The sequence below is a fragment of the Bidens hawaiensis genome, unplaced genomic scaffold (assembly GCF_021521415.1).
Source record: "Bidens hawaiensis isolate Kalapana, Puna unplaced genomic scaffold, B.hawaiensis_p1.1 tig00002735_1, whole genome shotgun sequence".
Classification (NCBI taxonomy): Eukaryota; Viridiplantae; Streptophyta; class Magnoliopsida; order Asterales; family Asteraceae; genus Bidens; species Bidens hawaiensis.
In genome coordinates, this window is record NW_027491147.1 from 2806786 (window position 1) to 2878874 (window position 72089).

Below are 72089 nucleotides of genomic sequence, written 5' to 3' on the forward strand. Positions count from 1 at the left end.
TATACTACCCACTTGATGAAAGATATTCTCGGGTAAATCCATGGTAAGAGTAGTATAGGCTTTTATCTCAATCTCTAAAGCTTTCTTTTCTTCTTGCGAGTACTGTGAGATTGCATTAGGAGTAAACCCAATTATATCATCACCAATCATTGGTGCAACATAAACTTCATCAAGACAATATGAGCAGTCAGGATGAACAGAGCCCAAATGAGCACGAAACCGAGGTTCCCACTTGGAAAAGTCACTAAACTTCATCAAACGTGGACATTTAGAATGAGAACGAATCTCAGTGTCCAATTGTAGCATTTGTTGCATCAACATGTTCTGAGAAGCCAATGCATACATACCGGCCATCTTTGAAAAGTTTCAAAAGTTTAAAGGGTTTAACGTATAAAGTTTAACGAACTGTAATTGTAGCGAACTGCAAACAATTGTAGCGAACTGAGAACAGTTGTAGCGAACTGTGAACAGTGACTAACGAATCAACTCTTAACGAAGTTAAGATTGATCAATGGTGAAGTAACTTAACGAATGAGAAACTTGTTTAGCGAATCACAAGTCAACTTAACGAATTGACCAAACGAATCACACAGGATTAGCTTAGAGAATTAGAAAATAATCGGTGGCAAATCACTAAGAAATGCTTAGCGAATTAAGATAACGAATCAGCTACAGTTGATTTGCGAATCAACAATAGCGAATCAAGTTGTTACAACCGTTTGTGACAAACTCTGACACCTTATGCCACGTGGCAAAGGTTGTTAAGACACAAATCCCAAGTTGGACGCGTGTCACACGAATTAAACCACAAATTAGATCAGGCGAATCAACTACTATAACGAACTGACTAGCGAACTACTCTAAATGGGTAACGAATTGACAAATTCAGATAACGAATCACAATGAAACATCTAACGAATCACCGGGAAGATGATAACGAATCATGTTCATCTTCAAATCTTCAAAAATTCAAAGTGTTTTTCCATAAACTATGAAGATCAACTCAGAAACCCAGAATTGTCAAATTCGTAATACTACCTCGTTACTCAACCAAATCGCACAAATTACCTATCAAACTCCTCGTAATCTAATTCCGAATCCAGTACACACAACCTCGTAACCAAACGATTTCAATTACTCAACCAATTTAACCAATAACAATACTCTGTTTCGGACTTAAACCGAAAACATAACTAAAACACACAAATCCAAATCAAACCTCAATTCCACTTAACCAAACCTCTCCAATACCTTAACCATCTCAAAACCAGTCCAATCCAACCATAATTGAATCAATTCAATCCAAAATCGATTCAAAACTTCTTAAACAGAAAAACTTAATAAAAACGATTACAAAATCAACACCAAATCAAGTGTATGAGCACCAACTACTCTGATACCACTTGTTTGAACCCGTATGATTCGTATCAATAACAATAACAACGAACAGATCTCAGATCTGTGAATATACTATTAATACTTTTAAGGATCTAGCTCATAATTAATTTGATTCAGTGTTATGTATGTGTATATATTATCAATATGTTGTTTGTATAATATTAGGTTGAAGCTTAAGAGAATTTGGACAACAATTCGTTAATTAACTCACAAAACTTATATTAAACAGTGAACATGGTTCACTATATATAGAAGGTGATCTGGTTCGCTAACATCCCCTAGCGAACCAGCCTCTCCTTCGTTACATACATTAACATAGCGAAACACCCCCTGATTCGTTAACATCCCCTAACGAATCAGGAGGGAATACATTAACAGTCTAGTTCGCTAACATCCCCTAGCGAACTAGCCTATAACTTAACAAACTAGTTAATAAACAAACTATTTATTACTTTAAGCATAAATAAAACGTTCAAATAAATACAAAGACTCAAGACGCAAAACCGTGCACTAAAAACTTCGGATTTCATGAGCGAGATCCGCGAGGCACAGTTAAAAGTTATAAAGGATGAGATCAAGATGTAAAAAAAGTAAGATTTTCTGGTTACACCCAGATTTGGAAGATAATACTTATGATGTGAAAATCAGATATGGTCTCCTGAGGATTCAACGTCATGAAGATCTTCGAGGCCGAATCCTAGATAAAGCTCATAAGTCATAAGTCTAGATACTTGATTTACATCGAGGCTTCGAAAGGAAAGATGTCGGTTACAATGAAGGCAGATACCAATGAAAGAGAAACCCTTAAGTAGTAGTCAAGCGAAGATGAGTTCATTGTATGTGACAGTTTTGGAAGGACAAGATACTTTGCCTACACAGACAAGAACAACCGCACGTGTTAAGAAGGTGAAACCGATAGTAAAGCAGCAAGAGGATGCAAGAAACCGAGGACAAAAGCTGGAAAGATATGCAAGGAAGGCGTAGAGATGGCTTTATGTTATTGGAATTAATCTTAACACGAATGATTAGTGTGTAATCGATAATCATGTGATCATGGACGGGAAGTCCTCTAGAACGATAAAAAGAATGTCCATATGAAGGTCAAGACATACCCTGAAAGGAAGTCGGTTAAGATAAATAGTTATGATATATTAGGCAGCCTGATATGCCGCAACAGATAACAATGGATTCATAGGACAAGGTGAGACTTTATTACTCAAGAAAAGGAAGATGTATCCTTATGGACTTCATGATCAAGATGCCTTAGACAACTATAACTCATGAACCATACTTGTTGATGCAGAGATGAGAATGAAAGAAGGTTAAATGGTGACTTAAGGAGTTCTCCGACAAGTTATGCAATGAATGTGCTCAAGATTTGCAAGAAATGTCCTCTCTTAAGAAATAGACAAATGGATTTCAAGAAGTAATCCTTAAGGAGAAACTGAAAATGTTTCCTTTTTGGAATTAATATGTTTCAAACGTATTGCAAGTCAGTATATTTGCTAAAAGTTGTAATTGGACAGAAGGGTCATTTAGTGCTGAGTGTTGTGAGGGTAGTGTAATATTTCTGTTTGAAGGACAAAAAAGAAAATCACACTTAAGGAAATGATGGGGACTTGCTAAGTCTATAGGGAAGCGTATCATCGAGGACTTCATGCACAAGCTACCTAAGATAGCTAAAACCAATTAACATCACTCGATGATTGTAAGACAAAGGATAAACCGGTGAGTTAGGAAGCTAAAGAAAGGATCTGAGCACAGGAGGTATTCCTTTTACAAGGACTAAGCAGGTTTTGAGAACGAAATCTCTTATGAGGTGGGTAGACTTGTAACATCCCAAATTCTGCTTAATATTTAAATGAATCGGGGTTTAAATTAAATATAGAAGATAAATGTAATTATCTAAAGTATGAGGGGAATAAGTGTCATTAGATGAAAAGTTAAACATGAAACCCTACCCTCTAGATCTTATAAATGTAGCCACCATCTTTTCACACCCATCCTAGCCTCCAAACTCATTCCTTATCAAATTCCCGTTTTTGAGAAAACAACACACTAAGACACGACGATTCCCGACGATCTAACCGTCGGATCGGTTTAAAATTTTATCTGAATTTTTCATGGCATATAAACGAAAATTCCCAATGATCAGATCTTTGATCAGAGGTCGGGAAGTTCGGTGTTTAACAGAAAATCCGTAACTGCTAAAAAGGGAATTTTCCGGAAACTGTTCAGCTTTTTCGACGACTGTAGCAACGTTTTCCGGAGACGGCGAGCTGATGGGTTTGTAGATCAGGGCTAGACGGTTCTGTGGCTGCTTGAATCACTAAATTCTGATTTCGTTTGATATGGTTTTGGTCTATTCGAGTGATTTCGAACAAAAACCTCAAATGTACGTTTTTGTTAAAAAGGTTTACCTTTCGTGTACGGATCTGCATGAAAATTGGTAGGATGGTAGAACGGGCCACGATTATTGATAAAGTAATGAACTTGTGAGTAAACGGGTTAGTTGGTTCATTTCGGGTAAAACAATTAGTGTTCGTTCGTGAAAAGAACTGGTAAACAAAGTCTGTTTTGCATGAAACTTTGTAGAAAGCATTTTTCTCGTCTAACCCAACATTATAGAACCTGACACCGTAGCCCCGTGATGAGCCGTTTGAATCTAGATCTAGCTTTAATCGGGTGTTTAATCAATCAAAAACGAGCTTATGGGCTACCTTAGCTTGGATCCAGGTGAGTTTCTAGCCCCATTTCCTTGTTATTTTTCCGGGGCTATGTTCATATTTGATTTTATTAGTTAATACACTTACCTTGAGTGTTAAGCATATGATATATGAATACTTGTGAATAATGTGTGTATGTTGTGAATAATGTACATGTATGATATAATAATGATATAGAAAAGAGTTAAGGATATGTTTGAAGTATATAAATATAATAAAAGGAAGGTACGCATGAATTGATGATAAGAGGGTGGCAGACCCTAATAATATCTGTGAAAGAAGGGTGTCAGGGCCTAATAATATATGTGATAGAAGGGTGACAGACCCTAATAATATATGTGAAAGAATGGTGGCATACCCTAATAATATATGTGGAAGAATGGTGGCAGACCCTAATAATATCTGTGAAAGGAGGGTGGCAGACCCTAACAGTATCTATTATATCTATAAGGTTATAGGGCGAAAGGCTCTTTAAAACATAGAAATAATTATGTATGTATAACTAAGCTAAAACAAGAAAGTATGAAAGAACGGAAGTATGAAAGTAAGAATGAAGTTATGCACTTATGTATGTACGAAAGAAAGTAAATTTGGTTAAGTACGTAGTATATGAATGTATTGTATGTTGCTTAATTAACTAGAACTCACCCAACGTAGTTGACTTTTAGTATGCACGCATGCAAATAGGATGAAGGAGCTGGTTTGAGGGGGACACGTGGCATGGACTGAGCTGACTGGCATCTAGCGAAGAAAAGTTATGATATTTTATGTTAAGATAATTTGAAAGTTTAAAGAAAAGGATTTTATATTTCTTAATGTATATTTGATGTTTTATATTCCACGAAATGTTTTACTTCACTCTGATATTTATAACTGTGTTTATGAGTAAATCCAACACCAATGTAGGGCACCGGGATTGGGCCTTACATTAATATTTTTAATTTGAGAGACATGATTAACTGTTTAGATTGTAGGTTTGTTACACTTTTTAAAAGAATATGCAATTTATATTAATTTTAATTAATCTCTTAACAATTTACGATCATTTGAGCCAACAATGAGTTCACTTTTTAGAATGCGCTCTCTCTCTTCATAAATTTGGTCAAATTCAAGGTACTTAGGTTAACAAAAGCATGAGATTAACTGTCGAATGTCAATAATCTGATATGTAACAGACCGAAAGATTTGTAGAATTCCTTTAGAACTCGGAGAAGGAAAACGTGAGGATCAAAATGATGGAGAAGGCGGTATAGAGATTCCAGATAATATTTTAGGGGCTGTTTGGCCTAGCTTTCGGTTTTTGGCTTATGCTTATACCCTTACACAAATAAGTTTATTCAAATAAGTTAAAAACCATCTTCAAATAAGCTTCTTCAAATTAGTCTATATAAGCTAATAAGCGTAAGCTTACAAAGTTAAACTAAACACCAAGTTAAGCTTATTTTGTAAAAAAAAAGCTAAAAAATTGTAAGCTTTGTTAAAAAAGCTAGGCCAAACACCCCCTTATTGGTGATTTATCAGGTCCAATTTTTGTTTTAATTCATTTTGTATATCCTTGAGTCTTAAGAAAATTATAATGATATTATTTTCAAGAGATGGCCATACCTGCACCTTTAAATGAGGCTGTGCAAGACATTAATGGTCAATTTTTGACGTAATTTCCTGGTAACGAAGTTGAGTACCTGAGTTTTGATAATATCGATCAGTCTGATAATGTTGGTCAGGATTTCGATCCAGCTTATGCTCACCGAATTTTCTTAATGGTTAAAAAATGTCTTAAATATCTAATCATAGATTGGCTATTAAAGTCGGCGTGCTAATAATGCTACTAAAGAATATTGACCTGAAGAACGTCACGTGCAACGAAATAGACTTCAAGTAATTAATTTGGGGAGGCATGTTATCAAAGTTAAAAGTAATTTCAGGTACTAATATCAGTTATTGTACTTATCTTACTCGTAGTGATCTGACGCCTTTAGATAAGAAACTTCCGTTTAAGTTCAAGAGAAGGCGGTTTCCAATTTCAATTTGTTTTACAATTACAATTAACAAAAGTCAAGACCAATCTTTAGCAACTGTTGGAATATATATGAGACACTTGGTTTTTACATATGATAAACTATATATGGCTTCATCAAAAGTGAAGAGTAGAGACGATGTAAAAATGCTTATTTTCAATAACTAAGATAAAGTTACAAACTAGACAACAAATATGGTCTATAAGGAAATATATAATTGTCTATGAATGCTTTATTTTAAAGTTCTAAGTTATGTTTCTAAACATTCTATTATTTATTGTTGGACTATATTTAATGGTTAACGCTTATGTAATTGGGCTTAGTTTTGGGCTATTATATATAAATCGAAATCATGGATTTCGGTGGGTTTAATATGTGTTTGGGCTTAGGGTTTAGCTTATACTATATAAACGATGTATGTAGGTTGTTTTGGGGTTGATCGATTACAATAGTAAGAGACGGAGATGAGAGAGATCTATTGGTTTTATTGTAATCATTGTTGAAGGGCTTAAGCACCCAACGTTATATAGAACGTGTGTTTTGAAGCATTCTAGTGTGTTCATTGTGCTTCTTCGTCTTATATTGAATCAATTCGTTGTTAGATTCCGCCTAACAACGAGTTTACGTGATATCACATTGAAAGATCCTTCCACGGAACTTACAATTGGTAAGCCTATAGACCTATTCTAGGCTCGGTGTTAGTGATATCATTAATTCAAAGGGTGAGTTTTGGTTGATAATTACTTGAAGATTTTTGGAAATTAAATAACAGTCGTTCTTCGTGTTCATCAGAGATAACTGAGATATTCTTGGGAAAGATTTGGTTTGATATCTGATTTAAATTCAAATCTTGTCATTCTCGGGATTTGATTCAATCAACAAGTTTACCTAGTCAAGTTTTTTTAGTGTTCTCACGACCTTTGATTGTTCTCGGCCATCTGTGTGATCGTTCTCGTCCATTTGGGTGGGTTCTCGGGCATTTCTGGTCGTTATCGGCCATTTGTGTGCGTTCTCGGGCATTGCTGATTGTTCTCGGCCATTTGTGAGGGTTCTCAGTCATCCTTGATTGTTATCGGTGACTTTAGTGTGTTTCAGGGTAGTCTTGGTCGTTCTCGGTCAACATTCTGTGTTCTCGGGAAACTTTGGGTGTTTTCGGTTACTGTTCACGTGTTCTCGATTGTCTTTCAGGGTTTTCGGGCTTTTGGTAGCATTTGGGCCTAGTCTAGTTGGGCCTTGGGTTCTCGGTTTGGTTTTGTTATTGGGCTTCTGCTTCATTGGGCCAGATTATTTTTGAACTGTTTACTTGGACTATAGATTAAGATGGACCAATTAACTAATACATCATCAAATTTTTCTTTACGTTAAGAATTGATTCTATCATGGGAACTGCTACTCGTGTACCCCGCTTACTGTCTCATGAGGGGTTCAGCGAGTCGAACTTCAGATTTAAGAAATATGTGAAGATGAAAGATGCAAATATTTGGAGAAGCATCGTTCGGGGTCCTCAAATTATTACTTATCAAAGAGAAAATTCTGATGAGGTGGTCGTAAAGCCCGTCGAAATATAAGTCGACACAGATTTTGAAAAGATAGAAAAGGATGAAAAGGCTCTTTCTACCTTAACAATGACACATTCACCTGAAATTGTCTTGAGATTCAAAGAGCCGCAATCTGCTAAGGCATTATGGGAAGCCCTTATTGAGGTGTATGAGGGAAATGATGATATGAGAAGAAGTTGATAATATCTGTTACGACAAAAGTGTAACATGTTCAATCATGTCCTGGGAGAGTCTTTGGCGACACAGCTTCAAAGATTTATATCACTGGTCACTAAAATGCGATCTGCAAACATAAATGTTGAAACAAATAATAAGTTGGTCAACTCTTTGCCACATAGCTGGGACATGATTGTTGTAGTGATCAAGAAGACAAAGGATCTGGCCAAGCTAACTTTGTCAGAGGTTATGGTAATCATTAAATCCTGTGACATGGATGATAAGTAAGGTGCCATAAATCATGCTAACTCCTACAATGCGGACGGCTACAATGTTGCTTCTAATAATGCTCTCATCTCATAAGACAACTTCTCTATGTTCAAATCCTCTTAAGTTCAGTATGCTCAGCCATAATAATATCAGAACAATTTCTCAATGTTTAAGTCTGCTCAAGGTCAATTCACTCAACCACCACTAGAGCCTACTCTTGTGTTCTTTCAACAACTTGCTCCTACAACTGAGCCTCAATCAACTACTACATCCTCCAATCAGTCTCCCAGTCAGGTTCCTACTATTTCAAAGGAGACTCAAGAAAACATTGCATTGATGGTAGGTTTCATGAACTGCTACAATGCTTTTCTTGCTGGAGATCTGGTTCAACCAGTTGTAGCTGCTGCGCTGGACCAAATCCATCATGATGATGTGAAGGAAATGGATATCTCTTGGCAAATAGCCATGGCAGTGTTTAGAGCGAAGAAGTTTACCAAGAGAGCATGCAGAATCAACTGGAATGTGCCAACTAACCAGAATGTGGGATTTAACAAAGATACTCTGAGGTGCTATAACCGTCACGAGCCGGGTCACTTCGCACGTGAATGCACGAATCCAGCCAATAAGCGAAATAGAGAAAGGGCATTGGTTCCGGTGAGTAATGCAAATAGGAGAAAATGCAGCTGGTTCAAATGAGAGTGAGCGGGGATTTGGCTCAACAGTTTTCTTGGAATGACTAGATGGCAGCTCTCAACATTAGCAATCAGACTGCTAACTTTTCCCAGATTGAAGTCATGAAAGAAGAAAACAATGCAGAGGAACAAGCTAAGGATCTTGAGTTTGCCTTCATGGCCTTCTCTTCTTCAAGCTCATCCGAGGTAAGTTCCGAATTATGTTCTCAATCTTGTGTTAATAAGGTATATTTATATAAATCTCACAATAGTAATCTGATTAGAGAAATGGAGGGAATAAAACATGAAAACTTCACTCTTAAGAAATTCAAAAAGGCTTTAAAAGAAAAACTAGAGGCATAACAAAAGAATTTCTCAAAACTTCAATCCGATTTTGGCATAAAATGTTGTCACCACTTAGATGCTAAACAGAAAATTGCCGAGTTAACCGCTGAGTTAGAAGTCTCTATGTTGGAGATTGCTAAGTTAACTAATAAATTTGAAAATGCTAAATTTAACTTTAAGAAACTCGATGTCTCTAGTGCTGTTGTTGAGTCAATGATTTAAAAGAAATTAAAATGGAAAGAAACAAGGGTGAGGGTATTGGGTACAGTGTGGTTCCCCCTCCATATAAACTACACTGGTCTTCCTCTTACCAAAGAATAGGAAGAAGTGGAAAAGTTCATGCAGTATGGTAAGCCGACTGCTAATGGCAAAAGTGCTCTTGGTTCAGTTAACTCTACTGAATCAACCTCAAGGGTGAATGATACTAATGCGTTTGCTTCACGTGCAGATGAAGTAATTGTTGAGGATTGGACTGTTGACAATGATGATTTATCTGTTTTGAATAATAAAGGCGTTAATTCTAATGTTTCGTTTAATTTGCTTGTTTTGAACTCTGTTGCTACAAATGTCGATTTTCAAAAATGACGAAACATAATGCCATGCTCTGGCATCGTCGTCTTGGCCATGCTAATGTCAAAAGTTTAAACTGTCTCGTTAAAATTGACATAGTCCATGGTTTGCTTCTTAAAGACTTTGTCACAATTGAAAAATATGCAGCTTGTGCTCTAGGCAAACATCATCGCAAATCTCACAAGCCAAAACTTGTCAATACTATTTCCTCGGTTTTTCAATTGCTTCATATGGATTTGTTTGGTCTGGTTCACGTATTGAGTCTTTCACACAGTTTTATTATTTGGTTATTACTGATGATTACTCACGTTTTACTTGGTTGTTTTCTTGTCAAATAAAAACGAAACTGCAGAATTGATAAAGCGCTTTGTGGTGCTAATGGAGAATCAAATCAGTATAACGTTAAAAGGAATTAGATGTGACAATGGCACAAAGTTCAAGAACTCAACACTGAATTATTTTTGTGGCAAAAAGGGAGTACTTAGACAATACAGCTCAGCTCGCACACCGTAACAAAATGGTGTAGCTGAGAGAAGGAACATAACTCTAATCGAGGCTGCAAGGACTATGTTGTGTGATTCTAAGCTACCTCTGTTCTTCTGGGCAGAAGCGGTCAACACCGCTTGTTACGTTCAAAATTGGGTGTTGATAAACAAATCACAAATGAAGACTCCCTATGAAATTGTTTATAGTCACTAACCTACTGTAGCATATTTTTGAGATTTTTGATGTCTGTGTACTCTACTAAATCTCGAATCGACTCCAAAGTTTGAAGCTAAGGCTGATGATTGCTATTTTGTTGGATATGCTGGTTGCACTGCCTACAGAGTTTACAACAAGGCAATGAAGCATATAGTGGAATCTTATGACGTGTGCTGGCTAGAGGAGAATGAAACTGATGATCGTGTCGATCCTGACTGGTTATTCGATTATTATGAACTATTTAAGTCATATAATGTGTTTCAAGTTGTTGATGCAGAGATGCAGGGATCTCAAATGTTGTTGATGATGAAGACGACATCTTCACAAATTCTCCAGTGCTGAGTATAAACCCGTCGGAATCATTGGATATTGCTCAGCCGTTGTCTGCAAGCCAACAAGAAAGTGATACTAAGAATGTATCTTCACAAGAATATCCTGAAGTATGTGAACTACACACCACTGAGACTTCTGCGGCCGATGTTTCATCAGTTGAGGGGGAGAGTGCCATCAGTCAAATCTTTGGTAGCACTCTATTCACAGATTTCATACCAAAAGAGTACATTTCCAGTACCTCGTATTCACACAGTACTGTTGCATCTGGATGAAAGAACCCCCTCTCTGAAATCCTTGAAGATCAGACAAACCTTCCAACTAGCAGTTTCGTTCTCGATCACTCTATTTTGACAAGAATTCAACGGAATCATCCAATCGAAAATGTCATATGTCCTCTTGAAACAGGCGTCTCAACCAGAAGTCAGACATGACACATCAACAGTTGCCTATTTTCTTGTTTCATCTATCAGATTGAACCTAAGTCTGTTGAAATGGCTTTGCAAGAACCAACTTGGGTGGACGTTATGCATGAAGAACTGAATCAGTTTGAGAATTTAAGGTTTGGAGATTGGTTAAATTTCTCGTTGGGAAGAAGGCTTTAGATACAAGATGGGTTTTTCGTAACAAGCAAAATGATATTGGGGTTACTGTTCGAAACAAAGCGCGGCTTGTGGTTCATGCTTTTCGTCAAGTTGAAGGTTTAGATTCACTAAAGTGTATGCTCCAGTGGCCCGTCTAGAGGCCATTAGGATTTTCTTGGCATATGTCTCTTACATGGGGTTTAGGATTTGTTGGTTCACAGTTTATCAAATGGATGTTAAGACAACATTTCTTTATGGAAAAGTAAAGGAGGAGAATTATGTGGACCAGCCATCAGGATTTGTTGATTCAAAGCATCCTACTTACGTCTACAAGTTAGACAAAGCTCTCTATGGACTTCATCATGCTCCTCGGGCATGGTATGCAACTTTGACGGCTCATCTACTGGGGCATGGGTAGAAGCGAGGAACCATCGATCAGACTTTGTTCCTTATGACTGTTGGGAAAGATCTTATCTTGGTTCATATTTATGTAGACGATATCATTTTTGGCTCCACCGGTACTGCTCTATGTTCCGATTTGAAGAATTAATGAAGAAGAGGTTCGAGATGAGTTCATTGGGGGGGGGGGGGGAGATGATGACTTTTCTAGGATTACAGGTTTGTTAGAGTTCGACAGGTTTCCAAGACTCTAAGAGTGAGGCGACTCCTATGGTGTAAAGACCTCTTCTTTCATTTGATCTTGAAGGGAACTCCGTAGATCAAACGTACTATCAATCAATGATCAGATCCCCAATGTATCTCACCGCCAGTCGCCCATACATCATGTTTGCAGTTTGTCAATGCGCGCGTTTCCAGTCTAAACCTAAACTTTCTCATTTAACTGATGTTAAACGTATTTTTAGATATCTGAAAGGGCAACCGAAGTTAGGCCTTTGGTATCCCAAAAACTCATACTTTGATTTATATGCTTTTGCTGACAACAATTATGGAGGTGATGATATTGGTAGGAAATCTACATCTGCTGGATATCAATTCTTGGGTGATAGACTCATTTCACGGCAATGCAAGAAACAAAAAATTGTGTCCACATCCACTTCTGAGGCTAAGTACATTGCCGCTTCTGCCTACAATTCATAGGTTATCTGGATGCAACACCAATTGCTGGATCACGGTTTGGAATTTCTTGACACACCAATCTTTTGTGATAATGATGCTGCTATTGCAATTGTTAAAAATCTTGTTCAACATTCTAACACCAAGCATATTGACATAAAAATTCATTTTAATCGTGACTTTTACGACCGAAAATTGATTCATCTTGAACAAGTTCACACAGATAATAATGTGGTGGGCTTATTTACAAAACCGGTCGGAACAGCCAGATTTAATGTGCTTGTAGGGTTTCTTAAAATGCTTCGTTTCGATGATTGGGTTTTTTGAGGTTATATTTGAACATGAAAGTTTTTTCTTTTTGTTAAAATTTTTGCACAAATTTAAGGGAAGAAAATTCAAAAGAGTGTGCATGTGCTTTCGTTATATATATATATATATATATAGGTATGTATATTATCACTCTTTCGCTTAATATATGTTGGTTACTTGAGTTTGTGGGATATATACTTGTATATGTTTGTAGACACACGAGATTGTCATTCACCTGAAGACTGAAAGTGACAGGTGCGACGGTGTTTTGCTTTGTTTAATTCTTTCTCTTAAAATGTGTCGGTTACTTAAGTTCGAGAGACATGTATTTGTATATGTTTGGTCCTGTTATCTACTTGTAGACATGTGGGATAGCTATTTACCTAAATATGAAAGTGACTGGGGCGACTAAATTTAAAAAATGCTTTCTTAATAACTATCTGGGAAGTGATATGATTATTCAGTTAAAAGCTTTATAGAAGCTCAAAATATTTTCAAATTAAAATTTGATCCAACCTTTGGAAAATGATAGATAAATTGATTTTGTATGCCTAACATGTGAAGTTACTAGGCTAAAAAGGCTTTTGAACAGTCATTGACGTGCATGGTAGCTTTCCATGATGCGTAAAAGTTAAAGTGATATAAACTAAATCTGCTAAACTTATCGTGGAGAGTCATTTTGAAGATATGTGCATGTCTCTAGATACATCTCTCCGAATGATAGGGAGAAAAGAAGTTACCCAGTCATACACGAGCCCGTTAGTGTCTTGATCACCAAAAATATTATGTTTCTTAGTTATTGCTAATAATAATAACAATAATAATAATAATAACAATAATAATAATAATATATTGTGTCATAAAAATTCGTTTTTAAAGCCAAAGGGTTAAAGTAGAACTATAAAGATGGGGCATTCAAATAAGTCCAAAACATCCATCCTGAATGTAAGGCCTCTAACTCCGGACGACATGTAAGTCCAACATTCAACCTTAAAGATTAAAATGTTTATTTGTATAGAGAAAATCTTTTGATCAAGCACTAGTGATATGGGGAAAATCAAATACGCTTTGAGAAAAGATAAAAGGCATCATAGGTCCATAAGTGATGTTCATCTAAGCTTTATGCCAAATTGAATCTAATACGTATCACTGATGCAATGAAAATCATGTTAAGTATCTAAATACCTGCTATCAACCTGTTTCTCTAAGTCATAATAATGCTGAAGATGAATCACTGTGAAAGCATCTTAATCAATATGATTATCATGTTCGGATCTTTTCATAAAAGTTTGCTCGTTTATTGAAACTGAAATTTGATCCCGAAATGTGTTAGAACTACTAAAGGCTGGGTGGTTAAATTACTTTGTTTTGGTTTAGTTTTTGTCTTTATTTTTATTTATTTATTTTTTTTCTTCATTTTTATTCGCTTTAATTTTACTTCATGTTCACTCTTGTCGAAACAAATGCGTTAAGAAATCATTTTAAACATGGATCAGGCTTATGTTTTCAGCCCAGGAGATCTGATATCTGTTAATTGTGTTCTCGGCCCAGTTAGATTGGCCCAAAGTGTTTATAATAATGATGTTCTCGGCCCATCAAGGTTTTCGGCCCAGATCATCTATTTTTGAAGTTTAAAAGGCAAATTATGTTTTGTGTGTGTGTTATTGTTCATCATTATCAAATCTGCAAAACCTTTAATCCTCTTTTTTCCTAATCCAAAAACTCTAAACCTTTGATCACCAAAGTTACTTCGATCTCTTTAAATCTTAAAAGGTAAATAAACATGAATCGAAATCTGTTTTCGGACAACTGTTGGAAATCAATTGAGGGTTTTAGGCTAAATGGTTACTTGGATTATGATATGTGATTCAGAAACATGTGTGTGATCAATGATTATTGTGTGTTTGAGTTTGTAATGAGTTTTCCTGAGGTTTTAGGTTTATTCATCCATGGTGGTTGGCTTGATAGGGAATATGACACAGATTTTTAGAAAGAACCCGAGTGACAATGTCACATATACTAGTATAAAATTTATTTTCTCGATTTGAAGTAATCCAAATAAGATTATCATACAAAGAAAACGTGGAAGACAATTTAGTTCCAAAAATAAAATCCATGAAATCAAATGAGAAGAATAATGTAGTTGGTGTAACCCTAGATGAGGTTACATTTAAAACCACGTGTAAGGTTATTAATATAATGCTCCAGAAGAGGTAAATGTCCCGGAAAAGACTAATGCATATAACGTTCCAGAAGAAACACCGATATTGAATGAATATGATATCTCAATAAATTCAAGTACAAAAGTACACTTTGAAACCGACATGAAACGCGCGCTAATGAAATACTTGCATATGATATAGAAAAAATGTGATCGATGAGAAAGATTGCAACTCCAAAACTCTGTAAGAATTCATTCACATAAATGAATACCTAAAAGGCTGAATTGAATATGCTTGACAAACGAAAGGTTTTCGAACCCGTAATCCAAACACCCGTAGACGTCAAACAAGTAGGTTATAAATGGGTGTCCTTAAAATGAAAAGGAATAAAAAGAATGAAATTTGCGATGTATGACACGAGTTGAAACACAATAGTTCTTTTCCCAAATTCCAATAGTTTATTATGAGGAAACGTATTTCCTGTAATGGATGCGATAACCATTAGATTCTTTAATCGGCTTCACAATCCCAGAAGGACTTCAGATAAAATTATAAATGTTATAACCGTATTGTTGTACTGTGTGACAACTCGGGTTTTTTGAATTAACGTTTTTATTAAATACCCGACCCGTTTCAATGTTCGGGTTATTTTATTAAATAAAAATCACGTTTATCGAGAAGATTAACTATTATTAATATATTATTATTTAATGTAAGGCCCCGGTCGCGGTTCTCTACTTTGGACGTTGGATTTACTCATAAACACAATTCAAAATATCATAGTGAATTAAAACTTTTCACGGAATATAAAAACATCGATCATTCATTACAAAATATTAAAATCTTGTCTTTAAACTTTCAAATTTTCATAACAGAAAACATCATAACTTTTCTTCACTAGATGCCAGTCAGCTCAATCCATGTCATGTGTCCCCCTCAAGCCAGCTCATTCATCCTATTTTCCTGCGTGCATACTAAAAGGCAGCTACGCTGAGTGAGTTCTAGTTAATTAGGCAATATACATTACATTCATATATATGTATAATGTATGCATGTCGTAGATACATATTACATATTTAACTTGCTTCTTCCATTCATACATACACACATACATACATACTTCTATACTTTCATACTTGCATTCTTTCATACTTGCATACTTTCATTCTTTCATACTTTCGTACTTTCATACTTTCATACCTTCTTATTTTAGCTTACTTATACATACGTAATTATCTCTACATTTTAAAGAGTCTTTCGCCCTTTAACCTTCGCATATATTATTAGAGTCTGCAACCCTTTTACCTTCGCATATATTATTATGGTCTGCAACCATTAAAGCATACAACCTTACATATCATTCCATACAACCATACATTCTTTACCATACATGCATTATATATATATATATACATATATTCATAAACATCTACATATATACTCCTAACCTTTTAGACATTCGTTAAATATAATTCATATAAGACATCCATATAACATACACTTACCACTTAATTAGGTAAGTGTATTTACTAACACATAGGAGTATGTACACAGCATCGAAAAACATAACAGAGAAAAAGGCTAGGAACTCACATGGGTCCTGCTTCTTTCGGGGTTGATTGTAACACATTTCTTCAGTTGGGCATGGCTAACTGTGTAATAATTATAAGTATTAATTAACTACCTCTAAATATATCATCTAATCAAATCATCATTTTGATCGAGTCACAATTCTAATCGAATGACAATCCTAATCGAATGATCATTCTAATCGAATGACAGCGTTAACCGAATGGCATTATAATCGAATGACAATTCTAATCGAATGGCCATTCGATTCGATTACTTTTTTCATTCGATTCGAATACTCTTCTATTCGATTACTTTTATATTCGATTGCTTTTCTATTCGATTCGAATACTTTTCTATTTGATTCGAATACCTTTCTATTGAATCAAGTTTCTTAAGGGCTATATTCATATATGGTTTCAATACCTATCATTTTCCAACCTTTCCTTTCGACTCGTTTTGCCCGTTTAAAAGATAAAAACGGGTTATGAGCCATAACGAATTCTTTTTCTTCCTTTAACTTGGCCCAAACGTCATCCGTATTGGCCGTTTCATTCCAACATCTCTATTACAATCAATTTTATATTTTTTCTTGTATAATAAGGCCTGATTTACTATCCTACTAAGTTTCATGCAAAACCGACTTCGTTTACTCGTCCTTTTTCATGATTTGAACACTACTCGTTTTACCCGAAACGAACCAACTAACCCGTTTACTATCAAGTTCATTACTTTATCAATAATCATAACCCGATTTATCATCCTACCAATTTTCATGCAAATCCATACACGAAAAGTAAACCTTTTTTTAACAAAAACGTATCTTTGAGGTTTGTGTCTGAAATCACTCGAGTAGACCAAAACCATATCAAATAAACTCGGAATTGCGTGATTCAAGCGGCCACGGAACCGTCTCGCCGAGATCTACCAGGGCTGCCTACTGCTGCCACTGGAAGCTGCTGCTACAGTCGCCAAAAAACTGAAACAGTTGCCGGAACCTTCATTTTTTAGCTGTTATAGTTTTGCTGATAAAAACTAGACTTCCTGAACCCTGATCGGAGGTTTTATCGGTGAGAATTTTAATATATATTCAACTAACACTTAGCTAAAATTTGAGACCGATCTAACGGTTAGATCTCCGGGAATCATTGTGTCTTTGTGGGTGGTTTTCTTAAAAACAGGAATTAGATAAGTGTGTGGTTTCTTGAGGTATGGAGGCAAGGATGGATATGAAATGAGATGGTGACTATTCTTATAAAAATAATTTCCACCTTAATACCCTCGTACTTTAGATATTTACATTTATTATTTATTTAAAATATCAAACGAAATTTTGGGATGTTACATTTAATTAATTATATAATATATACTTATAACTTTATTATAATAAACATATTAACACGTTAAATAAAACTTTATCTTAAAAGCTTCGTTAACGATTCAAGTTATATTTTCATTTAAACATTATTATTTTAATTTATTTGTTTACTTATATTTATTATATCTTAAACCATGTTTATATATTTAAATAATCTATTTATTTACATTGTATAATTAGTTATTTTATCAAGTGTAAAATTGATGGTAATTTGAAATAATTCATTTAACCAAAAGATAACAATAAAAATATTATTTGAAATAATAATCACTATAGAAATCAGTCGTTCAAATACAGAATATTATAACTCCAAACATAATTCATTTGTCATCGAAATCTTAATTCATTAAGTCGTGTTATATCTTAAATAATTAACTCATATTATCATAATTATCTTGGAATTCATGTCGGTGTATCCCGAAGGATTTATCTTTCTCACATTATCATTTATATTCTGTTGTACCGATCAGGTGAGTATCTCACTCCCCCTTTTAACTCATTTTTAACCGTTTGGGGACATATGCCTTCTATTTATTTTATTATTATATATTACTCAACATGCAACTGTTAGTCATGTGTGTTTAACAGTGTATACCTAACGTGTTATATGCTTTGCTTGAATACCTGTCGGAGAGGTCCAACATATTCTCAGTCTAGTATGATCATACGTCCGTCGTGTTAGCCATCGTTCAGTTTATCTAACATCGAGCTTACCGACAACATACTTACTTGCTTATTGGTTAAATTGCTTATGTCACTTGACACAGTTTGCTCTTTTCAATATTTATTATATATTCATTTATCTGGTGTTTTACTCACTCAACCTTGTGTTGACAAAACTATTGTATTTTTAACGCATATGCAGGTCATCGTGTGATGTGATGTTCAAACTGGATTGGAAGAAAACTTAGGATTGCAAGATAGATAAAAATAAATAAGACTTTTAATCTTTGATATATTTGTTTGTTGACTTATTTGATTGTGAGATGTTGCATTGAATATTTTGGTTTTATTTGAATTTAAATTAAATAGATATTGAAATTTCCAATATTGCATGATAGTACCTTGAGAGTTGTGAGCAATCAGCTCACGCCCAGGCATTTCCGCCCGTAGATTTGGGTGTGACACAATTGAGCATTACATTTACATCAGTATCAGTAAATGGATAAAAATGCTTGAAGCAATAAAATACAATAAAGAATGGCATGCGTTTGATATTCTATCTATCAAAATTTACTCTTATTAGTTCATATAATTGCAGTTACTTTGATGATGTCCTACATCATCGAGAGACTTTGTCGAACTATTTAAGAGAAATTTTTTATACAAAATAAGTTGACGCAAATAAATTAATCCTCGACCATCAGTTCGAGTATTTGTGTAATTGCATATTTGATAGTTAATCAAATGACATGGTAAGGCCATGGTCCCGGTGCCCTACATTGGCGTTGGATTTACTCATAAACACAATTCTAAATATCAGAGTGAAATAAAACATTTTCCGGAATATAAAAACATAAAACATTCATTACAAAATATTAAAATATTGTCTTTAAACTTTCACATTGTCTTAACACAAAACATCATAACTTTTCTTCACTAGATGCTAGTCAGCTCAGTCCATGCCATGTGTCCCCCTCATCCAACTCCTTCATCATGTTTGTCTGGGTGCATACTAAAATTCAGCTACGCTGAGTGAGTTTAGTTAATCAGGCAACATACATTATATTCACATACATTACATTCACATACATACTTACACGTATCTGGAGACACATATTAATACTTTAACTTGCTTATACTTCATACATATATACATACGTTCATACTTTATACTTTTATACTTTCGCTTTCATACTTTCTTTCTTTCATACTTTCCCTTTCATACTTTCATACTTTTCATACTTTCTTGTTTTATTCTACTAATACATACATAATGCTCTTTACGTTTTAAAAAGCATTTCGACATACATACCTCAAATATTATCAGGGTCTGGTACCCTTCATCCTCGGATATTATTAGGGTCCAGTGCCCTTCATCCTCGGATGTTATTAGGGTCCGATACCCTTATTTTCGTACCATAATATCGCATACCTCGGATATTATTAAGCTCAGATTCCCTTCTTTCTATACAACCATACAGCCATGCATTCCTTGCCATACAACCAAACATTCTTTGCCATACATACATTAGATATATATATATATATATATATATATATATATATATTCATAAACATTTACATATATATTCCTAACCTTTTCTACATTCGTTCATCATTTCAATATCATTCATATATCTTTCAAAATTCATTCATATAGCATACACTTACCACTTAACGTAAGTGTATTAACAAACACATAAGAGTATGCACACAGCCTTGAAAAACATAATAGATAAAAGGGGCTAGAAACTCACCTGAGTCCTGTTCTTCTTCGAGTTAACAGTAATACCCTTCCTTAGTTGTGCACGACTAACTTTGATGTTTATGTTCGAAATCACTCGAATAGACCAAACCCATATCAAACGAACTCGGAATTGAGTGATTCAAGTGGCCACGGAACCGCCTCCCCACAATCTACATACCCATCAGCTCGCCATCATCGAAAACTGCCGCTACAGTTGCTTGAAAAACAAAGCAGTTTCCGGAATCTTCTATTTTAGCTTTTATGGTTTTGCTGTTAAAAAAAACGAACTTCTCGACCTCTGATCGAAGATCTAATCAGTGGATATCTTCATTTATATGCCATGAACACTCAGTTAAATATTGAGACAGATCCGACGGTTGATCTCCGGGAATCGTTGTGTCTTTGTGGGTGGTTTTCTCAAAAACGGGAATTTTGATAAAGAAGGAGTTTCGAGGCTAGGATGGTTATGAATGAGATGGTGGATAAATTTATAGGAAGAGGGTAGGGTTTCATGGTTAACTTTTCATCTAATGACATTTATTCCCCTCATACTTTAGATGATTACATTTATCTTCTATAATTTAATTAAACTCAAATTATTTAAAAACCGACGAAACTTGAGATGTTACAAGTCTACCCTCCTTATAAGAGGTTTCGTCCTCGAAACCTACTTAGTTATTGTAAGAGGAATGTTTCCTGTATTCACATCCTTTCTTGAACCGTCTTAGCTTCCAAACTTACCAGTTTACCCTTTTGTCTCAAAATCATCGAGTGATGTTCATTAGTTTTAGTTGCCTTAGGTAGCTTGTCCATGAAGTCCTCGATAATAAGCTTCCTTATATATACTTAGCAAGTCCAAATCATTTCCTTAAGCATGATTTTCTTTCTTGTCCTTCAAACATATACATTACACTTATCGTCACAACACTTAGCACTGAATGAACCTTCTGTCCAATTACAACTTTTAGCAAATATATTGATTTCAATACATTTTAAAACATATTAATTCCAAAAAGGAAACATTTCCAGTTTCTCCTTAAGGATTACTTCTTGAAATCCCTTGTATATTCCTTAAGAGAGAACACTTCTTGCAATTCTTGAGCACATCCATTGCATAACTTGTCGGAGAACTCCTATAGGTACCACTTAAACCTTTTTTTACATTCTCAGCTATGCATCAACACGTAGGGTTCATGAGTTATAGTTGTCTAAAGTAGTTTAATGATAAATTCCATGATGATACATCTTCCTTTTTTTGACTAATCAAGTCTCACAATGTCCTATGAATCCATTGTTGTCTACTGTTGCATCTCAGGCTGCCTGATATATCATAACTATTTATATTAACCGACTTCCTCTTCGAGCATGTTTTGACCTTCATAAGGACATTTATAAAACCATTATGTCTTTATCATTCTAGATGACGTCCCACTCATGATCACATGTTTATCAGTCACATCACTAATCATTCGTTTTAAGACTCAATCCAACTAATCATAAGTCTAAATAATCTCTACACCTTCTCATGTCTTTCCAGCTTTGCCATTGTTTTCTTGCATCCTCTTGCTGCGTTACTGTCGGTTTCACCTTCGTAACACTTGCGGTTGTTTTTGTCCATGTAGGCAAAGTATCATGTCCTTCCGCAACAATCACATACCATGAACTCGTTTTCACTTGACTTCTGCTTAATGGTTTCCCATTCATCAGTATCTTCCTTCATTGTAACAGACGTCTTTCCTTTCGAAGCCTCGATGTAAACTGATATCTAGACTTATGAGCTTTATCTTGGATTTGACCTCGAAGATCTCCATGACGTGGAATCCTCAGGCAACCAAATTTGATTTTCACATCATAAGTATATCTTCCAAATCCCAACGTAACCAGAAAAATCATTTCTTTTTCATCTTGCTCTCATCCTTTATAACTTCTTTTGCGAATCGCAGATCTCGCTCATGAAATTCGAAGTGCTAACTAATTTATACGACTTAATTGTCGTGATAACTTCTACACCTTCACGGCTGATTGTGTCAGCAACCATATTAGTCTCACCAGGATAATACTTGATTTCACACTCATAATCCTTTATCAGCTCTGACTATCTTCTCTGCCTCATGTTCAATCCTTTCTGATTAAAGAAATACTTCACACTTATAGATGGTATAATTCGAAAACTTAGAATACAACTTCTCTATCTTCAGTGTTCCCAACACTTCTCTCAAGTGTTTGGCATGGTCGTACTTATTACTTGAATAAATTAAAACTATCGCCAATAAGGCGACGATAGATTGTCCTGCATCGAACGACATACCTTATTCGTCATAATAATATATGTTGCTGGAGCATTCTTCAATCCAAACGATATCATGAGGAACTCTTAGTGTCCATGTCTTGTCTAAAACGTAGTGTTAGGGATTTTGCCTCCTTCACTTTCATCTGATGATAGCCTGTTCTGAGGTCCATTGGCGAGAACCAACTAGCACCTTGCAATTGATCGTACAAATCATCGATCCGTAGAACGGATATCTACTCTTCACCGTAAGCTTGTTCAACTCGCGGTAATCTATAAACATTCTTATACTTCCGTCTTTCTTCTTCATTAATATCATTGGTACACCCCGCAGAGAAACACCCGACATTAAAAAACCTTTGTCGAAGAGTTCTTGCAGTTGGGACATTAACTCTTTCATCTTAGACGGCGCCAGTAGGTAATGTGCTTTCGCAACGGGTTGTGCTCCTAGTATTACTTCTATTTAGAATTCTACTCCTCGTTCCGATGGTAACCCTGGAAGGTCCTCTGAGAACAGTTCTAGATAGTCACACACTACAGGAACGTCTTTCACTTCTTTCATCTCGACCGTAGCTTTGACAACATACACCAGGTAGGCACTGCACCCTTGCCTTAACAAACCTTCGGCTTTTATCATTGAAATGACGTTAAGCCCATAACTTTCCTTAACGCCCTAAACCGTCATTGAACCGCCCTCCAAAGACTTCAACCTTATCAACTTACTCTTGCATGTTATATGAGCCTCAACTCAAACATCGAATCCATTCCCAAACGACATCGAACTCTCTTAAGGTCATAATATAAAGAGTAGCAGGGAACTCATGTCCCTCTAGCTCTATCTGGCAATTCTTAACCATTATCATGATTTTTTACTAAAGTATCGCTAGTGGTATATACCATAAAAGTCTCAGACACACAACTACATTCTTTTTAGTGTATTCCTTTCATATTCGCTACACTATGTAGCATCATCCATTCGTTCCTGTTTTTCAATTAGAATACCTTGACAGTCACTAGTACTTCTCATTCATCTCTTCTTTTTCAACATTTGATTCATCGCTCACGATCCCACAAGTTCCCTTATGAAGCTAAATATTGCAGGCATACTACACATTTAAAATAATTTCAGCTGAATTATCTTCGTTTCTTTCATGTTGCTTCCACTTGGATTTCCCAGTTGGGGCTGCCTTTGATGCTTCAGTGGAAATTGAGCAACTCCCTAAGTATATTTGACTACAAGCTCCAAGTGTGACCCTTCTTCATTATTTTCTACAATCGGAGTCATCTTGCTTTCGTATATCGTTCTTTCACACCTTCTTTAAAAGGGTGTCTGGTTGACACGTGTCTTACCACAATGTCCAGTATGACCTCCTCGTGCTTGTCCCTTTGTAGCAGTTTTCTATCTTATCTCTATGTAAACACAAACGTTATCAATCCAGGAATTATTTAGCTCATGATTCGTAAGGTAAGTAGTTAATAACATTGGCCAACTGTAATTAAGTCTTTACATTACTCCTCACGTACTACATACTTCCCTTGATGATTTCACATGTACTAGTTTCTACTACTCATGCAATCATGCAAACATACATATAACCTACATTCTTAGCTCTAGCAATTAAGCTAGCATATACACATTCCTCTTTTGCAATTAAGCTAACATTCATACATTCTTCTACTTTCATTTAACATGCATTATATATATATATATATTCCTAATTCTTTACATGAACTTAATCATGTACCTTACCGATCCTGAGCTTGCTTGAATGACACATTGCTTTCTTGATCTAGTATCTTCTTTCTTTTCTTCTTTAAGTCTCATTCTCTGTTCGAGTCTAAGCATATAGGATGCTTAATTAGCTCGGACTTATGCTCTAATACCAACTTGTAAGGCCCCGGTCTCGGTGCCCTACATTGGCATTGGATTTACTCATAAACACAGTTCTAAATATCATAGTCAATTAGAACTTTTCGCGGAATATAAAAACATAAAACATTCATTACAAAATATTAAAGTCTTTTCTTTAAACTTCACATTGCCTTAACATAAAACATCATAATTTTTATACACAAGATGTCAGTCAGCTCAGTCTATCCCATGTGTCCCCCTCAAGCCAACTCCTTCATCCTATTTGTTTGCGTGCATACTAAAAGTCAGCTACGCTGAGTGAGTTCTAGTTAATCAGGAAACATACATTACATTCACATACATACTTACACGTATCCGAAGACACATATTAATACCTTAACCTGCTTATACTTCATGCATACATACAAACATTCATACTTAATACTTTCATACTTTCATACTTTTCATACTTTCTTGTTTTAGTCTACTAATACATACATAATTATCTTTACGTTTTAAAGAGAATTTCGCCCTACATACCTCAGATATTATTAGGGTCTGGTGCCTTTCATCCTCGGATCTTATTCGGGTCTGATGCTCTTATTTTCGTACCATACTATCGCATACCTCGGATATTATTAGGGTACGGCTCTCTTCTTTCTATACAACCATACATTCCTTGCCATACAACCATACATTCATTAGATATAAATATAAATATATATATATATATATATATATATATATATATATATATATATTCATAAAAATCTACATATATACTCCTAACATTTTCTACATACATTCCTCATTTTAATATCATTCATATATCTTTCAAAAGTCATTCATATAGCATACATTTACCACTTAAGGTAAGTGTATTAACAAACACATAGGAGTATGCACACAACACCGAAAACATAATAGAGAAAAGGGGCTAGAAACTCGCCTGAGTCCTGTTCTTCTTCAAGTTAACAGTAATACCCTTCCTTAGTTGTGCACGACTAACTTTGAGGTTTATGTTCGAAATCACTCGAATAGACCAAACCCAAATCAAACGAACTCGGAATTGACTGATTCAAGCGGCCACGGAACCGCCTCGCCGCAATCTACATATCCATCAGCTCGCCATCATCGAAAACTGCAGCTACAGTTGCCTGAAAAACAAAGCAGTCGCCAGAATCTTCTATTTTAGCTGTTACAGTTTTGCTGTTAAAAAATGGACTTCCCGACTTCTGATCGAAGATCTAACCAGCGGATATCTTCATTTATATGCCATAAACACTCAGTTAAATATTGAGACTGATCCGACAGTTAGATCTCCAGAAATCGTTGTGTCTTTGTGGGTGGTTTTCTCAAAAATGGGAATTTTGATAAAGAAGGAGTTTGGAGGCTCGGATGGTTATGAATGATATGGTGGCTATATTTATAGGAAGATGGTAGGGTTTCATGTTTAACTTTTCATCTAATGACATTTATTCCCCTCATACTTTAGATAATTACATGTATATTCTATAATTTAATTAAACTCAAATTATTTAAAAACCGACGAAACTTGGGATGTTACATACATCCAGAAGATGTTAGTATATTTTGTACGAGAAAACTTGATTCACTAAGCACACTCATTATTGGTTGATCACTTGATATCATATGGATCCTTATCGCCCACAAGAAGAGGGCAAAGATGTACTTGGTCAAGAAATACCATGGATAAATGCGATCAATGCCTTAAAGTATCTTACAAATATCACGATATTTAACATTGCACTCTCAATATATGTGCTAGTGAAATATAGTTTTAATTCAACATGTTACACTCTTTTTCCGTTGAATAAGTTTTGTTACGTTGGGTTTTCTTAGTATAGTTTTCAATGAGGCAACATAACTAATCCAGTAGCATTAGTTTATCTAATAGCTCCTAAAGTACTGATTTAACTTCATCCTGGAGCATGTTGTTTATTACGTAAAATGCGCGATGCACATATTTTCCCCTTAGCTGTGGTTTTTTCCAACCGGGTTTTTCTAGCAAGGTGACATCATTAAGCGTATTAAATGATAAGTTAATATCTTTAAAGGACTCGAGACATGAATTTGTTCCATAAATAAAACACAGTCCCATGTTTTGTTTTTGCAGGATATCCATCAGACTTGCACTGATCTTGACTATAACTAAAATACGCTTTCACTCATGAAGGTCAGCAAGTCAACACATATAAGAGGCATGCGGTTAAGATCAAATCATGAAGAACCCAAAGACTATATGTGAACACAATATAACTTGCATATTTTCAATTGGAGACGACTACATCAAAATCAATTCAAGCAATAATGGTAGGAGATTGGCTTCGAAAGACTTAGATATTAATGTACAATTGAGAGGGAGAAATACACATGTTGACTTTGTTTCCTTAACTAAGTTTTGTTCCACTGGGTTATACACGTGATGTACTCTTTTTCCTTCACTAATTTTTGTAAGGAAGTTAATAATATACTTATGGTTTGATGATGAAAAAGTTTCACATATAAATAAGATATTATAACCCTGTTTGAAAGCTATATGGGTTCGGTTAAATCATGACCCTCTTATTTTTTTTACTATAAAATTATATTTTAATTTTAAATAATATATTTTTTTAAATCGAATATTAATTTTTATTATATATTTATTTTATAGGATTTTTATATCATATATTTGATAAGATTAATTTTTAATTTAATAAAATACTATAACCTGTTTAAGGGCTATTTGAGTTTGGTGAGATGCATACCCGTAAATTTGGGTCAAATGCATAAGAAATTATAATATTTATATATTTTATTTGGATTTTAATTTTATTTATTGTAAGGAAGTTAATAACATACTTAGGGTTTAATGACGAAAGAGTTTCACAAATAAATAAGATTTTATAACCCGGTTTAAAAACTATTTGGGTTTGATGAGACACATGACCCACTTATTACCTTTTTATGATAAAAATGTTTCTTAATTATAGATAAAAAAATTTTAAATTGAATATTATTTTTTACTACATCCCTATTTTATAGGATCTTCATATCAAATATTTAGTAAGATTAATTTTTAATCTAATGAGATGTTATAACCCTTTTAAGGCTATCTGGGTTTAGAGAGATCCATACCCGTGAATTCTGGTGAAATGTATAAGAAGCCTCCATTTACTTATAAAGCAATCCGGTGGTTAGAGAAAAGATATGGAGCAACCAGAGAACTTTTAAATGTTTCGTTTATATATATTTAAGATTAAGGGTATGTTTGGTTAGAGGTAATGGAATGAAGGGGGAATTGAATGGGCAAAGAAATGGAATAAACAAGGGAATGAAATGGATAATTACCATTCTTTTATCTTGTTTGGTTAACCTATGTGAATGAAATAAATTATTAGTTAATGCTATTTGGTATTATTAAAAAAATGTATGAATGAAATAGAAATAATAAAAACACTCTTATCTTAAAATATTTTTTTTTACCAAACCAAAAAACTGCAATGGCGATGGTAGTGGTGGGAGCTCCAATGACAAAAATGGTGGTAGTGGTGGCGACAGTGGTGGTAGTGGCGGTCGGGCGGAAAGGGCGGTGGTTGTGTGGAGGTGGTGGTGGGAGGGGTCGCGGTTGTAGCATTAGTAGTGATGGCGATGGTAAGGTGGCGGCGGTGGTCAGACAGTAATGGTCAAGCGACGACAATGTTGGTGGCGGAATGGTTAGGCGGCGGGCGGTGAGAATGGTTACAGTGACAACGGTTGCGGTGGTTACGGTGAAAATGGTGGTGGTCGTAGGTGGTGGCGGCGACGGCGGTGGTGGTGGTGGTGAAGACGGCGATGGTGGTGGTTAGGTGGTGGTGGTGTTGAGAAAATTGGGTGAAGGAGGAATGAATGAAATAAAAAAAAACCGGGGGATTGAGGCGGGGGGGGGGAATAGTTTCGATGGAATGAGATTACATGTGTAATGGATGATTACATTCTCTTGAGTAACCATATACCGCTTTTTTCATTCTCATGCAATAAATCATTTCATTCCTCCGACGTTACTTAGAATTAAGATTGTGGTCGACTTTTCAGTTATTTCTATTTTATCTTTGTGGCACCGAGTTTTGTGTGCAAACTGCAAAATTTACCCTTTCAAGACAATAATCTGGATAGTAATTACATTCGTATTTTATGTTTTTAAAGTTGTTTTTGTCCTCCTCTATCTGTTTTTTTTTCTCCAAAATTGAATTTGATTTTTATTAGTCAATCAAAATTTTGGATGTAACATAAGAGCTTTGTATTGCAAAATAGATAATAATAATAATAATAATAATAATAATAATAATAATAATAATAATAATAATAATGTAAGAGTAGGCATGTTTATCCTTTCGCAACCAACGTTTACTTTTTAAAGATATACCACTAGTTTATTTTAACGTTTTGCAATCAATTTTGGGATAACATTTGACAATCTTTTTTTCTTTTTTGGGATAACATTAGTTTATCATCTTTTAGGATGAATTTTGCAACCTCATTTTACCTTTTTAAATTAAAAAATATTGCGATTGACTTTTCGATCGTTTCTATTATATCTTTTTGGTACCAGATATTGTGATAAGCAATAAAACCATATTTAGTTTATGTTTTTCAAACTCTATATCTTTTTTTGAGGTTAGTGACTCAATGTTAGAGTCAAAAGTCTCTAAATCATTTAAAAATTATGAACACATGTCTAGGTTAAATTCATGCAAAAAATTTTATTATTACAAAAAATACGAGAAATAAAATCCTTCAATCATAAATTTTCTTTTGTTTGATGATTTATTTGAATCACAAAGTTGTTTTAGTAATAATGTGTTTTTCTTAATATAACTGGTCATTATATGAAAAAAGTTGCACAATAGTTTTCATTATTTTATTTTTATTATAATTTATTGTTTTCTTTCAATTAACGTGGACCTGATCCAATTAAAAGTTACCTACAACTATTTTTTATGTGTAATTTATCAAATCAATTTGTTTATTATATGTATAAGAAGCATTCGTCTTCATACTTTACCTACATAGTTTAAAAACATACATACACCAGTAATTATGTTTAGATATGTATAAGACCGTAACTAAATTGTGTAGTGTGCTACCCAAAATATCCATATACACATACTTACATGACCTTTGCATTCTTACCTTAATGTACTTGAGAAAAGTAGGTCACCTAAATATTGTGATAACTTTGTTTAATTATGGATGTCTTAAATGTAAATAAAACACATACTAAAGAACATCTCATTAAATTTGTCATTATTATTCTTGTTTATCTTCCATATGAACAATCATACTATAATATTATTTTATGAATTTATCAATAGAATTTCTAAATATGTTAAAGTTGAGCCAAAGTACTAATATCATACGGAGACGCATCCATAGGAGAGAGTGCGGTATACGATCTTGACGCTAGGAATCTGTTTGCAATTTCCGATGGGTGAAAACCGTCATACCAAGCGGTTGAAGCCCTATCTCGACAAGGAATTGAATTTGGAATGCATAGTGCGTTGGATTGCACTTCGCAACAAGGAACATTTGGCAAGCCTAGCAAATAAGGAAAAAAACCGTTTTAGTAACCTTTTGTATATGATAATGACAAAAAAAAGAAGTGTTCAAAATGAAAAAGGTAACACTATGCTTTAGAAGTTGTTAAGACTTTACCTTCTTGAGTTGCAAAAATGCCTGAAAAGTTGACAAAAGTGAACCTTGAATCCGATAAACCATTGTTAAGATCATCAACAAGAGGCCTAAGCCTCTTATTAAACATGTCAGTCACGTTATTAATCGACTCTACACATGGTTTCCCATCAGTCCCAAACATTGCTATCTCAGCTGGAGTACACCCTATTAAGGTCAAACCGAACACAACAACTTTCCTAGCTCTCAATTTGTACAAAGTCTGTCATATGAAGAAAATATAAATTTTGGGCTCTTAGTTGACCAAAAACTTAATTAGGAGCCAGAAAAAGATAAAGATTACAAAAAACTATGACAACAGAAACTCTAAAACTAGGAGGAACAAAGTGCTTACCGTCAGTTTTTTCGAGTATTGACGAATTAGGATTGTTGCATATTGATCGGGGGTGTACATGCGACCTGTGGGATAACTGTTGGGCATCAAGTAGTTGTTGACATAATCGTTGCTTCCAATGTTTACCAAGTAAATGCACTTTTTTATGTATTCATTTGTAAATGTTTTGTTGCGTTGCAACTGCGAAACCCGTTGGACTATTGTCGCATGATTAAGTAGTTGCATATCCAAGTTGATTCGATCACCCTGAGATAATGATACACACGAACAAAATTGAATAAAACGTTACACTTATATTATGCACGCTTTAGATGTTTTTAGAATCGTCTATGTTTACCAGATTTCTTCCGGATTCTGGTCTAATACCACCACCACCACTGCCGTAGTTTACGCCTCTACTTATTTTTTCGTTGGTAGCGGTAGCATACGGTGGAATGAAGTTAGGAAAACCTAGAAGTTGACCTGTTATCAAGCAAGTGTAGTATTATTGTTGTCGTTTTTGAAGTATAAAAAAAGTCCATAGAAATTTATGATGCCTTGTGATTTATATTATTTTATCCCTTAAATAAGTTAATTAACTATTATACTTGTAATATGACAAGACTTAATCCAAAAATGTGATTATCAAAGATTGAGAGAGAGACCGATGATGTCCACAGAGGTAAGACCATTGGTGAATCTGCCAGTGGCACCTTTTTGAAAATCAATCCCATAAGGCAGGTAGTAGGCTTTTTCTGATTTCACAAGGATATTGTTATTGCCATTATCAACCAAAGAGTCACCAAATATAAAGTAACATGGAACTTGCGGTTCACCGATGACATAAACAAATAGGAATCGCATCATAACTGCAATTACGAGGGCACGAAACAATGGGCAATGCCTAGAAATCATATTTGTTGCTTACTACAAATTGTGGAGAGGGATTTGGATTTTGAGTGCAACATACATATTATTAATAGAGATCAGTGAAAAGCATGGAAATACCGTTAAGTAACCAAAATATTTTTATGATTATTTTGCTACTTTTCACTTAACTAATCATAAATCTTAATCGTAATATATGCGAAAGAACATGTACTAGAAGGTACAAAAGAACATTAATGTGATGTACATATCATACCAATTTGTTGAATATGGGAACCAACCACGCACATCATATGCATTAACGATTTAACATCTAGTTATCAAAAAAGATAACTGCATGTTAGCAAATAGTAACTTTGACAAAGTACCTTCATACATGAGATAAACACGGAACCGTTGTTCAATCTAGCAATTCATTTCACATTTTAACACCTACCAAAGCAATTTGAAAATCAATGAAAATAATTGAAAAAACAAGCCATGCCCAGGCGTTTTATTTCACGACTTTCGGATTTTTGCTTTTGGTGTATGAATCATTTTGATATTTGGTTTCCAAGTAATCCAAAGCGTGGTGTGTTAATACTTCTATGGCTTTTAAGGACAACTTTTTTTTTTTGGCAAGATTGATTGCTTTTAAAATAACCGAATCATGGATTTTATCTAGCTTTTTATTTCATTTTTATATTTTTTTTAGGAAATCATATAATATATTGTTTACATCTAACTTTTAATAATTGTGTGTAAAGGTATGGCTTACAATTGTCAAATTTGGATTGAAATTTTCGGGATGCTACAATTAGCACCAAACTGACTAAGAACATTGGCAGAATAAGTAATGTCGGATCTAGTGGCTTGTAAATGGAGAAGCTGACCCACTAACTGTCTATACTTTCCAACATTAGCAGGGACTTCTTCATTATCTATACCGAGTTTGAATTTCTGTTCCATAGGAAACGCACTTGGTTTACAACCGAGCATACCAATATCTTCCAAGATGTCCATCACATACTTTCTTTGACTGAGGACAAGACCATCTTTTTCCCATGCTACTTCGATTCCTATAAATATTCCAGAACACCCAGGTCTATAATACCGATTTTCTATCAAGAAAACTCTTTGTTTCTTTAATTTTCTTTGAGTTGTTACCCACTATGATAACATCATCAACATCAATAAGAGCCGCCACAAAGGTACTTGTTGTTTTAAATATAAAAAGTGAGTGAGCGATCAGGTTTAGATTGTTCAAAACCAAACTCGTGCAAAGCAGATGTAAACTTTTGATACTAATTCCTGGTTGCATGTTTCAGCCCATAGAGAGATTTATTTAGCTTGCAATCCTTTGTTTCCTTCCCTTTGTTAAAACCTTGCGGGATATTAATGTAAATTTCTACGTCCAAGTCATTACGCAAAAATGCATTATTGACATCCAACTGATAAATTAACCAATTCTTCTTTATCGCAATTGGCAGGAGAATACGAACAATGACAAGTTTTTCCACTAGCGAAAAAGTTTTATGGAAGTCGATTTCTTCCATTTGAGTGAAACCTTGTGCCACCAACCTTGCTTGGTATTTTCTATCTCTCCGTTTGGCTTATATTTTTAATTTTTACACCCACTTTGAATCTATGACTTGCTTTTCTTCTGGAATATCCTCAAGAGTCCACGTGCCATTAGTCTCAAGTTCTTGTATTTCTTTCTTTATTGCCTCTATCCAATTTTCATTATGAACTGCTTGCTTAAAGTCTTTGGCTCATTATTATTTGTATCATTTTGCACGACTACATCACCTTCATGCATATTTTCGTCCAAATCATTGTTTGGGCTATCAAGTTCCAGCTCGTTTTCTTCATGTATATTGCTCATGTTTTAGTGTGGATTTTGATCATCATAATACTATGTAGGAAACTCAAAAATTTCCAGTTCCTCATCGTGCTCATTGTCAATGTGTGAGTTACGAGGAAATGTGTTTTCAACAAACCTCACGTCTCTAAAGACCATTATCTTTTCATTCTTTACATCATAAATCTTGTGACCCTTGATACCCCCTGGACAACCCAAAAATATTCCCGGTCTCCCCCGTTCCTCAACCTTGTCACCCCTCGTTTTAGTGCTACGATAGTATGCGAGGCACCCAAAAACCTTTAAACTTTCATAATCGGGTTTTTGTCCATAGACAATCTCATAAGGTGTCTTAATTTCAATAATTTTTGAAGGAATTTGGTTTAATAAGTACGCTACTGTCATGATGCATTCTCCCCAAAAACGTGTTTGGATTCTAGATCTCAATCTAAACTAATTAACACAATTCACAATCAATGAAACAGTAAACAATTGATCAAATCGTTTGTACCGATTAGTATCACTTACATTATAATCATATTTGAATTACATATTCAATTAGTGTATGAACTTAAACAAGTTAAGCAGCGGAATTTATTGATACTAAATAACAAGTTTCACGTGGAAGAACAATTATATATTAACTACAATCGAATTATTACAATCTCTTTCTCCCCTAAACCTTAGCTCATCATTCACACTGATTTTCAAGTACAAAAGTACATTGATCAGGTGAATATTGTGACGTGAAAAGGTTTTAATGAAGAAAAGACTCTATTCTTCATTATATACAAGTGATAAACAATGATGAGCAAAAAGTGAAAGTGTCATCTAACTAAAACGGTTACAAAGTACTAGTGAATAAATTACAAACAACTGACAAAGGAGAATCCTATGCTAACTACTGATGTTTACTAAACAACTGTTGTTTGACCCATCAGTTGTTAGACTTCAGTTGTTTGGATCTTCACATGTTAAATCGCCTATTTTGTCGTCAGATCTTTCTTATCAGCAGTTTGCAAGATCATATGTTAAGAGAAATAGTTTGCCACAACTTCATAATGGAGAACAACTGATGTTTAGGTCATCAGTTGTTTGGTAGTTGGTCATCATTTCTTTGCAAGGTTCAACAATCTCCCCCTGAACTGATGATGCCATAACCATTTATTATTTTTCTCTATTGTCTTATCTTAAAAATCTTATTTGGGCTGAGTATTTGATGAACTTTAAAAACTCTATTGCGACCATTTTCCGACTGGCATTACATTTTGCGACCAACTGTTAAAGCAGTTGCAAATCTTGCGACCACAGCTGCGGTCGCAAATCTTGCAACCACCGCTGTGGTCGCAAATCATGCGACCCCCGTTGCTGTCGCAATTCATGCGTCATGCGACCAGCGATGCGGCCAACGATGCGGGTAATTCATGCGACCACGTCCGCGAATCTTGCAACCACTGCTGCGGTCGCAAATCTTGCAACCACTGCTGCGGTCGCAAATCATGTGACAACATTCCTGCCAATTTAGATCAATTTTAATTGTCTAGCCATTTTATCAAATAAATAAATATGTAAAAACATTCAAAAATAAACCAATTTAAGTGTAATATAATCCAAACGCAATCCAAATGTTCAAAATATTCAAAATAAAGTGTGTTAACGTGGCTTCAAAATACATGAAATTGCTTATCCAACCACAGATTTTAACATGGCTTCAATGCTAGTTATCCTATTAAGAATTGCATCTTTCTCCGCCTTATCCTTTTCCTTTTTAGCCATCAATTCCGCAATAATCCCATTGAATCTTTCTTTATCTTTTTCTTTTCCTTCACGAGCTCCTTGATAACCAAGTGCAAATTTTCAATCTACAAAACAATTAATAACGGGTCAGAAATAAAAATCAAAAATTTTGACACATGTCAAAATAAAATATAACCAGCCCGTTTTCAGCTCTAAAACAACTTGTAATCTCATAAACCAGTTACTAAGCATTCATTTTGATCCTTAACGGATTATTGTTAAAACTAAAGTGATAGTTTGACTTTTAAAAAGTCAAACTATCAATAAAAACGGGCTATAATAAACAGTTTATAGTTTGACTTTAGTCAAACTATAAGCAGGTTATAAGAAAGTTATATGTGAGTTGTAAACGGGCTGATGGTATATAATCATGTTATTAACGGGCTGTAACAAACATGTTTAACGAGTTATAAACTAATAATGGGTCTTTGACTAGGTCTAAGCAAGTAAAGTGTAAGACCCATGGAACTACTAGACCCGACTTGCAATACCCTTGTATGTGAAAACAATTTTGACCCAAGACAAAATAAAATTTTAACAACTTTTCAAACTAGCCCGGACTTGGCCAAAAATTTGACCCATGTCAAAATAAGATCTAACCAACCCGTTTGCAGCTTGTTCAAAACGACTTGTAATATCAAACAACCGATTATTAACCACGCCTTTTGATCCTAAACTAATTATTATGAAAATTAATAAAAAAGTCAAATTGTCAAAAATATTTTTTAAATAGTGCTGTTTGCTACCTATAGAAACAAAAAATTAAAATGATAGTTTGACTTTTTTAAAGTCAAAATGTCAAAAATATTTTTTAAAAGTCAAACTGTCAGATATGGTAACTTAGGGGGTGTTTGGGATTCCTTATTTTTACCTCCTTATGACTTAAGAAAAGTCATAAGTTATAACCTTGTGACTTACGGAAATTTTCCTCTCACATATTAATCAAACTCAAACACCTTTTTAACTTTTTAAATAAGGAATCCCAAACGCCCCCTTAAGTAAAAAAAAAGTAATATAAAGATTCAAGAAACTGACTTAAATATGTATTAATAAATTAATATAACTCTTAAGCAAAGTTTACCATATCTGCCATCGGTTGCTAAATATCTTCCATCAGCTAAAAATGCGATTTGCATCAATAGGACTTTAGCTGATATTCCATCTAGCAATAGGATTACTCTATTTCACAAGTTATAATATATTAATTAAATTGTTTACAGTTGTGAAATTATGTAATTGTATTATTTTCAAGAAAAGTTGGTTAGTACCTTACTAGAGCGTGCATGTGCAACAGAGAATTGAGTTTGATTCTCGATTACAGGGAATGTGAAATCATCATAACCATCTTTGCTCTACATATTAAGAACATGCAAAAACAAATCCTACAAAATAACATTAGATGAACTTTTTTCTTAGTTTCCAGATCTCATTTTATAAAATGGTGATTTTAAATATGAAATTTTACTTAAATTAAAAATTTATTAATATCATGTTAGACACTACTTCAAAATGAACTATTATCACACAAGATAACAATCAGATAACCTTTTTTCTTTTTTTAATTTCTCTATGTTTTAATTAAGTTTAAAAACATAAAAGTTAAATAAAATTATTGCAAAAAATGAGAGAAATGAATCTAGCTAATCAAAAATTTTATTTTCTTTTTCTTTTTTAATTAAATATAGGGGCAGCATGGTAAACTCTCATAAGAATTATATATGGAAACTGTTTTATTAATATATTTGAAAGTTTTCAATCTACTATTTTATAAATATATTTAATATTTAAATCTAAAGAAAACATGACATCAAAATTAACAAATCGTTAGAATGTTGTAATTGTTTTATTTGATCAAGCACCTCAAATCATTAAAACAAAATTATTCATATTTATCACTTTATTAATATATTATGTAGTTATTTAAAATTTTAAAACAAATCCTACAAAATAACATTAGATGACCTTTTTTCTTAGTTTCCAGATCTCATTTTAAAAAATGATTATTTTAAATATGAAATTTTACTTAAATTAAAAATTTATTAATATCATGTTAGACACTACTTCAAGATGAACTATTATCACACAAGATAACAATCAGATAACCTTTTTTCTTTTTTTAATTTCTCTATGTTTTAATTAAGTTTAAAAACATAAAAGTTCTATATTAATATTCACATGCACATAACTCATATTCGCCTAAATAGATTGTTAGTTCATTTTATTTGACCTACACGTAACTGATATTCATCTACACATAACTCATATTCGACTGCACAAATTGTTAGTTCATTTTATTTTCGCCTACACGTAACTAATATTCATCTACACATAACTTATATTCGCCCAAACAAATTGTTAATTCATTTTATTTTCATCTACAAGTAACTAGTATTCACATACACATAACTCATATTCGCCTAACCAATTGTTATTTCATTTTATTTTCACCTACATGTAACTAATATTTACCTACACATAACTTATATTTACCTACACAAAATAAGATTAAAATAAATAATTAGAATTCATGTAGATAATTATGTTAGTTGTGTAGGTGAACTTATTATTACTCACCTACACAATGCAATATCCCTACACAATAAAATAATCCTACACTGCAAAGTATTGAAATAATCTCTACAAAATCCCACGCAACCTGGAAAAAAGAAAAAGAACACTTTATGTAAAATTGGAGTTTAATATACTTAGCTATTGGGGAAAAGAAGACACCTGCCTTTCTCTACTAGTTTCGTAGGTCATTTTTTTTTTGAAACCAAACTCTATAATTAATTTGTTTTGGAGTGAGATATTTAATTGCTAAAGAATAGGAATCTATTTAATGGGATATAGAACTGATTTTAGAATTATTTTGGTAAAATAATAAATGTTGTCCATAATGCCCTTCTATTTAAAAACCTTCTATGTATATTTTCTTATTTAGTACAAGTTTGTCATCATAATTATATACCATTGATTAGACAAATCAATGGTTCAGATTGACTTCTCGCATTTCTCACAGTAAGACGACTTATCTTCTGAACCATCCCTTACTCTATTTCACAAGTTATAATATATTAATTAAATTGTTTACAGTTGTGAAATTATGTAATTGTAGTATTATCAAGAAAAGTTGGTTGGTACCTTACTAGAACGTGCATTACTAGAACGTGCATGTACAACAGAGAATTGAGTTTGATTCTCGATTACAGGGAATGTGAAATCATCAGAACCATCTTTGCTCTACATATTGAGAACATGAAAAGCATTCATTTAATTGTTTGTGTTTAATTGTTTATTCGATTAAAGTTAAAGGAACGAACACGAGCATGCTTCATTCGTGTTCGTTTGCAGTCCTAAATATATGTGAATGAAAATCACTTCACATAACAGAACTGTAAGTCTACTTATCAAGTGATGGAAAAAACATTACAGTTTACATAGTCAAAATAGAATGCAACTATATCAAGAAAATGAAGCATTCCCAAAGGAGATTCAAATTGTATTTTTCATGAAATCTGACCTGCTGTTAAGAGCTCCATCTTTGTTATAATGATGATGAGCACCAACAGGCTTCTTTCCAACATCTTCCAAATATAAGCTCAAAGATCCAGAGTTTACTACACACAATAAACACTACATGGTAAATGAAGAGACCAATATTAAATCCCATTCAATAAACTAAATTAGCCTAGCTATGAACGTCGGAGCGATGTTTTACGGCAGTGGAGATCGTCGGAGCGATGAAGCCGTGGCTATGAACGTCGGAGCAGATGTTTGGGGCAGTTAGGATAGAATAGTTCAACAGAGAACGAGAACATGATTATAAACTGATAGTTATACTTATACCCCTATACTTTTCAATAGTATACACATAATACAATTTTAGCTCCCATGCTCGAGTCTCATTAGCAGCATCACATTTTCGAATTTTATTGTTAGCTTTCCTAGGTTGTGAGCCAGGCCCAAAAAAATATCCAACTTAACTATATTTCTTTTCTTGTCATGATATTTTTTTATCGGAAAATTACTTATATGTTGTTTTCGGACATTAAAGATAGGTTTGGATTATGTATTATTGTCATCGGCTCATTTAACCTTTACAGAGACCGGCTCTTATAACCAACGAGGCTTGTTTAACTTTCACAATATCAGATATTATATAAACATTACATTTTATATAGTCGTACATATATCAATTATTTTTGCCATATATGGCCTAAGAGAAAGCGGATGGATATTTGGGAGGCCTATAAAGTAATTTCAATAGTTGTGTGGCTTAATTAATAGAAGGTCTCCTTATATATTATCCCTATAATAATTTGTAACAATTTTAATATATATATATATATAACAAGTAAGTTCAATTTAATCTTGGATAATCATTCAAACTTCCAACTAGAACAACAATAATTTTCAAGTAATTTCCATCTTTCTTGTTGAGACCCGTATCAATAACAATAAACAGATCTTAGATCCGAATCTATACTATCAATACGTTTATAGATCTAGCTCATAATTAACCTTGATTTTAATGTTATGTATGTGTAATAACGTTAATGTGAAGCTTGAGAGAGAGAGTAAATCCTTTAAAACTTTTCTGAATAATGTTATATCTCTCTCAAACTCCCTCTTTTACAAGTGAACAGTTGTTCACTATATATAGAAGGCGACTTGGTTCGCTAACATCCCCTAGCGAACCAGCTTCCCCTTCGTTACATAACTTAACTTAACGAACCGCCCCCTGATTCGTTAACATCCCCTAACGAATCAGGAGGGAATACATTATATTGTCTTAGTTCGCTAACATTTCTAGCGAACTAGACTTAACTTAACGAACTAGTCTTAGTTCGCTAACATCCCTAGCGAACTAGACTTAAATTTAACGAACTAGTCTTAGTTCGCTAACATCCCTAGCGAACTAGACTTAAACTTAACGAACTAGTTCAAAATAAACATTAAATATTACATTAATCATCAAATAAACATTAACGATAAATACAAAGACTCTAGACGCAAAACCGTGCACTAACATTTGTCCAGTTGTAGCCATTGCCACTTCACAAAACCTGCAAATCTATTATGCACAAATCTTTGCAGGGGCATTTTGATCAAATCTATGCAAGAGAATTTTTGACCCCCCCCCCCCCCTCGAGAACAGCTGCTGCTTCTGGTAATTCTAGGAAGTGTTGAAAGAAGCAACTAATCACCATTGGACCGCCATTTTCGTCCTTACCGGGCTGCTCCCTGAACCATTATTCACTCGTCTCCACACCCGGAACCCATATGATAACCAACCGCGTCCCCCATTTCACTCTTCTCCCCACCTTGACCCTCTTTCATCAACAACATCAACATAACATTCAACAAGCAAATATCAAACAACATGCAACAAAATTAGTGAAACTGGACACAAAAGTGTGGTCACGTGATACCGATTGTGATTAAAACAATGGAGAACAAATAGGTTAATGTACACCAATTTAATTATCCCTACATACAATTCACGTAACTAATTAGCTATTGAAGACAGTCGCAAATCAAAAATACCATTTGGCACGAGCTAAAACGGTCTCGTTTCAAGCATATAATGTTTTTTTATGAAAAACTCCGACCGCTTAGCCGTCGGTTACGAAAACTCTGACCACTTAAAGTAAACGGTTGCAAAACTTCCGACTGCTTAGTCACCTAAATGTTGCAAAAGCTCCGACCACTTAGCCACCGGTTGCAAAACCTCCGACCACTTAAAATAAACGGTTGCAAAAGCTCCGACCACTTAGCCACCTAAAAATCGGTTGCAAAAGCTCCGACCGCTTAGCTACCGGTTGCAAAAAAAAAACAGTTGCAAAACCTCCGACCGCTTAGCCACCGAAAAAATGGTTGCAAAAGCTCCGATCGCCTAGCCACCGGTTCCAAAAACTCCGACCGCTTAAAATAAATGGTTGCAAAACCTTCGACCACTTAGCCACCGAAAAAACGGTTGCAAAATCTTCGACCGCCTAGCCACCAGTAGCAAAAACTCCGACCGCTTAGCTACCGTGTCAAGTAATTATGTTTTTGGTAGCAAATTTGCTAAATCGGTCGCTAAAATTGCTACCGGTTTTTCGGTAGCAAATTTTGGTTGCAATTGCTCAATTTTCTAGTAGTGACATAGATAAATAATGAGTTAAAAATAATAAAATCTTTATTTTTATATTTTATTTCGCTTAAAACAAAATTATTCAAAACATGTTTTTGAAATGTTTTCTTAAATTCATATCTTTATTTATATATTTATCAAAAAAGATTAAAATATAACCCTTCTGTTCGTAATATTTTTTTTTTTTGGTTTTTCATGCTTTGTTATTGTCTTTTTTTTTCTTTTTTTAAGGGTTTTTTTATATATATTAGGGTACAACACGTTTATAAATGATAATACAATTGTTGTATACTTGTAAAAGATACAAATTTTTGAGTTGTTTTATGATATAAAAATATGTTTAAAAAAAGATAGAATACACGGTTTTGTTTCTCGGCGTTTAGGATTTAAATGTTGTTATAAATTGGATGTGACTCAATGGTAGAGCACTAGTGAAAGGTAGGGAGTTCAAACTTTACTATCACCAATTTATATGGAAGATATGAGGGATAGCCCTGGCTTGCCAGGGTTCGAGTCCGGATCTCACCCAGTTTTACCGAACAACTCGGATTTTAAATTATGGTTGTATTAACCGTTACCTGACCCGTTTTATGTTCGGGAAATTTTATCAATAAAAAAATACCGCGTTTATAAAGTAATTATTATTTTATCATTAATCGTTTATTATATTTATTTAATATTAACATATATATAAATAAACTTTCCTTTATATTCATTTTAACCCATAAAACCATACTTTAACCATATATTGTATCCACCTCCATAGTCTAGGGGTCCATTTGAAATTTCTGTTATATTTATTATTATATTATAAACCCGTTTACCCAACCCATGTTAATACCCGTATTCAAGAACCCGTTTAATTTCTTGTAGCGTAATACTCGTATTAAACTTGGAATTGATCTAGGGATATTATTGTTCTTGATACAATCGGCCTAACCGACTTAATTTATTTGGTAAATAAGATCGTTTTGATACGATTTAACCTAATTAACGAACCGTCTTTAACCTGTAATCAATATACGATACATCGATCACCAAAAATACAAATGGACTTGAAGAAACCATCACACCAACATCGACTATCAGTCCCCAATATCTAATTATCTTATGTTCGTCGTCTGATTGGAGTTTTAAGTTTGTTCTAGCCGGCACTGTCCATCCTAATTAACCATCGTACAAGAAGTGACCAAGGTATTTGGATTTATGGTTTTGTTAGCCGCATTCTAATTAACATAAACCCCAACATTAATTGACTAAACGTTTGCGAATTCAAGAAATTTTGATTCTAGGGTTTGTTCATCATTCTGGGTAATTCTTATAAGTTGTTTTTAACTTATTGTTTTTGTATCGTAACCAACCAACATGTTAGATCAGTTGGCTGTGAAGTGCTAAGATTTGGGGTGGATGGGTGTCGCGTATTCGATTCCCACCTGCCCGAATTTTTAGCTGTTATTTTTATTTATTATTTAGCCATCTAAACTATATTATTAGGATTATAAATTTAATAATTAATTAGTATTTTGTTAAAAACCGACATTATAACTAGTCACGTACCGAACTTTGGTTAAAACTATATATATATGTATCTATATATATATGTATAGATATGTAATAGTTTATTTAAGGTTTTAATATTTTAAAAGAATCTTAATTTAATATTGATATTTAAACTTATTGTTAATTCACGTATTAAAAGTATAGTTCGAGTTTTTATAAAAGATCATGTTTTATATAAATTATTATATACAATTTATGAATTATTATCTATTATTTACAATATTAACTTAAAACGAAATCTTTATTAAATAATATATATATATATATATATATAGAGAGAGAGAGAGAGAGAGAGAAAAGATCAAATTATTGTTACTTAGGTTTTATCATCGGTAATTCCCGAAGAGCATGGTTTACTGCTTCCTTATCTAATCATTTCCCGTTTTTCTTATTTTACCAGGTGAGTACCACATTCCCCTATTTTACTTGTTTTTCCACGTTTTGGGAACATATGCGTAAATAATATTTCTCATATATACTTATACTCAAAACTGCAACTTTGTCTTATGTGTTAACAATTTATACCTTACTTGTTTATGTGCTTATTTGCTTTATATGCTTCCGCATTCGGAGAGGTCCAACATAATCTCAGTCTAGTATGATCATACGCCAGTCATTAGCCTTTGTGCTTCTCGACATCTCAGTTATACTTGCTCATTTGGTTAATTTGTTATTCTCATATGACTTGTTGCAGCTACGTATTTCGTTATATATACTATATGTACAACTAAACTGGTGTGTTGCTCACTAAACATGTGTTGTTGACAAAATTCTGTTTTATACGCATATGCATGTTATTGTAGAAATTTAATGCAGATTGGTGAAGGCTTAGTGAAGAATTTAAGTTAGAAATGATACAATCAAGAACTAAATTTGTAATTGTTGTTTGTTTAATAAGTTGTACTTTGTACTTGATATATTTGAATTTATTAAATAGATATTGAAACTTATATTGTGCATGATAGTAACCTTGAGAGTTGTGACAATCAATTCGCGCCCCAGCATTTCCGCTGTAGGTTGGGGTGCGACAGATTGGTATCAGAGGCGAAGGTTTAAGATATGTCGTTAGAAATTGCCTTAGACACATGTTTAGGATCCCTATACGTGCTTATATGTTTACCTTTATGTGTTCAAATTAAATTGTTTACAGCTTTCTTAGATAATTATTTAATGATTATTTATTAGTTATTGTTATGCACACACACACAAACTCCGAGGCTATGCCTCAACATTCAAAGAAAACTTTTTGAAATTAGATTGCTTTTATTTACGTGAAATTCCTTATGAATTCCCACCTGTTGTTTTCACTCATACACCTTAAGGCTAGGTTTGTGGCATGTCCCTATGATAAATGAAAGGGGAAGAGAAATTGTGAGTTGGGCACTGATTCCTTACCTGGGTGATAACCTGACCACATTACTCAACCCTATGGACCCGAGCGAGACCCATAAATGGCATATAACCGACACCTTAGGTTGATTTTAACCGAATTCACGGTGGTTCATGGCTAAACTCAGTTTTCCTGATTATTGTGTTCCGTTATTTAAATGGTTAGTTGGGTGGAAAATCCGTGGAACCCATGGGCACTCCTACTATTCATTTCTTAACTTGTTTTCGTATTTTTGTTGGAGTAATCAAATGCGGTGATTCACAAGATACTCCGACTACCCATATATATTTCGATAGTTCGTTATTTAGTTTGGTCGATTAAAACGCCGTGTAACGCTCATTTGGGCCGACAAACTTCATTGCATTGTTAATTCGTTAATTAGTTGGAACAATCAAATTTCCATGTAACGCTCATGGGCTGTCCAACTCAGTTGTTTTTATTTGTTAGTTCGTTGGGCCATTCAAATTGCCATGGAAAGCTCATGGGAGGCCAACATCCACAATTTATATCTCGTTAGTTTATTGTTAACGTATAATTTTTAAACTGACTTAACTCCTCATGTAGTCATCACAAATTAATCTTATTGACTACGTCACTTAACAACTATTTACGCAATGTACCCCCTCATCTTATAAACTTTTACTTTTAATCTTCATGACGCAATTCCCTTACTTCTTAACGCAACATTATTATAAGTAATCTTCATAGTTAAACATTTTACTATTCTTATGATTTCCTAAATTTATCCTTCATCTTACAAATCTTCATTTTTGGTCCCTATATAATGTCTCATTCAAGAAACCACATTCATCATTGACATCAATCATTTGATTCTCACAGTCACTGTATGGCTGTCTGTATCGCCAAAGAGAGAACTGCTGTGATCCCTAGGATAGTAACCCAAATTCGGAACCTCCATGCAACCGATTAAACTTTTCCCACAAATTCCTTTGCCGGTGACTACAAACCATCTGCCTCCACTCATCCTCACAACAAGAAACGTAAGAACCTTGCCGCAACGATACCTACCTACACGCAAGTCTCCTCAAACAAGAAACCTTACCTCGGCCCTTTTCCGTAACGCTCCATTTGTAACTATCATCACTCGGTTAGACCCCTATGACTTCGTTGCACCCAATGTAACTGTTATGGCCATCTTGCTAATACCTGTTGTGTCCCGCCTACTGCACAAGCTGCTCCGCAACAACCTACCCCTCTAGCTCAACCGGTGTTCCTAATACCCGTGATTGCTACCAATGTAGAAACCCATTTCACCTCCGTAATGCGTGCCCTCAACTTACCCAAACCCATCAAGCCCAATATACGACTACACCATACTACTTGACCCATGCTCAAACCATCAACCTCATGTCACACCCCAACCTACGACGGAAATGCCAGGGCGCGAACTGATTGCCACAGCTCTCAAGGTACTATCATGCAATATTTATATGACAATATCTATTAATTTTATTCAATTTCCAAATAAATCAAATACAAAATACAACTCATTAAACAAACAATAAACACAAATTTAATTCTTGATTATATCTTTTCTAACATAATTCTTCACTAAATATTCACAAATTCTTGCAACTAATTCAAGCGATAACCTGCATATGCGTATAAAATAGAATTTTATCAACAACACATGTTGAGTGAGCAACACACCAGTTGTAAGGCCCCGTTACCGGTAGCCCTACTTTAGCGGTGGATTTACTCATAAACACAGTTCTTACAAATCAGAGTTAATTAAAACTTTTCGCAGAATATAAAACATCAACCATTTGTTACAAAACATTAAATATATTCTTTGATACCATAACACAAAACATTATATTTAAAACATCTTTACTTCTATATTCAGATGCCAGTCGTTCAATCCATGCCATGTGCCGTCCTCATGCTAACTCTATAATCAGCTCACCTGCGTGCATACTAAAAGTCAGCTACGCTGAGAGAGTTCTAGTTAATCAAGCAACTTATCATACAACCACTACATGCATTATATACGTATACGAAGGCACGTAGTCCACTATCTGACCTGCTCACTTTACCAGTTAACCTCTTATTTATCCCTACCACTTAACCACTTTAATAACGAATGACGTTATGCCACTTTGCCACTTTAATAACGTATAACGTTATGCCACTTTGCCACTTTGATAACGAAGTCACGTATAGGCTTACCCTACCACGTACTATCGTCATGCCACTAACACTCTTACTAGACTCTTGCCACTTGTAACACACTCTACCTCTACTTGTCTACAACACACTTCATATCATTACATCATTTACATAATAAACAAGTCACATCATAGCATTGATACACACTAACAACCTCTTAGAAATCACTATCCTTGGCGATACGTGCAATATCCGAAGATCGTTCACGCACCAACAGGCATTATATAATAACTACCTTGTATAACTTCTATAGCATACACTTACCACTTAAGGTAAGTGTATTCACACTTCACATCGAGTATGCACACAGCCCCGAAAACATAACAAGGACATGGGGCTAGAAACTCACCTGAACTCGGTTACTTCTTCCGTTAATGATTACTCCTTTCTTTGGATGTGCACGGCTAACTGTATAACAATTATGCGCATTGATTACTTTCACTTTCCGTATCGCGTGTGTAGTTTAATTATTACCCTCAACGGATGGGGGTCCGGGGGCAGCGCCCCTGGCAGCGGGGTCTAGGGGCGGCAGCCCCTAGCAGGGTCCAAGGGACAGAGCCCCTATTAGTCGTCTTTAGACATTTTCCACTAGGATTTTAAATTATTATTTTATTCATCATCTCATTTTCTATAACGAATTAAGCCTAATTCGTTATCAGATCACAGTCTAATTTGTTATCTAGCACATGATCCGATTCGTTAGCTAGTTCTAGTTCGTCATCCTTCATAACGAATTGGACCTTTATAACGAACCGGTCCTTTAACAAACTGAACCCTGAACCCTTAACGAAATGGGGTTCATTCGTTAGTTCTTCCTTAAAGAACTACTTAACGAAATGGAGCTTCTTCGTTACTTATCCTTAACGAACGACTTAACAAACTGCTTCTAGTTCGTTACTTCCTCTTAACGAAATGGATTAACGAATTACCTTCTAATTCGTTAAATCGCCGCTAACGAACTAGGGTTAGGTCAGAATGTCAGAGAACATTCTCTGACATCCTTACCTCGTACCCCCAACTCCGGCGCCGCCTTCGCCGGAAAACTGGGATATCGCCGGAAAAACGATATCTCAGCCGTTTCACCACCGTTTTCACCGTTTTTCGTCCCGTTCGATCCAGATCTGAGCTAGGGTGACCCCTAAGATCATCTTAGGTTCGGTTTATACCCGATTCCACCCGGATCTCATGAATTTAACGGTTTAAAGGTGTCGCTCGTCATTTCGTGACTAGATCTAGCGATTTTGAGTTCATACGACATCATACTAATCTTACCTCGGGTCAAAAACCGATTCTCCTTCTTCTTCTTCTTCTTCTTCTTGGTTTCGGCTTAGAGAGAGAGTACGATGAGAGAGGGCTAAGTGTGTGTTTTGTGTGGTATATGGAATATGTGAAATGAAAGGATTAAAGGGTGATTTAAGGCTTAAATATTATGGATCATGGGCTTGAGCCCATGGTCCATCTTCCTTTTTTATTAACCCAAGTCCATAACCCATATCCATTTCCAAACACTAGCCCGACCCATGCTAACTCCTACTCTATTTATTATTTCTCCGCTAACCCGAGTAAACTTTCTAACCAAAAATAAATAGTATAATTAATATTAATTTAGAAATTTTGGGATGTTACGCCAGTTTAGTTGTACATTAGTATATATAACAAAAATATGTAGCTGCAACAAGTCATATGAGAATAACAAGATAACCAAATGAGCAAGTATAACTGAGATGTCGAGAAGCACAAAGTCTATAACGACTGGCGTATGATCATACTAGACTGAGATTATGTTGGACCTCTCCGAATGCGGAAGCATACAAAGCAAATAAGCACATAAACAAGTAAGGTATAAGTTGTTAACACATAAGACAATAGTTGCATTTTTGAGTATAAGTATATATGAGAAATATAATTTACGCATATGCCCCCAAAACGTGGAAAACAAGTAAAATAGGGGAATGTGGTACTCACCTCAAAGATGAACGAAGATGATTTAAGATAATGAGAATGAGGAAAAGAACCACACGCGAACGTTAAAGCCTATGTGAAAACGAGAGTAACGGATACCCTTAAGTAAAGATTTAAGATTGATTACAACAACTCGTTAATCATTAATAAGTAATTATTATAATAATATAATATTATATAAGGATTTATTACATAAAATGATTATTTTTATTTATGAAAACATAACTTAAATATTATTTGTAGTTTTATAAAATTGGTTTACTTGATTTATATATCTACTAAAACATTAGTTTTTAAATTATAGTATAAAAGTAAAATACATCTTTAAAAATATTATTAGTTTGTATATTTATAAGTAAAGTTTACTTGTTATATATATTAAATAATAAATCTTAATTTTCGTGTTATTATATATACGCATATATACATATATGCATAACTAATTACACATATACGTACATACACGAACGAGAGATACGAGAAACACAAGTATTAGAGGGTCAGTTTTTAATAAAACAGTTATTTAATAATAATTATTAGTAGTATATTTAATAAGAATTATTTTAACATGAATTTACCAAAAGTAAAATGAAAAACGGGATGGCAGAGGTTCGAACTAACGGCCTCTGCCCCCATAATTAAGTATCAAACCAGCTGGGCTATCCAGCGACTTGCTACTAGAATTAGTTTCCATAGTTTATAAACAAAATCAGTTTATCTCGCTTTTGTGTACATAAACCCTAGAATTTGATTTGATCTAATCAGTTATAATTAACCAAATTCACATTAGGGCTAATGATCAGCAAGCAAACGCGACTAAACCATATGTTTAATTACCTCTATGGATGATCGGAAGAGAGGTAAATGACGTTCATAGTGCCGGTGACGCGAGATGAAGAACGAGGATGAACGGGGTATAAAAAGGCTGTTATAATCCAATTAGGGTTAGGGGAAGTGTAGGCGAAGGCTAAAGGGTTAAGTGTGTAGCTTTATTTGTATTATAATGCCTCGATTATAAGGGATTGAGATTAGGGTTCTTAGTTGGTTCGTTAAGGTATTGGCCTATGATCTAGAATCATCCAAATCACAATTAAACGAGAAATCGGAGTCGGTTTTAGATATATTGAGATCATATAGTATCAATTTTGATTTATGCCAGAGGATTAAGGCCCAAGTTATTCAATTGAAATCGGGTTTAGGGCAAAACGGTATGGATTATGGATTTGGGTCATGGGTATCCGTCTGGTGAAATGGGTTATAATATAATAGATATTGCAGTTTAGTCCTTATATATTAGAGATGGAAACATTTAGGGGTAAAAGTATAGATAAGGGTACAAAATGCATATCCTTGGAAGTTATATATATATATATATAATATTAAATAAATATGATAAGACTTAATAATAAAATAATAAGTATTCGATAAACGCGAGATTTTATTGGTGAAATTTAACAAACGTAAAACGGGTCGGGTTTAAATAAAAAAATAAATTATTAAAAGTCCGAGTTGTTACAGTCTCCCATACTTTAGGGAATTTCATCCCAAAATTAAAGGATACTATAACAACATCCTTAAATTTAGAGAAATAAAATTTAAAAAATTTATCATAGTACAGAACTTTGAATAGTTAAAACAACACTCCAAATGAAAATCTGATAAGGGCACTTATATATAGGATGTACCGGCAGCGTATCCACCATGTCCTTATCATCTCTACATTTGTACCGTTATTCCAACCACTTTCAATTCTATATTACGACACACAATATTACGCATCATGATTCCTATGCGAGGACTCTGATAATTATGTTCCGGACCATAATTATTTTAATCGTCGGATGGTCCACATGATTCGTCCCATCGTGTGGATTTACAAAACGTTTGATTAAAACATGACTTTGAGGAACAAAAGTTTTTAAGGAGTTTAATTTAAAACACTAGAAGTCACCAAAGTATAACATAATTTTAAAAGTTGCAGTGAATTTTAGTAAAGCAAAGAATTTTTTTTAGACGACTTTTAAACGTAAAGATATAAGTATTTAAAATTTATAAGAAGGGTAGCTTATAAATAGTGAAGGTAAGAATGTGATAGAAGTAGGCTTCAATAAATCATCCATTTAATCAAAAGAAACTTTATTTATTAGATAAAAGGTAAGTAGTTCAAATTGGAAATAATCCAAGGCCATCAAGAGGCGTTACAATACGTAATTAAGAAAAGACAAAAGAAATTAAGATTGATAAAGAAAATGGCAAAAGTCTTCGGGGTCCTTGCGTAGCTTAATTAACGTTACTTGAAGCACCATGAGCAGTTGCATTCATAGGAGTTGGAGCAGTAGAGGTAGTTGGATGTGGGGTAGCTTGAATAACGTGAGCTCAACCAGTTTGCAAGAAGATTGTTTGGTAGAAATATGTCTAGTAAACTTGAGCTTGCGGTTGCGAGGTTTGGTAGTGTTGGGTTAGGTAAGGTTGAACTTGATTGACGGGAAGAGCTTGAGGGACATGAGGTTGATGAGTTTGAGTATGGGTCAGGTAGTAGGGTGTAGTTGTAGATTGAGCTTGATGAGCTTGGGTAAGTTGCGGGCACGCGTCACGTAGATGATTTGGGTCCTTATAGTGGTAGCAAGCACGGGTACTAGGAACATCAGGTTGAGCATGAGGGGTAGGTTGTTGTGGGACGGCTTGTGTAGTAGGCGGGACACGACAAGTGTTAGCAAGATGGTCATAACGGTTACATTTGATGTAGCGACAGCATAGGGATTTAACCGAGTGATGACGGTTACAAATAGAACATAACGGAAAAGGACCGAGGTAAGGTTTCTTGTTTGAGGAGACTTGCAGATGGGTAGGATTTGTTGCAGCAAGGTTCTTAAGTTTCTTGTTGTGAGGATAAGTGGAAGTAGATGATTCGTAGTCACCAGCAGAGGAGTTAGCGGGAAAAGTTGGATCGGTTGCACTGATGTTTTGAATTTGTGTCACTATCCTAGGGATCGCAGCAGCTATCTCCTTGGCGGTACAGGCAGTCATACGATGTTTGTGAGAATAAAACGATTGATGTCGAGGATAACGTTGGTTTGTTAAATGAGACATTCTATAGGGACCAAAAATGAGGATTTATAAAATGAAGGATAAATTGAGGAACCATAAGAATAGTAAAATGTTTAATTATATGAAAACAATAATGTTGTCTTAATAAGTGAGGAATTGCGTCATGAAGATTAAAAGTAAAAGTTTATAAGATGAGGGGGGTACATTGCATAAATAGTTATTAAATGATGTAGTTAATAAGATTAATGTGTGATGACTACATGAGGAGTTAAGTCAGTTTAAAATTTGAATTTGATTAAGTCTACAATAAACTAACGAAATATAAATTGTGGATGTTGACCTCCCATGAGCTTTCCATGGCAATTTGAATGGCCCAACGAACTAACGAAAAACAACTGAGTTGGACAGCCCATGAGTGTTACATGGAAATTTGATTGTCCCAACTAATTAACGAATTAACAATGCAATGAAGTTTGTCAGCCCAATGAGCGTTACAAGGCGTTTTAACCGACCAAACTAAATAGCAAACTATCGAAATGAATATGGGTAGTCGGAGTATCTTGTGAATCACCACGTTTGATTACTCTAACAAAAATACAAAAACAAGTTAAGAACGGGATAGTAGGAGTGCCCATGGGTTCCATGGATTTTTCACCCAACTAACCATTTAAATAACGGAACACAATAATCGGGAAAACCGAGTTTAGCCACGAATCACCGTGAATTCGGTTAAAATTAACCTAAGGTGTCGGTCATATGGCATTTATAGGTCTCGCTCGGGTCCATAGGGTTGAGAACTGTGGTCAGGTTATCACCCAGGTAAGGAATAGTGTCTTACCTTTGGTTCTTGGGACCGTTTTGCCAGTGCCCAACTCACAGTTTCTCTTCCCCTTTCATATATCATAGGGACATGCCACATATCCTAGCCTTAAGGTGTACGAGTGAAAACAACAGGTGAGAATTCTTAAGGAATTTCCCGAAAATAAAAGCAATTTACTTTTCAAAAAATTTTCTTTGAATGTTGAGGCATAGCCTCGGAGTTTGTGTGTGTGTGCACATAACAATACAATAATTAATAATTATCTACGAAAGCCCAATATACGACTACACCCTACTACTTGACCCATGCTCAAACCCATCAACCTCATGTCCCTCAAACTCCTCCCATTAATCAAGGTCAACCTTACTTAACCCAACACTACCAAACCTCGCAACCACAAGCTCAAGTTTATCAAACATATTTCCACCAAACAACTCTGTTGCAAACCGTTCAAGCTCCAGTTTTCCTAGCAATGCCAAATCAATCTACCTCAACTGCTCCTGCTCCTACAATTCCTTATGATGCCTCAAGTCACACCAATTAAGCTACTCAACGACTGTGAAGACTTTTGCCGTTCCCTTTTATCTATATTAATTTATTTTGTCTTTTCTTAATTACGTATTGTAACACCTCTTTATGGCATTGAATTATTTTCGTATTAGAACTATTTATCTTCTAAATAAAGTTTCTTTGATTAAATAGATTGTTTATTGAAGCTTACTTCTATCTTATTTATTTACTTTCATTAATCTTAGCTATATATATAAGTTATCCCTTCTTAAACTTTAAATACTTGTATCTTTACGTTAAAAGTCGTCTTAAAATTTCTTTGCTTAATTAAAATTTACTGCAACTTTTGAAATCATTTTATACATTGGTGACTTTCTAGTGTTCTAAATTAAAACTCCTTAAAAAATTTTTGTTTTCTCAAAATCATGTTTTACTCAAATGTTTTGTAAATCCACACGATGGGACAAATAATGTGGACCATCCGACGATCAAAATAATTATGGTCTGGAACATAATTATCGAAGTCCTCGCATGAAAACCATGGTGCGTAAGATTGTGTGTCATAATATAGAATCGAAAGTAGTTGGGATAATGGTACAAATGTAAAGATGATAAGGAAATGATGGATACACCGATGTTACATCCTATATATAAGTGTCCTTATCGGATTTTCATTAGAGCGTTATTTTAACTATTCAAAATTTTGTGCTATAATAAATTTTTAAATTATATTTTGAAATTTTCTATCCTCAAACATTAATGGTTTTGTTATAATGTACTCTAATTTCGGGACGAAATTCCTTAAAGTAGAGGAGACTATAACAACTCGGATTTTAAATTATGGTTGTATTAACCGTTACCCGACCCGTTTTTTGTTCGGGAAATTTTATCAATAAAAAAATACCGCGTTTATAAAGTAATTATTATTTTATCATTAATCGTTTATTATATTTATTTAATATTAACATATATATAAATAAACTTTCCTTTATATTCATTTTAACCCATAAAACCATCCTTTAACCATATATTGTATCCATCTCCATAGTCTAGGGGTCCATTTGAAATTTCTGTTATATTTATTATTATATTATAAATCCGTTTACCCAACCCATGTTCATACCCGTATTCAAGAACCCATTTAATTTCTTGTAGCGTAATACTCGTATTAAACTTGGAATTGATCTAGGGATATTATTGTTCTTGATATAATCGGCCTAACCGACTTATTTTATTTGGTAAATAAGATCGTTTTGATACGATTTAACCTAATTAACGAACCGTCTTTAACCTGTAATCAATATACGATACATCGATCACCCAAAATACAATTGGACTTGTAGAAACCATCACACCAACATCGACTATCGACCCCCAATATCTAATTATCTTATGTTCGTCTTCTGATTGGAGTTTTAAGCTTGTTCTAGCCGATGTTGTCCATCCTAGTTAACCATCGTACAAGCAGCGACCAAGGTATTTGGATTTATGGTTTTGTTCGCCGCATTCTAATTAACATAAACCCAACATAATTGACTAAACGTTTGCAAATTCAAGAAATTTTGATTCTAGGGTTAGTTCATCATTCTGGGTAATTCTTATCAGTTGTTTCTAACTTATTGTTTTTGTATCGTAACCAACCAACATGTTAGATTAGTTGGCTGTGAAGTGCTGAGATTTGGGGTGGATGGGGTTCGCGTGTTCGATTCCCACCTGCCGGAATTTTTAGCTATTATTTTTTATTTATTATTTAGCCATCTAAACTATATTATTAGGATTATAAATTTAATAATTAATTAGTATTTTGTTAAAAAACCGACATTATAACTAGTCACGTTACCGAACATTGGTTAAAACTATATATATGTATCTATATATATATATATATGTATCTATATATATATGTATGGATATGTAATAGTTTATTTATGGTTTTAATATTTTAAAAGAATCTTAATTTAATATTGATAATTAAAACTTATTGTTAATTCACGTATTAAAAGTATAGTTCGAGTTTTTATAAAAGATCATGTTTTATATAAATTATTATATACTATTTATGAATTATTATCTATTATTTACAATATTAACTTAAAAAGAAATCTTTATTAAATAATACACACACACATTAAACGTATTTCTAGTTTTAAACATTTAAAAACAAATCTATTTATATAAACTATTTTATAAATATTATTTACTCAAGTAATCTACTTATAATGATATATATAAATAATTAAAATCATATTATTTATGATAAACATTTGTTAAATAAAAGTGATAATAAAACTAATAATGAATTAACATAATATAACTTTCGCAAGAGCACACTCTATCATCAAATCTCGAATCCCCTATCTAGTTTTAGCCTCGTTATTCAATTTATATTTAATTTTCGAAATTATTGTTACTAAGGATTTATCGTCAGTAATTCCCGAAGAGCATGGTTTACCGCTTCCTTATCTAATCATTTCCCGCTTTTCTTATTTTACCAGGTGAGTACCACATTCCCATATTTTACTTGTTTTTCCACGTTTTGGGGACATATGGGTAAAAAATATTTCTCATATATACTTATACTCAAAACTGCAACTTTGTCTTATGTGTTAACAATTTATATCTTACTTGTTTATGTGTTTATTTGCTTTGTATGCTTCCGCATTCGGAGAGGTCCAACATAATCGCAGTCTAGTATGATCATACGCCAGTCGTTAGCCGTTGTGCTTCTCGACATCTCAGTTATACTTGCTCATTTGGTTAATTTGTTATTCTCATATGACTTCTTGCAGCTATGTATTTCGTTATATATACTATATGTACAACTAAACTGGTGTGTTGCTCACTAAACATGTGTTGTTGACAAAATTCTATTTTATAAGCATATGCAGGTTATTGCAGAAATTTAATGCAGATTGGTGAAGACTTAGTGAAGAATTTAAGTTAGAAATGATACAATCAAGAACTAAATTTGTAACTGTTGTTTGTTTAATAAGTTGTACTTTGTACTTGAATTATTTGAATTTATTAAATAGATATTGAAACTTATATTATGCATGATAGTAACCTTGAGAGCTGTGACAATCAGTTCGCGCCCCGGCATTTCCGCCGTAGGTTGGGGTATGACAGTTTTATGATATAAAATTATGTTTAAAAAAAAGAATACACGGTTTTGTTTCTCGGCGTTTAGGATTTAAATGTTGTTATAAATTGGATGTGACTCAATGGTAGAGCACTCACTTTACTAGTGAAAGGTAGGGGGTTCAATCCTCAATATCAAAATTTATATGGAAGATATGAGGGATGACCCTGGCTTGCCAGGGTTCGAGTCCTGATCTCACCCGGTTTTACCGGCTCCTCGCCGTCGTGCCGTTTGGCGGGCGTGGGGGTCGGGTTTTATCTGGAGAATCCCTCAATAGGTGGACCGCTAGGGGCTCCGTCCGTCCGGACTCGTGGCCGGCTCGGGCTACCTTTAGCCAATGGGGGTCGCGTACGGAGTACCCGACGTTACTTAGTTGATCGTTCAAAAAAAAGGATTTAAATGTTGTTGAATACAATTTTGTATTTGAACTTAAGTATTTTATATCATAAGCTATATGAGTGTATAAGATATTAAATCAAACTCTATTTTTAAATACTCTTGTATAAGGAAACAACTTAAAGAAATAGCCATAATAGAGTAATTAAAAAAGGTGTATGAAAAACCCAAAAAAATTGTTTTCAGTCGGTTTTTATTTAAAAAAAATATGAACAGAAGAAACTGTTTCCAAAAGTGTTTTTTAATATTTTTATTTGAACGAAATGAAAAAAAAATAAAAGTTTTATATTATTTCTTTTTCATATTTTATCTATGCTGTTTAGATAAAATTTTTAATAAGAATTATTTTATTGATGTTTTTGATACATTGGTTGAAATCTGATCTGGAAGTTGATTGGATACATTTGTAGATGCATTTAGCATATTTCATTGGCGATGGTCTAATATGGATAACACGTTTGTCGACTTTCTCTCCTCACATGTAACATCCCAAAATTTCTAAAATAATAATTAATGTATTATTTGCGTCGGGTGAAATAAACGAGTTAGTGGAGCGATAATTATAATAATAAAAATATAAAAGAGTAAGTAGGCTAATTAGATGGGATTAGTTATGGGCCAAAAGGGGAAAGATGGGCCTTAGGTCCATGGGCTTAAGGGAGTATAAATACCCCTTAAACCCTAATCCTTTCCATTTTTCACTCATCTTATCCACCTTAATCCCTACACACTCAAACACACACCACACACCACCACATACGGCCGCCGAGAGAGCGGGATCCGAGTCCAAACGAACGCTAGTTGGGATTAGATCGTTATTACTCTAGCTATATACAAGATTGAGAGTTCATAACCAAGTTAAACGAGATCCAAACGAGCACTAAAGGTATGTCTTTTACCTTAAAGTTTACGTTTTTATTAACGTTTAACCTTGAAACTTAGAATGAGATTAGATCGGGTGTAAATGAAACGTAAAGTTGCAAACTTGATAAATAAAATGGATGTAAGGAACCCGAAAATGGAAACGGCTCGATTAAATGAACCCTTGAACCTGGTTGGAACGTTTTAGCTTGAAAAGATCAAACCTTACGATTCGTTCGGGTCAAACTTAGGCCGCAATCGGACTAGGGAACGATTGGGGCTAAGGCCGAACCATAATAAGCAAACAAAGGTCGCAAAACGCGTGTTTTGGATTGGCGAAACGAACTCCGACAGCAGCAAGTTTGCTGTATAACTTCGCTGGTTATAAGTTCGCTGCTGTATGAACTTCGCTAATTGTATAAGTTCACTGATGTATAAACTTCAATGGCTAAGTTCGCTAAATATATAACTTCGCTACTGGTCAAGTTCGCTGATGCCAAGTTCGCCTAATGATAAGTTCGCCAAGTTAACTTCGCTGAATGATAAATTCGCTTAATATTAAGTTCGCCAAAAGTTAAGTTCGCTGAGAAATAAATTAAAACCCTAGTGAAAAAAATGCAGTTAATGTAAATAAAATTTTTCCAATCTGACCTGGCAGCTCGACCCCAGCCAGGGGCTCTGCCCCTTGGACCTTGCTAGGGGCTGCCGCCCTTAGAACCCCGTTGCCAGGGGCGCTGCCCCCGGACCCCCGTTCGTTGTGGGTTATATAAAGATAGAAAATACGATATGAATAGTAGAAGTTAATTGATACATGTAAATATTATACAGTTAGCCGTGCACAGCTCAAGAAGGGAATAACGGTTAACGGAGAGCGTAACAGGATTCAGGTGAGTTTCTAGCCCCATGTCCTTGTTATGTTTTCGGGGCTGTGTGCATACTCGATGTGAAGTGTTAATACACTTACCTTAAGTGGTAAGTTTATGCTATAGAAGTCATACGAGGTAGTTATTATATAATGCTTGTCGGTGCGTGAACGATCTTCGGATATTGCACGTATCACCAAGGATAGTGATTTCCAAGAGGTTTTTAGTGTGTATGAATGCTATGAAGTGACTTGTTTATTATGTAAATGATGTAATGATATGAAGTGTGTTGTAGACAAGTAGAGGTAGAGTGTGTTACAAGTGGCAAGAGTCTAGTAAGAGTGTTAGTGGCATGACGATAGTACGTGGTAGGGTAAGCCTATACGTGACTTCGTTATCAAAGTGGCATAACGTTATACGTTATTAAGTGGCAAAGTGGCATAACGTCATTCGTTATTAAAGTGGTTAAGTGGTAGGGATAAATAAGAGGTTAAGTGGTAAGGTGAGAAGGTCAGATAGTGGACTACGTGTCTTCGGATACGTATATAATGCATGTAGTGGTTGTATGATAAGTTGCTTGATTAACTAGAACTCACTCAGCGTAGCTGACTTTTAGTATGCACGCAGGTGAGCTGATTATAGAGTTAGCATGAGGACGGCACATGGCATGAATTGAACAGCTGGCATCTGAAGATAGAAGTAAAGATGTTTTAAATATATTGTTTTGTGTTATGGTATCAAAGAAAAGATTTAATGTTTTGTAACGAATGGTTGATGTTTTATATTCCGCGAAAAGTTTTAATTGACTCTAATTTGTAAGAACTGTGTTTATGAGTAAATCCGACGCTAAAGTAGGGCTACCGGGAACGGGGCCTTACATCACATGCAAGTCATATGTCAATTTCTTCATTACTTTAAAACGCTCATAACTTTTTTATACAACATTTAAAAAAACAAAATTACCATAATAACTAGTATTTTTTTTATCTTTTATGAGTATCATATTTCTACATAAAAATTAAAAATATTATTGGGTTTTTTACAAATTGTGTTTTTTCCATTGTGTTTTTTCATAGTGTTTTCCATTGTGTTTTTTCATAGTGTTTTACATTGTTGTTTTTCCGGAGACCTTTTCCTACGATTATTTTCTAGTGACTTTGCAGCGAAATTTTCGGGAAAATTTCCCCGGCTACCTTTTTTGGGACAAAAAATTCTGACTTTTTCTCCCGATAAATTCTGACGAATTTTCGGCAAAAATTTCCGGCGAATTTTCTGGAGAAATTTCCCGGCAACTTCACCAGCGAGGGGTGGCAGTGGGTGATGGTTGTGGTGGGGATGGAGTGGTGATAGTTGTAGGAGATGAGTGAAGATGTAAGTGGGTTTTTTATATTAAAGTATTGGACCAAAATTTACTCATTCTTAGCCTTTTTAGAAATATCAAACTTTTTATTTGAACCCAAACCTTGTCATTGGTGATGGTAGTGGTGGTTGTGCCGCTGCCTCCCAAGTAATTCATGTACAACTCAAAGAGGTGAGGTCCGCCGACGCGTAAGAAAAGAAGGTAAACAAGCATAAAGGGAGGAATAGTCAGAACATGAGCTTTCGGTAGTGGCTACTGGAATTCATCAAGAAAAATAATATCTTTATTTTTCTCTTTGTTGGGCCACCTAATATTTGAAGCAGATTATGTCTACGAGCTCAAAATTAAACAACAGGAAACCCACAAGCAAAAGTGTATAGCTCAAAATTAAACAGGAAACCCATAAGCAAAATTAAACGACAGAACTTTGACGGCTGGAATCTCTTGAGTGATGACGCACGCGGAAGTTGACGAGAAGTAGAGTTCGAGAGCTATTTTATATGAGAACATAATTGGAGATTAATGTACTCGTTTAGAATCATCTTTTTGGTGTTTGATTTACTAGATTTTCGTTATGAATTCAGTTTTTAAACCTCTTTAATGTGTTTCATTTTTGAGTATGAGTAACTAAACAATTAGTAGTTATCTAGGTTGATAAATTAGACAACATTCATTGATTTCTTGACTATGGGTATTGATCGGATGTGGTGATTACGCGATTATGTTCAATTGCTGATTTCAAATATATGTATATTGGTGTTGATTGTGTTTGATTTTATTTTGGGCTAGGCACATAGAGATATCCCCTAGGCCCAATAAGATTATCCTGGTTCGTTAATCGATATGTTTTCAATTTAGTTCTTGTGATTAGAGATGATAAAAATTTAATACTAATTAAAACAAATAAACTAAAATATACATTAGGTGACTAGAAATATGATTCGAGATAGCTTGGTTATTAACTAGGCATTTTGTGATAGTTGGGTGACCGGTACCTCGGCTTCGTTGTTTATTCGTGTTTAGAGTTTCCCAGGATTTTAGTATTTAAGATATTTTCAGCTTTACAATTAGAGGGTTTTAGCTAATAAAAGGCTTTATATCTGATAGTTGTAGATTTGGTATCGATAGGTTTCCGGTTCATTTTAGCAATTTTCCACTTGTCCCAATTGAGCATTGTTTATCATCCTTAGCGGGAGGTTTATTGGGTTAGAGTCAAGTTTTTAGTTAGTGACAAGAGTTAGGATTTTATAGCGTGATTCAAAGGATTAAGACCTAGGCAGCTCGTGTTGATCATATTTGAATTCAAACCAATTTTCATTCTCATGTCAGTATAAGTTTTCTTTTATTTTACATATTTACTACTTAACTAGGCTATTGACATGTGTACAACACATGTGAAAATATATAAATCGTGTAACAAACACACGTAATTTTAAAGGAGAAAATAGTTTGTGATATATGTTTTGGGACGACAACATGATATATATTTGTTGATAATACCGGTACAAAAATAAAAGATTATTAAACATAACTTTCAACCAAAATAAAATTCAATTTACAATGATTAGAAAGATAATTAAAACTTCATAATGAAAAATTCATAAATTACTAAATATTTCCTTATTAATCACATTTGTAGTTTTATTTTGTAACTTTACTTTTCTTGTCTAATATAAGCATTTTAACATTATCTCTACTTTTCACTCGTGATAAAGCTACATATAGTTGACCATGTGTAAACACCGGGTCTCGCAGGTATATGCCAATTCTTGCTCGTGACTGACCTTGACTTTTTTTAATGGTCATTGCAAAACAAACTGCAAGTGGATGTCTTCATTTCAATTTAAATGGAAGTTTCTTATCTAAAGGGGTTAGACCACTACAAGTTATATAAGTGCGATAACCAATATTGCAACAATTTCGTTTTAGTTGCTAATTTTCTGAACATTTTTGGTTTCAAAATTTTGGTTGCTCGTTTTGTTAACACCTACGAGAAGTTTAGAAAAGTAGGTCACCTCTTTATTGTAATAACTTTGTGTATGGCCGATGATTTAAATGTAAGTAAAAATACATACTAAATAAGATCTTAAAATTGTTATTATTATTATTATTTCTTGTTTATCTTCCGTATGAACAATCATACAATAATATTTTATCAATGCAATTTCGCCATATGTTAAAGACGAGCCAATGTACTAATATCATACGGAGACACATCCATGGGAGAGAGTGTGGTATACGATCTTAATGCGAGGAATCTGTTTGCAATTTCCAATGGATGAAAACCGTCATACCAAGCAGTTGAAGTCCTATCTGAACAAGGGATTGAATTTGGAACACATAATGCATTGGATTGTACTTCGCAACAAGGAACATTAGGCAAACCTGGCAAACATGAAAAAGATAGTTTTAGTAAACTTTTGTATACGATAATAAGCAAAAAAGAGGTGTTCAAACTAAAAAAGGAAACACTATGCATTAGACGCTGTTAGGCTTTACCTTCTTGAGTTGCAAAAATGCCTGAAAAGTTGACGAAAGTGAACCTTGAATCAGATAAACGAATGTTAAGATCATCAACAAGAGGCCTAACCTTGTCATTAAACAACTTAGTCACATTATTAATCGACTCAACACATGGCTCCCATCAGTCCCAAACATTGCTATCTCAGCCGGAATGCACCCTATTAAAGTCAAACCGAACTCAACAATTTTCCTAGCTCCCAATTTGTACAAAGTCTGTCATGTGAAGAAAATATAAATTTTGGGCTCTTAGTTGACCAAAAAATTAATTACAAGCCAAAAAAAAAAATTAAAGATTACAAAAACTACGGTAACAGAAACTCAAAACTAAAACCCAAAACTAGGAAGAATAAAATCATTACCGTTAGTTTTTGCGAGTATTGCCGAATTAGGATTGTTGCATATTGATTGGGGGTGTAAATGCGACCTTTGGGATAACTGTCGGGCATCAAGTAGTTGTTGACATAATCGTTGCTTCCAATATCTACCAAGTAAATGCACTTTTTTATGTATTCAGTTGTAAATGTTTTGTTACGTTGCAAAAGCCGAAGCCGAGAGATTATTGTTGCATGATTAAGTAGTTGCCTATCAAAGTTGATTCGACCACCCTAGAATAATGATAAACACGAACAGAATAAAATAAAGTTATACTTATAATATATGTGTATATACATCAAATGTTTTTAGTACTTTCCATATTTACCAGATTTCTTCCAGTACTTTCCATATACTTATAATATACCACCACCACCACCACCACCACTAGCATAGTTTACGCCTCTACTCATTTGTCCATTGGTTGCGGTAGCATATGGTGGAATGAACTCAGGAAAACCTAGAAGTTGACCTGAATCAAGCAACCGATTATGTTGGTGTAGTCTTATTATAGTCCCTTTTGATATATTAAAAAATCTATACTATTTAATAAATAAAGCTTTCTAAATGTCACATGTCATCACTATATTGATCCTTACAAAATTTTCCCTCATCTATCTCATATTAAATACATTTCTCTTTTTAATATTTTATTTTCATTTTTAATAATTTCATCCTAATTTAAAAGATATAATACCATCATGAATTATAAATATGTTAATTTGTTTAATTAATATAAAATATATTTCATTAGTTATTAATATTAGATTTTTATAAGTAACAAATACGAAACGGGTGTGTTTCTTTAACCAGTTAAAGTATCAAACATTGTTCATGTCAAAATGGTTTAAGATTAGAATGAGTTTTGATCCACGAGTTGGTTTCAAAAAGTAGCCATTTACAACTAAGTTTTGATATAGAAAATAGCAAATAAATAATTTATGGCTTATAAATTTGCTAACAAATTTTTATTTCCAAATTGCGTAACGTGTAATTTTTTTACCGTATAATATATCTTTATATATTTGATACATTTTTTTAATATTTCGCATTATGTTATTATTTAACAAAAAATTACTTATTTTAACTCGTGTCCATATATACACATATTTATGATGTCTCCGTGATTTTAATATTTACTGTAAGTAAATATACTATTTAATTGTTGTCACAGCAAGGGTAACTGGGTAATTGAAATGAGTAATATATAGTATATGATACTCTAAAAAATGACAAGACTTAGTCCAAAAATGTGACTATGTATCAAATATATATATATATATATATATATATATAGAGAGAGAGAGAGAGAGAGACCTATGATATCCGCAACAGGCCATTGGTGAATCTACCGGTGATCACACCTTCTGGAAAATCAATACCATAAGGCGAGTAGTTGTCCTTTTCTGTTGCCACAAGGTTATTGTTGTTGCCACAATCAACCAAAGAGTCACCAAAAATAACATAGCATGGGACTTGTGATTCACCAAAGACGATAACCGATAGGCATTGCATCATCACTGCAATTACGAGGACACGAAACGATAGGCAACGTTTAGAAGCCATATTTTGTTACATGTATTGACTACAAATTGAGGAGATCAAGGAATACGGATTTTGAATGCAAGATATGCATGCTATTTATAGAGAGTGAGAAGCATGGGAATACCATTAAGAAAACCAAAATACTTTTATGAATATTTCACTACTTTTTCTTCATTTAACTATAATTCCTTTTTTTAGAATGCCTAAATTTTTGCACACTATAGGGTTTGAACCCACAACCCCTTATTTTATACCTTAACCATCTTGCTACCCTACCAAAGTAACACATGTCAAGGAACATGCATCTAGAAACTACATTAATGTGATGTAAATATCATACAAGCATGTTGAAAACCGAAAGTCAGCAAATAGTAATTGGTATCTTGAAATTTTGAGTTGACGTTAATTTTGAGGGTAGTTTTAAGTTATGAGTCATAATATTTTTTCCGTATCAAACATCAGTCGGTAACTTCCATGACTTACCTTTAAACGTGAAAATAAATCAAAACAAATGAAATAACATGCCATGCCCAGGTGTTTTATTTCGATTCTTTTTTCGCATTTTGCGAATGAATCATTTAGATAACTTCCATGTAATCCAGAGCATGGTGTGTTCTACGACTTTTAAAAACTTTTTGCAAGATTAATCGAAGGCTTTTAAAAAATCCATATCATGGATGTTATCTAGGTTTTAATCAATGCTAGTAAAGGTGTGTAAGGAAAACACAAAAAAGAAAACAAATAGAAACAGAATTTAATGTATAACAAATACTTTAAAGTTAACAATATCAAACAACGCCCTAACAAATTTTATCATATTGGTGATCGAGCATTCGTTATTTTCAAAAACCTCGGTTTCTTGCTTTCCGAAGTAACCAAAATGATATCGCTAATATTGCTTGAATAGTCATCCAACTCCTTTGATGCCTTCTACTTTGTGATAGTTCTAAGGTTTTTTATATCGAACCAAAATTTTATGAGGATTCTGGGAAAGGCCACATAAACTGCAATTTGAAATTATGTTATTCTCCATATAAATGCCTCATAAGTCATAACACTAACGCTATCTTCATAAGGAACACCAATAGTTACCAACTTCGATTTGAGAAGTCACCCGGCCAATTGTGTTTCTTGAATGGCAATAAATTTCATATCATCATGTTTCCACTTCAGTTATCTGATCTCACATCCTTACCTTTGTACAATAGAAAATTCATTGATTGATGTGGGGCGGAATATCAGGCAATATGTTCGGCTTTGAGTGAGGTGATATGGTTGAAATCTAAGTAGGATACTATGTCTAGGTCTTCTGCCAAGGCGGGATATTGGGTAATATGTTATGTTTTGAGTTGGTGATAAGGTTTAAAAATCTTTTGAGTGAGTTGGGGGGTCTTTGTTAAGATACCTTTGGAGTACTTGAGTTATGTTGTGAAATTGATGCTGCAATATCTATTGCAGTTAATCCTTTGTATCATGAAAGGACCAAGCATTTGAGCTTGATCTTTTCTTTATTTGTGAAATAACATGTGGAGTTGTTAAGAGACTGTTGGTGTTAATTCAGAAATTCAAGTTGTTGATATTTAAAGAATTGCCTGTTAATCAACATAATATTTTGGATAGTAACTGCAAGGGAGTGTTAAAATTAATATCAATCTTGTGCAATTGTTGTTTATGTTGTAGTTAATTTGTGTTTTTCTCTCTGTGTTGACGTTTTTGTGCTTAAGAGAAGCACACAACTAGTTAGAATGATGGACTAGAAGTATATTGGGCTGGAAGCTTGGATCTGAAGTTTGTAGTTGTCTCTAAGGCCTTACCTGTCACACCCCAACCTAAGGCAGTAATGTCGGGACGTGAGCTGATTGCTCACATCTTTCAAGGTACTATCATTCAATAATTTAAAGGTGACAATATCTATATAATTTAATTAAATATCCAAATAAATTCAAATACAAAGTACAACTCATTTAAACAAACAATGAATACAAATCTAAGTCTTCATTATAATTCTTCTAACTTAATTCTTCACTAAGAGGTCACCAAATCTTGCAACTAGTACAAACAATAACTTGCATATGCGTATAAAATAGAAAGGTTTGTCAACAACACATGTTGAGTGAGTAAAACACCAGTTTAAGACACTACAATAATAATATATAATAAATAAAGAAAAATACAAACTGTTCCTGTGAGATAAGCAATTTAACCATAGCATATAAACAAATCACACAAAATAAAGATAGGGTTAAACCGTTGCCATGCGTCGGGCATTGGTTACCAAAGATGAGTTGTCGGTAAGCTCGATGCCAGATGAAATGGGAGATGGTTACTACGACGATCTTGTGATCATAATATAATGAGAGTATGTTGGACCTCTCCGAAATGTATTCAAATAAAGCAACTAAGCAAATAGCAAGTTAGGCATAAACTGAATAACACACAAGGATTAGGTAGTTGCGGTTTTGAATACTAGATAATAGATAAATAATCTAAATACGCATATGTCCCCAAAAGATTTAAAATAAGTAAAAAGGGGAGTGATTACTCACCTCGATGATTAAGCAAGTAAACCGAGAGAATGATTAGACGAGTAAAGTTCACGCGATCAGTGACCTGACCCAAACTGACTTGAGACTTAAACATAAGAAAATAGAGTCAAAACCGAGAACATAGCCATTGGAATCAATCCAAACGGATGTATAGAACACCAGTTATGAGATTTTCAGCAAATAAGCGAGCTGGTACTGACCAGAATCCGAACAACGAGTTGGGATTCGGGTTTTGGTCAGTACACTCAAAAATTGAAAAAAAAATAAAAATTTCTTCTGGCTAAAGAGCTAATTTTGACAAGAAGATAGAGAAATCGAATAGTCCCTTGTTGACTATTTTGCTCTTCAACGGGTCGGAGTCCAATTGACAAGGTAAATCCCCTCAATCATATAAATTGATTGAGGCCTTTTGTAAAAGAGTTAAAATCCTACAATATTGAAGAAGACAACTTACTCAAACGATGATCGGAACTAAGAGAAATTCATGGTCAACGAGGTCTTGAAGCTTGAAAGTTAACAACGGCTTGAAGAACTTGATTAATCTTGAAGAAACCAACCATGGAGAAAGGAAATTTCTAGGGATAGGGGGAGGATGGCTGGACTTAAGTAGTTTTTAGGGTTTAGATGTGTTTTTTTAATTAAATTGAGTGTTATTATGCATTTATGAAGAAATTCACTCGATTAGGAAACAAAATAAGCTATTAATGAGAAAATCTGGTATATAGTAAGGCCCCGTTACCGGTAGCCCTACTTTAGCATCGGATTTACTCATAAACACAGTTCTTACAAATCAGAGCTAATTAAAACTTTCGCGGAATATAAAACTTTAACCATTTATTACAAACACTACATGCATTTATATACGTATCCGAAGACACGTAGTCCGCTATCTATACTGCTCAGCCTATCGCTTAACCACTTACTCATCACTTACGTCTTAGCCACTTATTTACGGAAGCACATAAAGGCTTACCCACTCATGCATTCACGTTATGCCACTTAATAACGGAGGCACATATAGGCTTACCCTACCACGCACTCACGTCATGCCACTTTATATAACGAAGGCGCGCATAGGCTTACCCTACCACGTAACATCGTCATGCCACTAACACCCTTACTAGACTCTTGCCACTTCTAACACACTCTACCTCTGCTTGCCTACAACACACTTCCTATCAATTCATCATTTAAATAATAAACAAGTCACATCATAACTTTCACACACACTAATAACCTCTTGGCAATCATCCTCCTTGTCGATACGTGCAATATCTGAAGATCGTTCACGCACCGTCAAGCATTATACAATAGCTAACTTGTATAACATCTATAGCATACACTTACCACTTAAGGTAAGTGTATTCACACTTCACATCAAGTATGCACACAGCCCCGAAAACATAACAAGGAAATGGGGCTAGAAACTCACCTGATTGCGGTTACGTTCACTGCTAATGGTTGTCCTTCTCTTTAGCTGTGCGCGACTAACTGTATAACAATTATACGTATCAATTAACTATCACTACTCATATCGTCCTTCTACTTTAATTATTACCCATAACGAACGGGGGTCCGGGGGGCAGCGCCCCTGACAGCGGGGTTCTAGGGGCGGCAGCCCCTAGCAGGGTCCAAGGGGCAGAGCCCCTGGCTGGGGTCGACCTGCCAGGTCAGCTTGGAAAAATTTTATTTACATTATCTGTCTTATCACATTTTCCATTACGATTTTAAATTATTATTTTAATTCGCCCACTTATTTTACTATAACGAATTAAGCCTAATTCGTTATCAAAACACCGGCTAATTCGTTATCTGCTTCGCTGTCTAATTCGTTATCTGGTTCGCCATCTGGTTCGTCCTTCTTATTCGTTATCTGGTCCTGACTTGATTCGTTATCTAATCATAACGAATTGGATGAGCTGATTCGTTATCTGGACATAACGAATGGGTGAACTAATTCGCTATCTTGCCATAACGAATTGGTGACTGATTCGTTATCTTGCCAGAACAAATTGGCTAGTTAATTCGTTACTTTACTTTAACGAATCATATCAGTCTTATCCAGACTTTGACCCTGAGGTCAAGGTCAAAATCGATAAGAAAACATAACAGTCAACTCATACCAGATCTGCAATAAACCTTCGTTTCTTAACCAAATTTCATGATTTAGGTATCATTGGAATCGTCTATGCATCGCCTATAAACCCTAACCACTCAATCGTTCAAAACATCGGGTTTACATGGTGCGATTTATGTACATATATTACAGGTTTTCATATAACAATTAGCCCATCAAACTGTAATCAATTCCAGTAAGTTTAGCTTCATTGGATTCGTTTTTACCATACTACAACAGATCTATGATTTCCAGGCTAAATCCGAACTTAAACGAACAAGTTCTAGATATAACGTACCTTAAACAAGTAGGTTTACGAACACGGTCTAGTATTGATGTTGTTTTGATTCGTCACAACGATCTAGCACCAACGGGTTCGGGTTTCCACCTTCCGATCTTGGCTCGTGTTTTTGGATAATGTTTGTGTGTGTTTTTCATGGTGTAGGCTATTGTGTAGAGATTGATAAAATTGAAAAGGATTAGGGTTTAAGGGTATTTATACTCCCTTAAGCCCATGGACCTAAGGCCCATCTTTCCTTTTTGGTCCATCTTTAATTCTATTAACCAAGCCCACTACCCCTAAAGCATTATTATTATATTATTAATTATTATTCTAGAATTTTCGGGATGTTACAAGTCTTCCCCCCTTAAAGAGGTTTCGTCCCCGAAACCTAACTTATTCCTTGTGAAAGGAACACTCCTTATATTCACACACTTTCTTGAATCGCCTTTGCTTTATGGGTTACCCTTCTTACTCCTGACTTGCGGTCATCGAGTGGTGTTTATGTGTTTTAGCTATTAAGGAAGCTTATCCATGAGGCCCTCGATGTACCCAGTCTCGTCTCGTCTTCCCAAGACACCTTGTTTTATATAATAAAGCTAAAGCCTAAGGCAACGCTTTATCACCCCACAACTATTAATCATAACCAACATGCATTCAAGATAATTCATAAGTCATTCATACAAAATCACCAATCATTCAGAAAACATAAAAAGGAAATCATCAAGCTTACCAGATAAACGTAGGTTCAAACATAAAACACCCCTTAACAGAACTAACATAAAACACTAACATGGAACAACAGTGACAAGCCACTTATTCTCTTGCAACCTTCTTAGTGCGTGATAAACCATCCTCTCACGCGTCTCCCCTTCTTCCCTCCACCGCTACAGCTTCCTTGCAATCTCTAGCTATGTGACCTGACTTACCACACTTGTAACATTTCTGGTCCTCGGTGCATTCACGAGAGATGTGTCCTTTATTTCCGCATCGGTAGCACTGGTTTGGACCAGCCTTACATTCTCCCAAGTGCATCTTGCCCCACACCTTGCATGTTTCCTTATCTACCATCTTCTGTGTCTTCTTCCCCGCATACTCCATGACATCTGCAGGCCGTTTGTTTCCTTTCCCTCCTTCCTTATCTTCCACTTCCACATCTTCCGCCTCCAGATCATCATAAACCATTTCTGCTAACTCAACTGCAGACTCAAAGGTAGCAGGTTTGTTAGCCCTAACTAACATGCGGACCTTCTGGGGTAGCCCCCTAACGTAGCACTTGATTCGTTTCGCCTCAGTATTCACCATGTCAGGAACCAGCCTAGACATGCGGTTGAATTCAGTTGTGTACTCGCGGTGTGTCATCTTGCCCCCTTCAGATTCAGAAACTTCATCTCGGCCCTCTCAACCTCGGCATCAGCACAGTACCTCTTCATCACTAAATCTTTCAGGTCATTCCACCTCATTGCTTTAATCTCTTCTCGGGTCTTCCTTTGTTCCACAGTTTCCCACCAGTACATAGCCTCATCTTCAAATGACTGAGTGGCATAACCCACTGCTTGGTCGGTACGGCACTCGCTGATTCGGATAATTTTATCCATGGCGGTTATCCATTGAAGAGTAGCGATGGCGTCTCCCAAACCAGTTAGCTTCGGCGGGTCACATCCCTTGAAGGACTTATAGTTGCACCCACCTCGGCCTCTTTTCCTGTCATCAACCTTCACAGACTTAACCACACTCGAGGCCTCCCTGTCTCCTTCATCATCTTTCCTACCATCTCCTCCCGCCCTTTTAGCAGTTCTTTCACGGTCTCCAGCAGACCTTTCCGGGTTCATGTTCTTCACATCAGTGGCTACGGCTTGAACGATAGCTGCTTGGATAAAGGGATCTAGTTGAACCCCTTCATTGTTGTTAGGGTTTCCCCTAGCTGCGCTTCCTTCATCTCCAGTGTTGGAAGCCGTTTCAACCGAAGGTTGTTGGAACGACAAGGCCTGCCACGACGTCCATTGCGGCCTCCTGCTCTCACATTTTCTCCTGTTCCAGTCATCGTATTATAAAAGGAAAACACAAATGTCATCACTCGAGGAATTATTTAGCACATGGTTCGTAAGGTAAGTAGTTAATGACGTTGATCAAGTGTAATTAACTATTTGCATTACTCCTCAGGTTTTACATACTTCCTTTCATGATTTCACTTGTGCTAGTTTCTAGTTTTAAACAGTTAATCAATCAAACAATCAATTAATCTTTTCCCTAACATACACATATCCTTTCGTTGGCAGTTAACCTATCATTAACCTTCGTTATTTAACCATACACTTTACCATTACTGAGCTTGCTTGAGAGACACATGGCTATCTTGAACAGGCATCTTCCTTCTTTTCTCACTTAAATTCCATTCACTGTTCGAGTCTAAGCATGTAGGACGCTTAAATCTCTCGAACTTTGCTCTGATGCCAACTTGTAAGACCCCGATACCGGTAGCCCTACTTTAGCGTTGGATTTACTCATAAACACAGTTCTTACAAATCAGAGTTAATTAAAACATTCGCGAAATACAAAACTTTAACCGTTTATTATAAAACATTTAATCTTTTCCTTAAAACCATAATATAAAATATCATATTTAAAACATCGTTTCTTCCATCTTCAGATGCCAGCCATTCAATCCATGCCATGTGCCATCATCATGCTAGCTCAATAATCAGCTCACCTGTGTGCATACTAAAAGTCAGCTACGCTGAGTGAGTTCTAGTTAATCAAGCAACTTACCATACAACCACTACATGCATTTATATACGTATCCGAAGACACGTAGTCCGCTATCTATACTGCTCAGCCTACCGCTTAACCACTTACTCATCACTTACGTCTTAGCCACTTATTTACGGAAGCACATAAAGGCTTACCCTCTCATGCACTCACGTTATGCCACTTAATAACGGAGACACGTATAGGCTTACCCTACCACGCACTTACGTCATGCCACTTTATATAACGAAGGCGCGTATAGGCTAACCCTACCAGGTACCATCGTCATGCCACTAACACCCTTACTAGACTCTTGCCATTTCTAACACACTCTACCTCTGCTTGCCTACAACACACTTCCTATCAATTCATCATTTAAATAGTAAACAAGTCACATCATAACATTCACACACACTAATAACCTCTTGGCAATCATCCTCCTTGACGATACGTGCAATATCCGAAGATCGTTCACGCACCTTCAAGCATTATATAATAGCTAACTTGTATAACATCTATAGCATACACTTACCACTTAAGGAAAGTGTATTCACACTTCACATCAAGTATGCACACAGCCCCAAAAACATAACAAGGAAATGGGGCTAGAAACTCACCTGATTGTGGTTACGTTCACTGCTAATGGTTGTCCTTCTCTTTAGCTGTGCGCGACTAACTGTATAACAATTATACGTATCAATTAACTGTCACTACTCATATCGTCCTTCTACTTTAATTATTACCCACAACGAAAGGGGGTCCGGGGGCAGCGCCCCTGACAGC

The 72089-nt window shown here is 34.7% G+C and overlaps 1 protein-coding gene and 1 pseudogene across 1 annotated transcript; both read right to left on the bottom strand.

Annotated features, from left to right (window-relative positions):
- Positions 1-29741: 29741 nt before the first annotated feature.
- On the bottom strand, positions 29742-33168 carry LOC143620931 (GDSL esterase/lipase At1g29670-like). The gene is made up of 7 exons (XM_077092500.1): positions 33093-33168; positions 32099-32362; positions 31082-31285; positions 30775-30899; positions 30438-30683; positions 30068-30305; positions 29742-29950 (listed from the first exon to the last, which is right to left on the bottom strand). The coding sequence occupies exons 1-7, from the start codon at positions 33166-33168 to the stop codon at positions 29742-29744; spliced, it is 1362 nt and encodes a 453-aa protein (XP_076948615.1).
- A 28184-nt stretch (positions 33169-61352) lies between these two features.
- Positions 61353-63637, bottom strand: LOC143620906 (GDSL esterase/lipase At1g29670-like; annotated as a pseudogene).
- Between the last annotated feature and the right edge of the window lie 8452 nt (positions 63638-72089).

Coding starts and splice junctions, on each gene's coding strand:
- LOC143620931 (XM_077092500.1), bottom strand. CDS start 33,168: ATGAGCAATATACATGAAGAAAACGAGCTGGAACTTGATAGCCCAAAC. Junction 30,306..30,437: donor AATACTCGAAAAAACTGACG/GTAAGCACTTTG, acceptor TTCATATGACAG/ACTTTGTACAAATTGAGAGC. Junction 29,951..30,067: donor CATTTTTGCAACTCAAGAAG/GTAAAGTCTTAA, acceptor CTTATTTGCTAG/GCTTGCCAAATGTTCCTTGT.